The sequence below is a fragment of the Anopheles ziemanni genome, chromosome 3 (assembly GCF_943734765.1).
Source record: "Anopheles ziemanni chromosome 3, idAnoZiCoDA_A2_x.2, whole genome shotgun sequence".
Lineage (NCBI taxonomy): Eukaryota > Metazoa > Arthropoda > Insecta > Diptera > Culicidae > Anopheles > Anopheles ziemanni.
In genome coordinates, this window is record NC_080706.1 from 12,945,309 (window position 1) to 13,017,004 (window position 71,696).

General features: G+C 43.0%; 5 protein-coding genes across 5 annotated transcripts; 3 read left to right on the forward strand and 2 right to left on the reverse strand.

Moving 5' to 3' along the window:
* Positions 1 to 2,033: 2,033 nt before the first annotated feature.
* LOC131289969 (proteasome subunit alpha type-6-like) lies at positions 2,034 to 3,061 on the forward strand. Its single transcript, XM_058319325.1, has 2 exons — positions 2,034 to 2,210; positions 2,286 to 3,061. The coding sequence occupies exons 1-2, from the start codon at positions 2,135 to 2,137 to the stop codon at positions 2,948 to 2,950; spliced, it is 741 nt and encodes a 246-aa protein (XP_058175308.1). The 5' UTR covers positions 2,034 to 2,134; the 3' UTR covers positions 2,951 to 3,061.
* A 7-nt stretch (positions 3,062 to 3,068) lies between these two features.
* LOC131284103 (probable small nuclear ribonucleoprotein Sm D2) lies at positions 3,069 to 3,935 on the reverse strand. Its single transcript, XM_058312959.1, has 2 exons — positions 3,928 to 3,935; positions 3,069 to 3,453 (listed from the first exon to the last, which is right to left on the reverse strand). Exons 1-2 carry the CDS (start codon positions 3,933 to 3,935, stop codon positions 3,096 to 3,098), a joined length of 366 nt encoding a protein of 121 aa, XP_058168942.1. The 3' UTR covers positions 3,069 to 3,095.
* Positions 3,936 to 4,514: 579 nt separating this feature from the next.
* LOC131288497 (uncharacterized) lies at positions 4,515 to 5,288 on the forward strand. The gene is made up of 3 exons (XM_058317639.1): positions 4,515 to 4,685; positions 4,749 to 4,980; positions 5,058 to 5,288. The coding sequence occupies exons 1-3, from the start codon at positions 4,553 to 4,555 to the stop codon at positions 5,278 to 5,280; spliced, it is 588 nt and encodes a 195-aa protein (XP_058173622.1). The 5' UTR covers positions 4,515 to 4,552; the 3' UTR covers positions 5,281 to 5,288.
* Positions 5,289 to 12,963: 7,675 nt separating this feature from the next.
* On the forward strand, positions 12,964 to 13,248 carry LOC131288609 (uncharacterized). Its single transcript, XM_058317756.1, has 2 exons — positions 12,964 to 13,092; positions 13,165 to 13,248. Exons 1-2 carry the CDS (start codon positions 12,964 to 12,966, stop codon positions 13,246 to 13,248), a joined length of 213 nt encoding a protein of 70 aa, XP_058173739.1.
* A 40,714-nt stretch (positions 13,249 to 53,962) lies between these two features.
* On the reverse strand, positions 53,963 to 58,803 carry LOC131284105 (phospholipase A2 inhibitor beta). The gene is made up of 2 exons (XM_058312960.1): positions 58,687 to 58,803; positions 53,963 to 55,168 (listed from the first exon to the last, which is right to left on the reverse strand). Exons 1-2 carry the CDS (start codon positions 58,801 to 58,803, stop codon positions 53,963 to 53,965), a joined length of 1,323 nt encoding a protein of 440 aa, XP_058168943.1.
* Positions 58,804 to 71,696: the final 12,893 nt, after the last annotated feature.

Sequence of the window (71,696 nt, forward strand, 5' to 3'; positions counted from 1 at the left end):
TCGACAGCCCACCCTGTATCACCGATGCAGTGATGCATCGATAGAAAAGGTTTTCCCAGGAAAGCGTACCATCCATTGCTCCATCTGCTGCAATTTTCTTAACAAGAATATTGCTCTCTGATTGGAGGCTCAACCAACTCGGTGGAATGGTAAGCATATTCGATTTTTACGCCACAAGCAGCACCCTTAGCACGCCGCGAATTGCCAACTGTTTTCGGCGGGAGTAGGTATGTGCCAACTCCGTGCATCGTAGATTCTACCCACACGCGCCCGGGACACCACAGTGCGACTCGAACCCGATGCCAGATGGAAAACTTTTCACCACCCGTTTTTCCCCATCCATTCAAATGGTGACCGAACCGTAAGAAGTTTGAGTGGTTATATTTTTAGCACACCATGCCATCCGGGAGTTCGCTCGCGTAGGAGTTGCGATAGGAGCCAGATATCATTACAAAAAAAAGGTCCCATAATAGAGTGAAACGCTATATTGCTGCATCCATTCCTATTTTTTCAGTGTTTTCTTTATCATTGTTCAAGGAACTCCCATCTGTACTACTTCATAATCATCATGAGCGACAAATCGCTTAATGTTTTAGTTTCCATTTTTGCGCTCCTGTCCGTTGCGGTCTACGAGAAATGTTTTTCGAACAACGTCATTCCGGTTTTCTTTCTTGGTTATTTTAGAACGTTTGGAAGCATACATTTATAAATATTCCTGAATACTCCTGAATATCTTTCGATTTTAAATTTTTATTTTCACCTCGCAGAGTGTGTGCTCCGATTTACATGCGGCCTTTTTTAATTACATTTCATTTAGCCAAAATTGCACCTGTAATTTAAGTCCTAGAAATAAAAATCTCTAATATGAGTAACGATGATTTACCATATAAAAACGAGCGTATCTAGATCAAGGTTCTCTGCAGACACTAACCTAAATCTACAAACTATGCAATTGACCCAGTGCCAACATTTGTGCGGTGGATAGAAGCTGAAGCAGCATCCCAGGTATAGTATCGAATGTAATACCATCGACTATGACGATTGCTATTAATTTTTAACGAAGATATATGCCATACGCAAAACCACAACCTCCTATGAATCCAATGGGGGGCATCAAAGCCTCCCCAAGGAACATGGAACGTGATATTCGTATAGGCACTGGTTAGCACCGACCAACTCTACAATGATGGCGCAATGCCGGTGTAGTAAGATTGAAGTGATCCAATTAGTTGCGAGCATGCCTCCAGAGCAAATTTCGTAATTAGAGCAACGACATGAGCCTTTTCTCGATCGAAAAAAGTATATGGTATCCGCAACGGGCTACGTTTGCTGTAAGTTGTTTTTGAGTGTAGTAAACTGAATGATATTCTACAATTTTAGTTTCAGATTGTTGCAGTTTTACAGTAATGAAGGGTATCACATCACCATTACTTTACTGTTAAACTGTTGAAAAGCTCAAACTAACCATTCAAATGTATGATCAACGGATCCATTCTCAAATCGGTTTCAAATACGCTTGAAGTCAACAACGTATTATAAACGCGTTCGCAACAAGAAACGTCAACATGTTTTTCATTATTATTTAGTGATGGGAACACCTAAGTCTGGGATCCAAATCTTCAAATGCAACTCACAATCCGTCGATTTAATGTGAACATGTCATGCCTTTCGATTATATCTATCATAGGATAATTTAATTACATGATTTAGCTAAGAATGACAGCGCACGCTATGTAGATCTGCCGCTTTGATAACCGTTACATTATCTTAGGGAACCTGCCAGTGCCTCCTCCTAAATGAGGTAGTGATTATCCCTCGCAGTTTCTCGGGAACTACCATTTAAACTAGCAACACCAATTTCTACGTTTTTATGACTTTATGGTAGTAAACAACAAGAACCCGATTGATTCATTTCAATATGGCTGCCATGAAGAGGATATGACCTTGCCTATAATTGTAGTCACCTTGTACCGCTTTGACAGCGGAAACAACAAACTCATCGTCGTATAACCCCACATAATTTTCGTTCGGTCGGTCATCCATTCTGTTTGTAGTGACTTTACCGAGTGTTTCTTTACGAAACTTTGCCGTGTTTCTTCTAATCGCCGACGGGAATTAGAGAGCTACTAGAAAAATGTCTCGCGGAAGCAGTGCCGGATTCGATCGTCATATAACTATCTTCTCGCCGGAAGGCCGTCTGTACCAAGTTGGTATGTCGAAAACAAAAATTGTTTTACTGTTTTGTTTGCCATGGTATATCATTTAACGTTTCGTTTATCCCACAGAATATGCGTTTAAGGCTATCAACCAGGAGGGCCTCACGTCCATCGCGCTGAAGGGAAAAGACTGTGCGGTGGTTGCCACGCAGAAGAAAATCCCGGACAAGCTCATCGATCCGTCCACTGTGACCCATCTGTACCGCATAACCCGTGAGATCGGTTGTGTCATGACGGGCCGCATTGCAGACAGTCGGTCTCAGGTTCAGCGAGCGCGCTATGAAGCGGCCAATTGGCGGTACAAGTACGGATACGAGATTCCAGTCGATGTGCTTTGCCGTCGGATGGCGGACATTTCGCAGGTGTACACGCAAAACGCTGAAATGCGCCCTCTTGGATGCAGCATCGTTATGATTGCGTACGATCCGGAGAATGGTCCAGCGGTTTACAAGACCGATCCGGCCGGATACTACTGCGGTTATCGTGCGATTTCCGTAGGAGTGAAGCAGACCGAGGCCAACAGTTATCTGGAGAAGAAGCTCAAGCGGAAGGCCGACTTTGGAGAAGAAGAAACTATCCAGCTAGCGATAACCTGCCTTTCGACGGTGCTGGCCGTCGACTTTAAGCCGACTGAGATCGAAATTGGTTTGGTCAGCAAGGACAACTCGGATTTCCGGACTCTCACCGAGGAGGAGATTGAGGTCCACTTGACGGCGATTGCCGAGAAGGATTAAGCAACCTACCTTGTACTTTCCATGGGAAATCTTATTCGTCTGGTTGCAGGGTTTCGTTCACTTCCCCCTACATTTAACACATTCTGAATAAACACGAAAAATTTACCAATTTCCTTAATCTAGTTTATTATGCCTCCAAAATGCATCACTTGCCGGCGGCCGTTGCCTGTGGATTGCGCAGAACCAGGATGACGGAATCGCCCCGCAGGAACATCTTCGAGATAAATCTATCCTTGTTCACCGGCTTCACCTTTTTCTTCCCTTTGCCGGTGCGTGGGATCTCCGTCCACATTTCCTTGACGTTTTCCAGCACCATGTTGCAGTGACGATCGAAAGCTTTTACTCGTCCGAGCAGTTTCTTGTTGTTGCGGCAGTTTATCAGGACCTGAGTGTTGTTTTTGACCGACTGCGTGAGAACGGACAGTGGTCCGGTGTTGAACTCTTCCTCCTCTTGGCGAGCCAATTCCTCCGGGGTTAGTTCTGATTTCGGTTTTGCCAGAGCCCTAAAAAGATACAGCAACAGTTAGAATGTTGGTCTAATATTAATTACAATAGCTATTACATTTTATAAACCGCAGTGAAATCTATCAAAAAAGCGCACTACTTTTCGGAAAGAAATGACGCTAAAAACTAGTGATGGCAGAAACGGGGTTCGAAAGATTCAAAGACTCTATCACTTGACGGATTCGAAAGAATTGGATATCATTAGATAGATTCGCTCGGGATTTGAATCAGATTTGATTCGTTTGGGACTCGTTCTGGGCATCTTTTGCAGTTATTTTGAAGAATTTACCAGAGCTTTGAACCGTTCCTCTGCCTTGCTCTTCGGTCTCTGTCGCACTTTGGAGACCAGATGCGCGATCCATGGCTAGAACCAGAATCTAAGTGCAATTTTTACCTTTCTCTGTAAGTGCAGAATACTAAAAACTGCTAATCAGCTTAGTTCGTCAGACACGACATAGTTATCAACAGCCAACTTGCTCATTATAGTTCACAGCTGCGTCCACGTCGGATCGAATTATAAAAATAACGCTGTCAAATTTGTTCTAGGATCAAAATAAATAGCTCCCTTTTTGGAATAAACTCGGAAAAATCATATAAGATTTTCCATATTTCTCAAAGAGCGTTCGTGTTGTTTTTATTTAATTACAAGAAGATTGTCTTTATGCTGATTTCCTCCGGTTAATAATTTAATGAATTCAGCAAATGATATGAAAAATCGGCAAGTTGGACGGATTGAGATTCGGATTTGGAGGTACAGAACTGAGGTTACAGATTCTTCATTTATTCCAAGTTGAGGTTAAAAAGCAGACTATAGTCAATGTGAAAAAGGGTATTATGGACTAGGATATCTATCTCTTTTCTAGGATATTATGGACAAAAAAAATTGTTGCTTTCTTTATAATTTTGTAAAAGAGCAGTCGTCAAGCTATTATTTACCGCACTGTAAATCATCTTGTTCGAATCGAAGCGTTTTTATTTTCGAAATCATGTTCGAAATTAACAGTTTTGCAAGTCTGTCAAATTTAAACTTTGTTTACGTTTTGCAGCAACGATACATCAGATGACGCTATCGGATAGCTTACTTGTTCTCTAACAACAATGGAACAAAATAGTCATTTATCTTTAGCCAGTTTTAGTCGAAAGCTACGTAAATATTGTACTAATGCAGCAGAGTGTGCGGTTAAAGAGAAAGAATGTGTTTCGCGGCTAGAGACCATCATCACGCAACGAGGTGCGGGAAACAGGGGCTTGGAAACACTGTGATATCATTATTACTTATATCGGTACATTGCAGATGCTTGCCTTGTTCATTTAGCGGAGCAAAAGGATAAACATTCGTTGTTGTGCGAAGAACTCGAAGATCTACAAAATCAACGGGAGGATGCTCTTGAGTTTTACCACAATGCTGAGAAAAGGTACCAGAAATATGCTGTCGTTTTATCGTCTCAAACTGCGGAATCCGATGGGAAGTCCGCTGCACCTGACAAAATGGAAGTTAAAGTTGATGATGAATGTCCCGACGAACAGTAAGTAATCTAATGCTTTCTTTACTTCAGGAGCTAACGACTTGTTTCTATCTTTAAACGGTATGATTCTATTTCAGACTTTTGAAGCGGTTTCTGCGAAAGTACTGCAATCTTTACGTGCAGTTCAACAAGCGACCAAACGTCGTTCGCGTTCTATCACTGGAGGACAACCGCTATTTTGAAATAGATTTAAACAGAAGTAAATGTAATGATCTAGTCAAAATATGGTCTAATATAGGCTCGTCCAGCCTACATTTAAGCACTTGGGAAGAATTGATCCAACATCAAATGATGAAATGATGGTGCGATATAGTGTATGAACAAAATAATTAAAGCATTCAACCTGGCAAATTACTAACACACACCATTTTAACAGAAGATACGACATACGGCTGAGCTTCGTTCAAAATCGGGAGTATTTATTACAAAACTATAGGGGTCCGCGACAGCCGAGCGGTAGCGACGTCGGGGGCTCACCCCCTCGACGCTCCGTGGGTTCGAATCCCAACCGCGACCAGACCTTCCCCTGTACAAGAGGACTGACTGACTATCCACGTACACATAGGGTAAAAAATCTTGCAAGTCTTTAACGGGCCAGGCATGACCAACAAGGTCGTTATGCCAAGAACGATTAAGATTACAAAACTATATGATCTGGTATCCACTCATATGTTTAACTAAGGTGCAAATAATAAATTTTTAAATTTGTAAATTTGTCTAGAAATTTAACTTAAACTTGGTGTAAGTTAGCAGGGAAGATGACGTCATTGAAGATTGTTTGTAAAGTAAATAAAAGGTTATTTAAATAATCATTTGCAAGACAATAAATACCATTTTTACCAGACCACAGCACACTTTTACCTCAGTTATTAAATTTGGGTTGAACCCTGACTCACTGCTGAATCATTTGTGCAGTATTCGATCCTAGAAATTTATCATGCTGTAGTAAACTTGAACGATTCCTTCCTGGAAATAGGAAAAAAAAAACTACATTAATAAGTTACATTGTATGTTAAAAAATTCGGTGACATTTTTAGGACATGAGTTTCGATACTGGCTCTCTCTTCAAGTGCAGGCATTATCAAAGACTTTCGTCACGCTCAAGAATGGGAGAACCGATACCTTATTAGAAATAGGAAATTACGGATGTTGAAACAAATTTGGTCAATAAAATGGGAAGGAATTTTTTTTAGAAAATGTTTGTATAGTGAATAAACCCCCATTCTATTTTAAATTCTCTACTACTCCCTGTGTGCTTAAATCAAACATCTTCTTATCTTGCACAACCAAATGAGAATGGTTGATTGAGGTTAAACAAGAGTAAAATTCATAAAGTTTGTGTATCGGAATAGTTAGGTCGGTAGGTTTAGGAGTATGAGGTTCGAAACATTGTTAGAAATAAAAAAAAGGGATATTGAAACAAATTTGACGTAGCCATTGGTAAGCAAATTTCTTAGAAAAATGCATGTACCCCAAACCCCCTCCCCCCATCTATCCCACAATATGCATGCCTGTCTGATGAAATCAAACATCTTCTTATCTTGCACATCGGGCAGCTGACATAAATCGAATGTTTCCTACATGAGGATAATTCCTAGATGAATCCCGGAAAAAATGTATAAGAAAACAACACTGGAAATAGTTTGAACCGATAAGAAAAAAACTTAAAAAATCTTCCACTTTCCTATACAATGTATGCTTGTTTATTTTAGGGAACAACAAACATCTTTTAATCTTGCATATCAAGTAGCTGACATACACCCAACACTTTAATCCAGAAGTGGGGTGGAAAAGTAGCACAGGAAGTATCCTCACCCCACAAATCATCTACTCTGCTTATCGCACTTCAAATGTTATTATGTACTATTACGGTTTTCAAATTCTTCAAACAGTATTTTTTGGCAACATAAATTTGAATCTCTGAGCATTCCATCATAACATCATATACATTAAAAACTGGACTACTTTTAACCATTGTTCATGCAAAACCAAAAAATATTAGAAAATTACTTGTAAAATTGTCGTCCAAAGTGGTCGTTTCTTTTTTGTTCAGAAGAAAGTTGCCATCGCTCTCATCCAAATTTATTCCGTTGTAGGTAAAACAGTGCACCTATGTGAAAAAAAAACGTCGATGAAAAAATATTCAGGCGAAAGAGTGTTTCCATTCTGTATCTTGGGTTTTACACTGTTGAATGTACCTCAAGTTAACAGCAATTCTTTTTTTCATACAATTGACATTAATTTTCTAACTGAGCTTCGCCCTTAGTGCTTCCATTCAAAATTAACCAATTAAAGCAAATATGAGAAGAACTTGAACCCCAGTTGATCCAAGATAACAGGGTAAACTACAGTTTTAGATTATGAATCTTTGGCTTTTCTTTCTTCCGGAGGGAGGCATAAGGATGTCGAACATTTCATACTTGAAAAATAATTTATTAATTAGGACCTGCAGTGCAATCCGAAAGCGTATGGCGGCTATAAATGGCCACAAATGGCAACTCAATCGAAGATTTACTTGCCTAAAAACATTGACAAACATTTTCCTTTAGAATAAATAATAAAACTACATCCCAAAATTTGTGAGTATATTTCATATTTTGTTATTGCTAAATGGATAATGCAAACATTATCACGCATACGGTATATATACATATTTTTGTAGAGACAACGTTAACTATACTGCTATAACAACTATATGTCAATATAGATGACTAAAGTTCGTGGTAAGTACCGTGACATTACTCGTCAAGAGTTTAAAAAAATACTAAACAGATTTGTAGTTGCAATAAAATTGATTTCATTTAATTATCTTGTGTAGTTTTTTCTTATCATCGATGAAAGTAAGTCCATGTTTCTAATGCAAACATTATGTGAGGCCACGTGCGTTTGCTTATGTATTTATCCTTACCTTAACCTAGTTCTTGGAATTGATAGTTCCCCATTCTATAGTAGAAATCAAAGTTTATCAAAGATTACTCTCCGAAAAACTAATGCTTGTTTGTTCCGGTGAAAAAATCCCTTCCCAAGTGCCCTCGTTTGCCCCGCCTTACCACAAAACCGCCGAGCGTGCGCCAGATCGTCCCGATCACGCCGCTGTTTACATTCGGTTCCGGTTTTCTCCCGTAGTATTGGTGCTGTCCGACCGACGCCCAAACTAATCACCCCGCCAGCCGCCTGCCGAGACCGCATCCCACACGGGGTCCGGGAGGGAAGAATAATCCCCCACACCCCCCATCGCCGCGTGGCTGCGAGGGCTGGCGCGTTCAGCGCGCAAGTTTAATGCTGGCGCGTTCGAGCATCGTTCGCGCAGTTTACGTTTGATCGCCTTTGCGAACGGTTCGAATCGTCGAAGTCGCCGTGTAGTTCTGTGTTGAAGCACCAAGCAGGGTTCGAGTGGGTTTTCACTAGCAATACACGGAGCATCGTACAAGGTAATCGTCTATCCCGGTGTCAGTGTCTTGGGAGGATTAGAAAGTTTCGAAGAACGCCACGAACCGACTCTGGCACGGTGGGAAGAAAGCTAGAACGCCGGCATGTCAACAGGTGTGCGCGAGACGGCATGCGCCGTCCGAAACCGGCGTGTGCGAGTGAGATGACGTAAGAGATGGCGGCCGAAAAAGCGCTTAGCGCGGGGTGCGGTTTGTTGTGCGTTTGTTTGTTTTTTTCTTCGTTTCGTTGTGGGCGCATCTGCCGCGACGGTCAACGCGATAAGTTAAAGCCCTTTGGCGGACAGTGATGGATTTAAATGACTTGGTGGATTGCACTGGGGGTACCGGTAGCGCCAAGAGACTGGTTAAGCTGCCATGTGAAAGATAGCGTGCGTCACATGCAACGCACGCTTATCGCGGCCGCCCACCCAAAAGACGGCGAAAGGCCGGAAACGCAAAACGTTTCGTAAACTTTCGTCCAGCATTTTGATAATGATGATGATAAAACCGATCCGGGCTAGGGTTTGTGAAATCTGGCACACGCGCCACGGAATTCCAACTTTGATTTTAAGGGGGTGGCATGGGGAAAGGGGGGAAAAAGAAATCTAACTGTTTGCTGATCCAATCTGTTTCGAGTTTTGAGAATTAGATTTTTTGACAGTTTTTTCCTGTTCTAGTGACGACGACGCTAAAAGGGAAAGTGGTTCCCTTGTACTGTTTAAAAAGTTATGTTGTTTCTATTTTCTCGTAACAAACATAACAGTAGTCAATCTCAAAATTACCTTCTCGTTTCAATGTAGAGTCGTACGGTTATGCTGCGATCCCCTGCTGGCTGGCGCATCGTATTATCTCATACTTCAAGTGGGGTCAACATTAGGCGATCGGATTCGGCCTGTTGGCGTGTGATGTCATTTCAAAGATCTTTGATGCCCGGTGACAGCATGCCTCGATGGTGACATCATTTCGGAAAAATAGCCCCACATGGCGGCTTAGACAGTCCGGTGCGGAGGGGGGGATGATTTCTGTGTGGTACACATGGCTCCCCACTGGGAGAATGGTGCTGAAGCATCAACCGTGACTTCGGTTGTTTTTCTCCGAGAACTCTACGTAAGATTATCTTGATTTGTGGAACAGCTACGGGTGGAAAGGGGGAATATCGTTTGCGTTCGACCCAGCAGCGTTTGGTGGGTCGTTTGAAGCCGTCAGCGTCCGTGGGGTCTTCGGGTGAATTTTATTTATTTAATTATACATTCCGCCTCCTCCCTCCACCCCGTTGTGGTGGTTTTATCTATCATCGTTCAACTAAGCGCAAACAAAACAAAAAAAAAACGCACTCAGATAAAATGGTGTTGGCGCCATTTTTTCCATTCAATCTTCAGACACTCATGTCTCGCGTCGAACACGCACACAAAAACACCGCAACTGGTTTGCTAGCGAACGGTAATGATCCATCCATCTGGTTAAAAAAGAAACGGTAAAGATTCAACAGAATTTCGTACTTCAATATTACAAACTAAAACGAATCCAACGCTTAAGCCGAACCTTTCGTAGGCAAATCGTTCGAATCCATTCCCGGCCAACAATAGGAAAGAGGGGAGAGTTTGAAACATCGGTGCACCCCTCCATATGTGTGCACCGCATTCCTTAACGCTTCGATGTTCAATTTCGTTGGTTTGGTGCAGCCGCCGACCGGAGGTCACGACGATGGTCCCGATGCACGTGGGATCCCGTAAACAACACAGGCTGGAAATACTCACGACGATCGTGTTCAAACGGGTCGGCTCGGCGTGGTGATGCCAATGGTGACACACCTCGCCACATGTACATATAAAACGAGGGAAGCAAAAACATAAGGGCCTTCGGTGGGTCGATGGGGTGCAGTGTTGGTGGTGGTGCGCTGTAACGCGATCGTAGTGACTAATGAGCCAATGCATTTGCGTCCCTACCTATAAGGGTGCCGTACAGTGTTTGGCAGCGTATCAGCAAAAGGTCGTCCGGTCTCGGGGCAACCGCTTTATGTAAAGTGTTCGCGAAAAAGATGATAGCGCCGTATTATGTCACACTGGGTGGTATTTTCGTCGTGGGACAGGGTTATTTTGGATTCTTCGAAAATCGGCGGCCTCTTTTTCATTGATCATTCATCCAACAAACAACTCCCAGCCGGGTTATCGCTGGCCACCATTGATGCCGATACGAGAGGTTCTTTGAAGGATGGGTGATGTGAGCAAGTAGGAAGTAAAGACAACTGATATGATTTGAATAGAACGCAGCGAATTCAATTTTTTCCAGCCGTTTAACACCCAAAACGCATGAAACAAGCCTAGTGAGCTAGTGTTAAAATGTGGAAAACGGACCTTCGAGGGTTCTCAGCAAGAGGTGGCCAGAATTCGCTTGCATTTATTTGATTGAACTCGACTGGTGTTTCAAAACAACACCTTGTACAAATGAATAGTCGATACGCAGCACCTCGTTTTAGCTCGTTGAAGCACCATAGAAACGTGTGCAACTCTGTCTGATGATTGCTCGATGCGTTTTACAGCATGTGTGCACACCTAGTTGGAAGCCAAGTGCACACCACATGGAAAATAAACCTACCGCCCCCTCCCGGTCCGCAAGCTAGTAGGGTGGTGACTTACAAAACGATACCAAATAAATAAAAGGGTGCGGGTTGCTGGTTGTTGTTGTGGGCGAGCCGACGAGCTGCGCGTTGTTGCAGCGTCGAAGGTTTTTAAATTTAACCTCATCCTGCCCCCTGCAGTCCCCCAGCCCTTCCCCCCCCAGGTGCTGTGGGTGTGTTGGTGGCGGTTCTAGCTCGTGTTTCAAACGATCGCGTTTTGTATTTTGAGCGTCTTCGTCATCGCGAGCCGAGCGAAGGCTGACCGAGAGCGAAGAAATTCGAACGCGCGAACAGCGAGAACAACAATCTTAAGCCACCGAACGATAGAGATTTATTTCTCTCCACACTAAGTCGGCGAACGTTCGAAATGTGTTTCTTTTCGTTTTGCTTTCTTCGAATGTATCTTAGCTACCGGGAGGGAGAGGTGGAAGAGATCTTCCATCCCGAGGGAAAGGGGGGAAGCGATGAGGTTGGCTCGAGAGGGTTGTTTTTGTTTTGATCAACCACTTCACGTGGAACGGAAGGGAAGGTAAGGGCAGTCAGTGTTTGAATGATGCCACATTGTTTAACCCTTGGACGAGCGGCGCCGCGAACACGTTTGATTTTAAATCATTAAAATTTGTGGAATCTAATATTGAAACATGATTGGTGAGCCGAAAATACTTTTATTAGAAGTGTGGCCTAAGTTACCCCGATTAGAGACGATTATAGAGAGTTCAACTAATACCCCATGTCCGTGGTGGTTAGGTTGACTGAATTTTAAAATGTGTAAAAAAGGCATATTTCTTTATTTAAATAAAAAAATACAATACAGGATATTTGTTCAGAGACTAATCTCAGTATAAACGGCGCTGGCAGCCTTAACGGAAAGTAGAATAATCATTTTCACCAGTTGGTAAACGTGACATAAACCCAAACTGTACACTTGCAGTGGTAGAAGAAACAAAACCCAATCAAGGACTAACTTTCTAGTTCTTACTCTGACTCTGAATATTCATAAAATGTCTTTACATTTCAATTTTGTCCACTCTTCAAGTGTGAAATGAAAATGATTACTTTGCCTTGAGGTACCTTGAAGAATACGTCGGGCCAAATAAGAGATTTGTTTCGAATTGAAAATAACATTCGACTATTCTAGGGGTATCTTCAACTATTCCGTTACTGTTGAGCTCGATAGTGAACAGAATAAGCATTATGTTACCACACACAATACTGCACATTGATAAACGGAAGTATTGAATGCGTTGGTCGTGTTACGCACGTGGCATTCTGTTAGGATGCAAGGGTTAAAAACAATCTATATACTCAACCCGTTGCTCGACCCTTTGAAGACTGCCTCGGAGCAAACTCAGTTTAAACATTCATATTTGTTAATGAAATGCGTAGCATTCCAACATGAATTCCTCTTATGCTGTTGCTGCCCGCTACTTGAACAACGCCTTTCGTTCTGCGTTCTGCGTCTCGGTGAGACCACGATGGCGGTGGATTCACTTTAAAGCATTTTTTCCCCCTCTCCGTCACTGTTACTTGGGCTGGGGTTGGAAAATTCTCTCCCGGGAAACCAACAACAGCTCGGTCTGTCGAAACGCCTCCATTTCAATCACGGTATCGTCGAAAATAGCGTTTGGGGATTCAAGACCAGTACGCCCCAAAAAACCGCAGGAGCTGCCGGGAAAGTGGTTTCCGGTGCACGAACCGGGTACGTTTTCTTGCCGTTGTGTGCGATGGTGTTTAGCTTTTATTTATTTGACTTTTACAGCAGCGTCGCTCTGCCACGCACGTCGGATGCGTAGCGGAAGTTTTATTTTTACACCGGAGTGTGTAGTTCTTCAGCAATTAAAAAGGAAACGTTCCAAATGGAGCTCGATTGGAAGCGATTGTAAAAGGGCCTTCATATGAAATAAGACGGCTGATGGGCTTGTTGAATCTCTCCAACAGATGGGAAATCCGCTGTGGTCCGTTATCTGGCTGATCGTGCTGATCGTGGTCGGTTTCTGGGTGGCGTTCTTCTGCGCCGGCTGGTACGTCATCTTCTATCCGCTAACTGTGTGCGTGCCGGACATATCGGTAAGTGTGCGACGACTATTGTTCCCCAAGCATCTATCATTTCTACCGTTTGGTCCTTTTCCTCTCCTCCAGGTCGTGTCGGACTTCCTTCTGATGGGGGCACAATTCACACACTTCTGCGCCAAGTCCATGATGGAGGGAAAATCTCTGTTCTAAGCCGCTCGAAGCGGGTCCGGTATGGACGGTGAATTTATTTGACCATTTACTGCGTAAGCCAGCGGAAGTGCAGACACCCAAGGATGTCGACCGCAACCAGCGTTGCCTTACTTCCTCCTAGCTGCATTGATTAACATTATGTTTGTAAGTTTAAAGTTTATCGCCGGGTGCGTACACGGTTGAGCAATAAAACGGAATTGTGTTCACACTTAACAGTAAGTAAATGGTGCCATGCTTCGGTGTTTTATTGAATCGATTGGATCTGTTTTTGCTACCGAATGAATTCCACTGTGATCCGAATCCGTGCCAGGTGGTTTGTTGATTTAGTTTTTCCTTCCAACGCAAAAGTGATGAGTGTAGCCAACAGCCATGTGTTCAACGAATCTCGATGTTTGCACACAATTGATAATGACAATACTTCAAATTAGCTAATTTACGCACACACAATTGACAAACAAAATCGAAACTGTATCAACGTTTTCCCTTCCCATTGATTACCGAAACTATTCGCACTAGCCAAATGTTAATTTATTTTATTGTTAGTAATTGAACCGATTGAACCATGCTCATTTGCAGCTCGGAAAACGTGTTGCTCTGCGTGCCCGTATCGACGGGGGTTAGCGTGGATTTATATATGATATCTAAATATGTGTTGATCATGAATAAAATATCTGCCACTGTTTGCCCGACAAAGCAAACAATTGGCCATGCTCCGGAGCGCTTGGAAGCGGCGCTGAGTGCAGGATTATGTGCCGTGTCCATTCCATCAGCGTCTATGCCCACATCACGGAATCGTTATTAGACTGGATTGCTGTGCAGTGCTGCAGTTCGTTGCTAGGTGTGTGGTTTTTCAGAAAATGTCCCGACACCCGACCCGCTCCCGGCTGGCCGAGAGGAAAATATTAAATTGTCCTCATTGAGAGCAACCGAGCTACCTCACCCCTTGGCAGTGGCCTCCCGCCTACAACTCACCCGACCGGCCGGCCGATAAGTAAGTTTATCGTTTTCCGGATCCTGAGTGACCTCAAAAAGCCAACGGAAACTGGCAAGCCGGAGTTGCATCGTTGCATAATAACTAAATCGAAACAATCGTCAATGAGAAAGTTTTGATAACAAAACTTTTCATTTTCCGCACCCATCCGCACCGTTCGTATCGTCGGGCGTCCCGATTTGGGTGGAGGCGGGGAAGTAAAACAGCACGCGGAAGCGACACGGCGGTCTGTTGCATATCGTTAATTGAAACCGTTATGGGGGAAAGGGCGGCTTCAGACACTGATGGCACTTCCTATCGTGACGGCGGCCGGGAAGAGAGCCGGCAACCAGTGTGAGCTATGTGTGCAGTAATGGCAGGAAAGGAAATGCCATTATTCAAGAGAGAAATAATTAAAATTCATCACCGGTAGTGTGACAAACTATTGGCTGCTGTCCCATGGACGATCCTTTTGAGGTTAAACTTCTGCCGGTAGCGTAGCTCTTTTCTCGGGATCGGTGATGTTTCCAGTGACGGCAGCAGTGTCCCTACCCCAGTGCAGAAGCTGACTGATTTTACTAAACTTTTTATGAATATATTACACACCAAGCAAAAGTGCATCCGAAAGGGTGGTCGTTTGTGACTTTTCCGGCCAAAGTGGCTTAACTTTTGCTCATTAATTGATGGCTCATGTTTATGCACACAAAGGGATAACTGCTACTAGGTAATGGGATTTTAACAGCCACTTTTATGATGTAAAAATATCGATCACATAAGTTTAAAAATTTTAAATGGATCCTCTTCTTTTAAACGGGAGCTTTTTCAAATTCGTTTTTCGTGCAGATTTGACTATAAGATTGATTTGTGATTTGTTTAAACAAGATCAAATGCCACGTTTCGGATTTATTGCTACAATCTACTGAGTCAATGATGTCCTCCCAAAATAGGTTTGCGGGCCAAAACGTGGGATTGGTTGGATTCATAAAATTAGGTTCTTATCAGTGGACTTTAAACTTAACAATGAATCATATTTTACACTTTTAGATTTTTGGTGTATTATATTTCTTCTTAGAAATTTGCTATGAATCATATTCATCTTTTCATTTGCTGTATGTTATTTGCTTAAGATATGTACTATCATTATATCAACCATTTCCAGTAAAACAAGACATAATATGGTGATTCAGTATGCCTGACTGTCAATACTTAGTGTAGTTTACAGTTTCTGTAAGAAAGTCATACTCCCTGCCATACCATATCACGCCAATAGTTTTCATGTAAAACAAAGTTGTCTAAAATCTCTACCTTAAATCTCTACCAAAAAGCACAATTATGTTGAACAGCAAAACATGTTTAACTAAACTGAATTTGATTTGGTTAGAATTTGGAAAACGATTTCTCCTCACCTTTTAGAATGAATAAAAATGCTCTCTAAAACAAACCCTCAGAAGAAGTTTACATAAGCAGGCTGAAATGCATTGTATGAAAAAAAAAATAATCCGAATTATTCAATTAGGCCCAAACATTTTATCGATTTTTGAGAAGCAGCGTTTTCTACTAAGCACCTTTTACAAACTAAGATTACGGATAACTAAACGCCACGCATCTACGTATCTTAAATTTCAGTGAGAATGTTCTTGTAGTTAATCAGATTTTTTTGCTTGTCAGGAAAAATCTGTGTAAAACGCGAGATGTGTATCAATTACTTTCATATAGAAATTGTTTAAATTGACATTGGATCAGTCCTCTTTCAGTATAAAGTCCATAGTTCGTGGAATCACGTTCACCATAAATTTTTGCCATTCAAAAGAAAGCCAATAGAAAGTTTCAAGGGTTCGGGGGCCGCGGCCGCATGTTTGACATCCCTGCTCTAAGTCTTCCGGCCATCACTTTTCAACTATGAAGTCATGAGCGTTGCCTGCGTTTAGGCGTAATAGATTTTTTAAATTAAATGAAAACGTTGGTGCAGTTCAACAGATCACAGCATTTATTCATCGTGCAAAAAAATGCGGAAAAAAGTCAAACTACATTCCGCTGTCAAGATAATTCCAGGAAAAACCCCAGCCATTCATTCGCTGTACACGAAAAGACCATCTGTTCTGCCAAGTATCGCTGACCATGAAAAAACCAAAACAATCTAGCCACAATGCAGCCCTAACGGACCTACAACGCTGTGGCCAGTGTTGAAGGGGACTTTTATTGGGAAAGTTTGTCCATCTACTCCGGCTGACGCGCTAGAGCTTGGAAACACAATGATAAAGTCAGCTTACTAAAACTCTCACCACCGTCTATTGGAAGCCATCGACTCATCGTATGAAGTCCCTGCAAAGCAAAAGCACAATACACGCTGTGTGTGCATGTGCAAAGTTGGCGAAATTTGGAAGGCTTATAGAAATGTTTGATGCCTTGTAAAAAACATAAAGAACGAGCTAGACTGGAACATTTTTGACTCCGAAAACTTCTCTATGAAAGATATGCTGCAGTGCAAAACCAAAGAGTTGCATTTCACAGATCACGAAGGTTAAGATATTGGTAAGTGCAACAACGGAACATTAGTTTTACGATTTGTTATATTCGCCGTCAAATGCCAATGCAACAGATTGTGTAGAAATGGCTCACTGTAGCCGAAGGGAAAAGGTTCGGTCTTTTGAACGTTTCGATATTCCACATTTAAATACACAATTGTGTATCGCTCCATGCTGAACGTTCGATAGGGAATGCTGACATATCGATACTTTCTTTCCTTCTGATAATCTTCCATGCTTAACCGAATTCGAAATTTTGGGAAACGCTGCTATCAGCAAGCATCGAAAATCAATTTTAGTCATTGTAAAAATGCTACGGTACGTTTTTTTGCAGCACCAAATTTGTAATTCAGAGTACCTAGAAGAAAGATAAATGAAATAAATATAACATAAACCGTCTCGAGAATCAAAAATTGTGTTCCTTTCCAATACCGAAGGGTAAACTAAGACCTCGAACGTTCGGAAGAATGTCCGATAGATAAGAAATGCAAACAGTTGAAAAGTTTTATGTTATGTGGCTAAATGTGATAGATTCTGGGCAATACACCCAGCTGCCAGCTGGAAGGGAGCGTGCCTCGAGGCAAATTATGCTGGTTTCTTTAACGTATGTACATAATTCCTTCCGAGCGTGGCAAAGGTGGGTTTGGCCAACGATAAAAAATTGAAGGACAGCGATGGATATGTTTGCTGTTCTTGTTAACTTTTCGTTATCTTTCGTTTATGAAAAGCGAATGATGCATGTTTGTTTAGTGTAAATTTATTTTCCGAACTAAAACTCCAAACAAACTAAAAACATTTAATTTTTATCAAAAACTAAGAGTAGAACGGTTTATTTTCCTCTATTTATGTTTATCTGTTTTTTTTAAACTTTAACCTAACATATTTAAGAAATCTTAATGTATTTATCTATACATTCCAGGTCACCATTCTCAGATTATTTGCCATCGGCAACGTCATTTGAAGGACGATTTGTTTAAATTGAACACAATCCTCAAGCTAGACGAAGCGGAACAAGAGGTGAAACACTGCCACGAATCGGCGCTACAGGTTTTCCTCGGGTGGCATGTGTTTCTTTGTATCTTCCTGGGCTGGATGTAGCTAACTTCCGCCGATGGCGGACTCGCGGTTGGTACCGAAGAAACTGGTTACCTCTTTCCCGGATGCCAAGACCCTGCCCGAAGTCCTGTTGAGACACGCCGGCGAGTCGGCGAAATCTTTCCCACCTGCCGGAAGGCACAGATGCGTCACAAAGTAGCAAAGAATCAGCGTGCCACCGTACCAGGGGATGCTTCGAAACAACACCGGGATCACTTCACAGGACACCGCTCTCGGTCGGTTGGGGGATGAATGTTTGTGAGTCTGCGTTTTTGGTACCGGGCGAGGGCGCCTCGGGTAGGACAAAGCCGTCCGCAGCGAGCAACCTGTGACAGTTCCCAAGCTGCTGGGAACCGTGGACGCACGAGAACATGCCTGCCGGGCACTCCTGCAGGAAAATACTAAGAAGATTGGTATCCTGTTGCGCCAGTCACGCCCGATGCCGTGCGGCTGCTTGTCTGTCAGCGCAGTGGTTTTGACTTTTGCATTAAATACATTTCACGACTCACGAGCTTTGTGATGAGCGTGTCGGGAAGGGGTTCGCCCGTGGGGAAGTTTGTTCAAATGTGGGAACAGGGTGTGTGGTTGTTGTCTTCGATGTAAGCTGCGTGTAACACATTGTTTTCTGTTGCGAACAAGAAAACATGTCGGAAGAGATTTATTTACATTTCTGCAGAAGCAACTTCCCGCGAAATCTCTTATTGTCGAATACGCTTACCAGACAGAAAAACAATCCTGTTCGAGGAGTACGATTCGAAAAAATGAAAAACGAATCTAATTTATTATAGCCTGCAGTGTTGATGTTTGTAAAGACGTTTACATCAATAATATTTTTTTATATTAAGCATTTGATTGCTCTTATATTCCAAGAAATAAGGTCGAATCACATACGGCTTTGTTTATTTAACCATCGTTTAATTTGTCATCTTGCGTTCATTTTCGGCAAATTGGATACATTTGTTAATCGTTTTCATCGAAATAAATGGTCGTTATGTTATAATCAGTACAAACGATCATCACTCCCCCGAGGATTCTTCTCGATTAAGCAGATTGTGATCGTTACTTGAACATTCGATTTTTTCATTTTGTTATAACCTTCCTGTCTTGGCAACACTATTTTTGATGAATAATTTTAATCAGCCTAGGTACTAAGGGCAACAAAGTATTACAAACATCATAAAGCGAATGTTATGTTTAATATTATAAAATAATAAATGTTTTAGTTGGTGTTCTAGATTTAATCCTTCATTCACAAAGAACTTTAAAATTGTATTAATACTAATAATGTTCTTAGGTACGAATATGTTTGACTTTAATGTGTCGACAATCTTTTAATTATTAAACTTTAGTAGGGTACCACCGTGTGCATTGTCGTACTGTCAGTACAATCGTCAGTACAACATCGTTGCAATTGTAAAAACCTTACAATGATTTTGTGCTAATTTAAATCTATTTCGATAGGTTTTGTTTTGAAACGGAACTATTCAATGATGTTCACAAAATGAGATCAGGAAACATTCCTTTGCATAAGTATGTATAAGGATTTGTATTTGTCACAAGTAATCAGTTCATGCATACTTAATGGTGTGCCAAAAGATTTTTGTAGTGGGAAGAGTGTTTACTTTTGTTGCTTGTGAACTGCAGCCAGCTTGGAGCGTCATTGCAGTGTGAAAAAAAATGCCATGAACGGAGCACAAAATCTGCCCCCAAAGGGAACATGATTAAGCATCGTATTGTCATTGTGGGCGAACTGGTTCAGAGTGAGTTTCTTTTGGGATTTGCTTGAATGCAATTCGACGGAGTGCAGTTGATCCAGTGCACCATGTCAGAGATCCCCATCGACACTGACACGCAGCCATACTGACACAAGCATATACTCACACAGCGACGTGCAGTTGCCAGTTGCTACCGGCTGCATTATTGATTCCCTGCCGATCCATAAATCATTAATGCGTTTCGATGTGTGGAAGCCGTTCGATCGTTGGGGATTTGTGACGAGTGTATCCAAATTCTGCTCCCAGAAAGAGGAAGAGGAGGGAGCACAAATGTGGCAAGAGAGAGGGTACGGCTACCGGTGGAGAAAAGGAAGTGCCGGTTCCGGCACATTCCGGATTTCGGTACGAATGCTCAAATTGAATTTATGGTAAGTAAAAATCACGAAAAACCGAAGCTTACACATTTTTCCATTGCAAATTGGTGCAAATGGCAGGTGCACACGGAGGCGATTCGAACCTACGAAGTTATACCAAAAACACCGTTTTTCCATCGTCCATGGTGTCCAGAATGGAAATGAACACTCCGATCCAGGGGCATTCAGCATCAAACAGGCTGGCGATCAACACGTTTCTTCGTTCATTACCCTGTGCAGTAATCAGTACGGTCGATGATTACGAGACACCACGGCCCCATCCGTGCCAGTTCCGGTCGATGGAAAACGAGAGACATGGGGGAGTGAGAAGGAGAGGCAAAGAATTCCCCGAAGTAGTGGGATTTCATTTGAGTGCGTGTTTTTGTTTGCTCCACCAAGGCCTTTCGGGGATTTTTATGTTCGCACGTAATCATGGTGCCGCACGGTGCATGAAGGTGCGATGCAGGAAGGTGGCTATCCAGACGAACCGACACGCCGCGTCCTGCGGGGCACGTCCTCGAGCGGCGGCCCAAATGGGTCAGCAGATTTTATGAAATGTGATTTCATGAAATTATCAATAATTGATTTATCCAATTATTTTATTTCATTTTTATCACTTGATTATCCGGCGGGCGCGCTTTCGGTGTCGGGCCAGGGAAGCTGCCGAGGGCTGAGGTATGGAAAGGGCAAGGGCAGAGGCTGAGGTGTGTGTCTGATTCGTGCACAACCAGCGAGAGACTACGCCGTGATGGAGTGAAATGTAAATTTTTCGGTACCGATTCGCCAGCTGAAGGCAAGCCTGGAAAAGCGACCGTGGACCGGTGGAAAAGGGGAAGCATACACACAAGCACACAACTCCATACACATCCTCACACAGGGAGGAAGGCATTAGCATTGAATACGTACAGGTCGTTAAATTTTAATTCCCTCCTTTCCCTGCGCGTTTGTTGGGCCGGAAGTGCGAGTACGATTTTGCGTGCCCGGAAGTGTCCGCGTACCGAAGTTTGTTTGAGCGCCATTTTCAGCGGTACGCAGGAGAACACGAGTCCACGGTTAAGTCTCAATCAATATTTGGCAAAGGTATTGATTTCTTCGCTTTGCAAGGGGTGGGAAGGAAATTAGAATAATGCCGATTCGAAGGTATCGATTTTTAAATGGGAAATCATGAAGTTGAGGTATGCCCTCGCGATATTACAGATTTTGAGGTATTGGTTATTTTCACATTATGGTAACGAAACTGTATGCCCTGTTTGTTGTTTGTTCAGTTAACCGTTGGATAAACTGTTGTTGAACAAACTATTTCATGTAATTTTGATAGAAAAAAGGAATTTATAAACGAAATTTGACTACTTAAAACAGTTTAAGTTTGACACGAAGTTAGCAAACTCATGACAAGGATTATGAAAACAACTCGAAATCGCGAATAAAACACATGAAATTAAATTTCAATGATTTTCTGATAGGAGATATGAAACTTTTGTAAATGTGAGTTTCTAAATTATCTGACTAAAAACATCAATCCACATCAACAACGTTGCCAAAGTCTTGATGTCCTCACACAAAATTGTGTCCAGAACAAAATGAAATATCTAAAAGGATCATAGAATGAAAGAGGATAGAGGATGGATTGTAACGTTTCGATACAAGGTACCACCGTAGTCACAAATAAAACCGTGATGAACAAAATGTTTAGATAACATTGTCGGGCAGCAAACAACCGATCTTTGCCGACCATTAATCTAATCGCATATCAGTCTAATTAGCAAAGCCTTTTCGAATCTAATCCTACCGTTGTCTAATAGGTACGCTGATTGGCAAAAGGGCCAAAGGTTTGAGCAAAATAAATGTCGAATTGCTACGAACATTCGCCAAATATGTTCTTTATTATTGCATAAATGTGAATACAGCAACTTTATTAGACTACAATAATTGATAAATGCGGAAGTAAGTATTTCGTTTTTATTTCATTTTAAAAAAATACTGGAATTTTCAACTACAGGAGTGGAATGTCATAAATAATAAAAGATGATATCTGGTTTGAATTAAAAGTAATGAACCAACAAAGCTAGCTAAATGGGTAGCCGTATTCTTTAGTTTTGATTGAAGGTAAAACATTAAAACAATAAATGATAGATCAGTGTATTGTAATGCAACATAACTGTGTTTATAATTGTTAGGCTGTAAGGCCTGTCATTAATTAATGTTTGAGAACTGAAGCGAGCACAAATAACGCTGATTAGTAGAACCTCCCTATTGTCGGGTTGATAAGTGTCAATTACCCAATTTTTCCCAGCACAGAACTGCCACAATCCGTTCATTTCCCCAATAATGATTCGATGATCGGGTCATGATCTTCCGGCAACAGAAACCTCGCTGGAAGCGACAATTGTTTGGCACGCACTCGTTACGAAATAATTGCCCTTTCCAAGTGAAACATTATACAGAATTACACGCCCGACAAGGCCGGCCTGTGATATCCATCACGGGGCGAAAACAATGACGCACCGATTGAACAATACCGGTTGCCGTGATATAAATCGCGTCCCATAAAGCGACCATTTTTCTTACGAGCACCAATAGTAATCCTTCCATTCTATCACAGCGCCCCATTGTTCGGAGCGTTATTGTTTCGGCATTAAATTGCCGGTGTCGGGAAACTGTTATGTATGTTTCGGTATACTTCGGCCCAACGATCCGCTTTCACGGGTGACGAAATGGCTCTCTATTTGACGCGCCAAGCCGGATCCAAGCGATCCTTTTCCAATTGGCTATTTTCGGATGCAGGTGGCTGTGGAATTCATAAACATTGGTGCGTCCTTTATGTCGCCATGACAAATGCCCAAAATCGGGCAATGGCATTCGGGAAATGCTGGCAGCATTAATGCGCGATAGAGCGGAAATGACGAGACATTGTGAAAATTCCTTCTTCAGGCGGATTCATCTTGACGTACGCATTTTAGTTTAGTTAGCAACAACGTGAGTGTCACCTTTAAGGTGTTTTGCTGCAATAGAACAAAGGTGCCGGAATGGATGCGTGTAGAAAAAGGAGGCATGTGTGCGTACAGCTCTATTTATTAGCGACATCAAAACACCACGGCCCGGCACTATCTTCTGCTTCACACGTCGGTTGAAAACTTTAATCAAAATCTAATTAAACGATCCACTCGACTTAACAAAGGCAATACTGTCGGCGCTTGGGTGGACTACTACCTGAGTGGGGCTTTCGGGAAGCCGCCGGGGCTTAATAAAGGCTTTGCGCCTGCAGCGCTCCCTATCGGCGTGGATGCGAAAGGGCGCGCGGTACTTCCGGCACCAGCGGACGGACGCCACACCGGGGCGAGCTGGGATTTTGCGTACGTATCTTTGCGTCGGTGGACATTTTGGGCACCGAGTGCACCATTGTTTGGCTTGCGTAAAGCAGTCGTTTGCTGGAGGGAGACGTGTTACACGGGGCAAGGGCTAAGGTGGCCATATTTGTATGCGATTTGTGTTTGCATCCCTGAGCAGGTATGGTGTTAAATAACCGTCTATTGAACCTCGTGATTGAACTGTAATCGGCGTCGATGCCCCGAAGCGGATATTGCACAACTACTTGAAAAATAGATGAACTTTGGTACACAGAAATGTTGTTGAAGTAACCTAACGACATTAGAACGTTATTTATTTTGGAGCATAATGTTGTATAGATTTGATGTTATATTATTTCTATGTTAAGGTTTTATACTTTATTAATATATTTTATTAATGTATTTTAATTCAAATGCAATGATAATTCATAATTTCTTGTTCTGACAATTTTGTCTCTCTTTAGTAAGAGAATTTACATTCTTTTCCCAAAAATGCGATCGGAGTGAAACAAGTGAGCATCTAGATTTATGTGTTTTAGATTTCAAGGATTATTCCATATTACAGTGCGTTAAATTGATAGATTTAAGGTCCTTTCTACATTTGCAAAAAGGTATCGGCCCGGATGGGAGAACGGTGTTGCTACTTGATGACATCGCTGAGGACTACGATGTGGTAGCGTTACACTGCGCTCTGAAACATTACATGCTTTGATTTGTGGATGCCGGTAAAAAAGATGAATGTTCCAATCATTTTGTTTCTATTGTAAAGAAAATAATTAACTAGATTTCAAAACAGTGAAACAAAAAATTGCAACGTTTACTTTCTATAACGCTGGACACGTTCTTGATGAAAAAACTGTAGCTGCATGAACAAGTATTGAACGAAAATAGTTCTAGATAACTGGTTACTTGCGTTGTTCAGCGATACGTTATGTCTACATCGTTTACGTCTGAACCCTCCCAAGTGGGTTTGTTCGAGAGGGCGGTTAGGCTAAATTTGGGATGCCAACGTCCATTCCCATGCTGCTGTTGTTTGGAAATTTGACCATCTACTATCTTCACCGTACACTCTTACGTTCAATGCATGCTTCTCGTTTGATAAGAAAGAAAATTTAACTGAACGTGTCTTGTCTCGTCGTGTTGGAGAGGTACCCTATTTTTAAACAATACTATGCAGTCCATTTGAAAAGCAGGATTAGCGTTATTAATTCTTGACTTACGGTAGGTTGGCTTTTTTCTTATACCCAATATTTGGCAATATTGATAGAAATGATTTTGATTTTTTGATGGTGTTTCTTATGTTTCTCCGCCGACGGCTGCAATATTTCGATAAAGAAATATGGAATGTAAGCTAGAATGTCAAATTGTAACAGCCTGCTTCAAGCTTACATCGCAAGTGTCACAAGGAATGGTATCCCATATGTTGATTAATCGTCAGAAGGCCGTGCAAAAACCATCAGTTGGGCTACCGGTTTCGGCTGGTTTTGCTGGCATTGGAAAAAAACACCCTCCCACCCTGAAAGGCCCACATTGCCAAACCGAACGATGGTTTGGAAGTTTTCTCGATCGTTCTGGCGTCGTTCGTCCAATCGTCGTTGCTCCAAGCCTTGCAATGATTTTCCATTTCTTCAAGTGGTTGGCCGTAGGGAAGGGTTACCGTGGGAAGATCGGGCGGATGAACGATCGGTTTAAATATGATATAAAAGCTTACAAATGATTTCCCACATCTGCCGGGAATATCGTCCTTCCTTTGGCCAGTTGCGGATTTCCGTGAGTCTCCGGATGTCGATTTGCATATTTCAACTCATCGTTCGCATCAGCAGCATGTGCGGATGCGTGCTCTGGATGGGCGGAACATTTTACATACACACACACACACACGTGGGGCATGTGAGCTGCGGGCAGTAGGCGACGGAGGAAGGAAAAGCAAGAACAAGAGCCTGGCATGTGCCATCGGGTTTGATTTGGAGTGAAGAAGACTTATAGAAGTTTGTTCCAATGCTCAAACTATTTATGAGTTCACTTCTTCCAGTCGAACGAGGCGGCACAGGGCTGTGAGCGGCTGAACGGAACAGTTAGCATCCCGCTTACGTAGTCATTTTTCACGTGTTCTTTATCGACAATCTCGGGGAAAAGTTGGTCTATAAGCATAATGGAATAATAACCACAATAACACATGGTACAGGCTATAGCTTCACGTTACGTCAGACCAATTTCTCGCAGCTCGATGTTATGTTGAGATTCACAACTCCTTCGGGCATCGGCGCCCAACATGTTATACAGTGCAGATGAGCCGATGGCCAGCAAACTATTAGCAATCAAAACCCCATACAAGCAGACCAATTGGAAGAGATTGTTTGCTAACTGGTAGAAGATCCTGGGGCGTAAGAAGATACAGTTCGTTAGAGAACCGTCCTATACGCTTTAATGGCACCAGGAATTAAAAGTGTAAACGAAGAATAGCCAATCTCTCTTGATCTACTGCATGAATTTAATTCCAAACAAGCACAGATTGGGGCAATTTAATTATTCCGTTTGAAATGATTTCGATAAACAATATGTTCAAATTCTAGAGGAACTCTTCATACATCTCTTCTTCTCTTCTCTATATCTATATCTATATCTATCTATCTATAATCTATAAAAATGAATGTTTGTATGTTCGTGATGCTAAAACTCAAAATCGGCTGGACCAATCTTGATGACGTCTTCGTATGATTTGTTCCTTTTTACCCAAGGAAGGTTTAGAAAAAAAGAGAATCTGAAAATTCCCAAGGAAAAGCCGGAAAATGGGAAAATTCAGTAAAAACGGCTTTTTTCCATATAAAAAAAATAACCTTCTCTGACGAGTATGGTTGAACTTATCCCAACAAAGTCTTCTGATGATTTGTTTCTTTTAGCCCAATAAAAACAATACAAGTTAGAAAAATCCTTAAGAAAAGCCAGAAACCCAGAAAACTCGAAAAATGCTTTTTTCCATAAAAATATTGAAACTTATAAAAATGAGTGTTTGTTTGTTTTTAACGCTAAAACTCAAAATCGGCTGAGCAAATCTTGACGATGTAATTTGATTATTTGTTAGTTTTTATTCATGGAAGGTTTAAAAAAAGACAACTTTAATATTGTCTAAGAAAAGCCGGATAATGTAAAGATTTGTGAAAATTGCATTTTCCATAAAATCAAACCAAATATACGATGTATATTTTAAACTAAGAAAACCGCTTGGCCAATCTTAAAGAAGTTCTGGGATTTTTTCCTTCTTACCCATACCGATTACAACTGAGACAAATAATTAGTCCGAATTCGTGGATCATCGAATAATTTCATCTCGGATAATCAACAAGCGATCGCCTAGATCACGTATATTTGGTTCAGATAGACGTTGAATGTATTTTGTTGAGTGACAGAAAGAGCTTTCTTGCTAAACACTTATGAATTTTGAGTATTTAAGTTCAGGGAAATCTATCAAATAAGTTTGCAAGTACGTCGCCTGATGGGATATGGCGTTTTTTGGCATTGAAGGAGAGGACTAAAGTGTCTATACTTAATAGAAAGATTATTTCGATGAAGCCATAAAAAGTCCCGTTGATTGTGAGATACGCATAAAAATGACATAGCCGAAGATGTTTCACATCGCTTTTGAACAAAAAAATGGAAAAACTGGAATTTTTTTTAAAACATTCTTTGGATTTGTCGGATATGCCGCGACTTAAAGATGGATCTGTTATTGTTATGTGTCGACATCTTCATGCACCGAATCTATAAAGCCCCCCTTGAGTTTCAATACTTGGTTATTCCAATATAAGCGTATTGTTAATATGGGACGAGGCGAAGTTCGTTGGGTCAGCTTGTCCACTATAAAAAATTAGGCTTTGCAGCAAGTTAAGGTATTTCCACGACTTTCCGCTACTGTTTGGCCTTTTAAACTCCATGCCGTCGTTATACATTTTCTCGTTAACCCTGCGTGTACACGTCCAATATAGAAATATATTAACGCCAAACGGAAGCCGTTTCTTGTGTTTGTTCCATAAACAGCGTAATTGATCCACGACAGTGTTCGTGTTTTCACAGATGAATAACTCAAATCAAACGATTTACCAAATCCTCCATCATCCAACATTCCACTTCCAAAGTATGAAATTCCCACTTGGCCTTTTCAAGCTTGCAACAAAAGTATTTGATCTTCCCCTTCCGGCTGGTGTCTTGCAGACTAATCCGCACTACAACTCGTGCGAGAATTTGCCCGCAAACTGGTGACTGCACAGTTTAGCAGCAAATAGTTTATGTTTCACTTCGTTTGTTTCGGAATTGGTTGGCTTGGAGTAAAAAGGCTCTCGACAACCAAATCCCTATCATCATAAACACCGGCATCAGCATCATCATCATCATACGTCAACAAGCGGGCTGGGTGGCTCCGGACTCTAACGGGATTGTGGTGAAAACATGTTTCGTGCCATTTTATTTTCCACATCCGCACCAAAACGAACGCTAGATAAACAAGCCAGTGTGCGCTGTCTAATCACAAAAAGGCACTGCAATAAAACTTTATTTGGAGCATGACGCTTGTCTCCCGGTGCTTCACCGCGTTTCAAATGGCGGACAAACATTCACATACACTGAAAATAGAGCGACCTACGGACTGTATCGAGTCGCATGCGGTCCGTCAACATCATCGGCCAGCAGTGGGCGAAGCGTGAAAATGGTTGCAATCATTTTCCCATTCTCCCTTCCGATGGTGCTAGCATTCCGGTGGCATCCGCTTTGCCAATTTGATTTCGCACGAGAAAAAGCGGGCCCGGAAACTGCACCCGGGGATGCAGGATACCCGGCACGGGGGCATGGGTATTGTTTACACAGTTGCCGAAAAACATCCACACTTCATCATTATCAAATTACATTGTGTTTACAATGTTGTCCGAAATGAACATTTATATGGTTGGGCGGATCGCGTTGGATTATGTCCTGGGTGCAGCAAAGTTTTTGAATGGCGCAGCTGGCCAACGCGGAAGGCGGAAGGAAGGGTAGCCCTATGAGGATCAGCAGAATGCAACAGGATCTGCGCAGCGTAGGTCGTCGAGCTGAGGTTAATATGAAACAACAGGCAAGCAACGGTAAACGCTTCGGATGGTATGCGGTACTATTTCGATGATGTTGGCGAACCTTGTTTTAATACGTAATTTTGTAATATGAAATTATTCTCGTAAATGAATGAATAGTTTGCGGGCAGTTGAAGTCCCATGGAATCTAGTGTGCATTTAATAAAATAAATTAATTCTTCATTATATTGATGGCACCTATGTTGATGGTGTTATCAGAATAATTGTTTCAACAACACAATAAAAGCTCTTTAGTTGTTTTTAGGGATGAATATCCATATTTGTTTGTCAATCTTGGTGTGAGTAATTGATCCGACATTTATCTACGGTGACCGCAAATTATCAATTAAAATTGTCGGAAAAAATACCCACAAGCCCCAGCAGCTTCGAACCGTGTCACACTGACAGCTCTGGTAATGAAATTCGGAAGAGTTTTGCCACAAAGGGTGACATAGTTATGGTCCAAAAACAGACAGCCTAATTCGGTCGTCGGAAGCGGTTGTCCGAACGTTAGCAAGAGTTTGGAATGGAATACTGTGGGAAGCGTTGGATTAAGATGCAGGCGGAGACAGATGGAAGGTAGCTGGCCCCAACCGGGGCGGACAGGTCGGTCTCTACCTATGTCCTAATCAAACTCGATGGAGCGAACGTCAGCGCTGGACAGCTGTGGCACAGCGAGTAAATTGAATTTGACCACAAATGGTAAAACCGCAAGGAAAAGTGCTACGATTGTGTGGGAAGACGGGATTGTTGTGAGCAAAAGTTTGGCCGAGAATAAGTTCGTCCACCAAACCCGTCCAGATTCCATTTTATTTACTGCTGTCGTAGACATGGCGCTACACATCTTTAAATTCAATATCTTGGTTGTTACCTTCGGCGGATTGGTAGCATATTGTTCATCGATTGATACAATATTGTTCAGTCATAGATAAACTTTTCTCATTCACTAAAGACAAATATGTTAAACGTAAATGGGTGAATTGATTGTAACCTACTGTTAACATTTATTATGGTAAACTCTTTCAAGCTTTCCACACAACATATTTTTATTTGAATTAATTAAATCAATTACTAAACATACTTTTTTTTTAAATTTTGACATACTTGTTCATACAACATACCGAAAGGAAGTTGCTGCAATATAAGCCGATGATCGTAGTTGTAGAGCAATTTTCGGACGATGTTTGATAATCTATGTTTTCAAAGAGTGGTTAATCATATAAAAAATATATATAGATGTTCGATCACACATTTGTTGCGTTGAATGTTCATTCAGTACATATTTTTATTGTAGAATTCCCAGGAAATAATTTGTGTGATATAAAAGGAAAAATGTTATCTGGAAATAGTCTTACAATATGTTAATGTTATATAATGCACTATCTTTATTTTTTCATTTTATAACATACACGCTGTTATAGAACAATAATTACAGAAGGTCTTCTCGCAGTATTTTTTGGTGAAAGAGCTGTTTAAATAAAAATATGCTAAAATAAAGAGAGCAGCAAGCTACATCACTAGATTGAAGCGGTTATGTGTAAGCATGAAGAATTACCTTTCTTGAAGAATGTAGGAAAAGACGAAAAACTGTAATATTCTTGCTTCTAGTTGGTTGATCCGTCTTACTTGAAGCTCTACATTTCACCAGTATAACGAAGTTTCCGCCGTATCGTTTTCGTCACAATTCTTTCGCGACGGAGCGCATCCTCCGTCGACTGCCGGATTGCGGAACGATGTAATCCCAGACAGCGGTGTGAATGCCGCGAAAACGGATACCGGAGGGTACCGTGAGACCACGAGGTGAGCTTCTTATCTGATTATCGTCGCGAAAATGCTTCTAGTCCGCCCGAGAGTCGAATGGTTCGGTCGCGCTGCGGACTGGCTTCGGGATTAAAATGCTGTGCAAACATAAACAAATAAACAAACGGTGCGATACGCGGGTTGGGTGGGTGAATTAAAATCATACTTCCATGGGGTTCGCTCACGCCTGCAGAATGGGTTGGTGCGGGTGAAGGAAAAGGAAAAAAGATCCACAGCTAGGCTACGGTGGCAAGTCCTGCGGTTTTGAGGCCTGCGGTCTACGCTGTTGCGCCTTGCTGGACTTTGGTCTGATTGTTATTGTTTTGATTACTCGATTTCTTGATTCTAATCTCAGCTTTGGCGCCACTTGATGTTGTTCTTACCGCGGATTACCTTGGACACCATTATCCCAAACGAGGTCGCAATCTTCAGAGGCTCTTTAGGTTATTCACTCGCTCGGGGATTTATCATTTATAATCATCGGGATGAGTTTATCCCACAGTAGACGAAAGGTGTTAAAACTCAAGCTACGGTGGATGAAGTGAGGATAAGCTATCGAATACCAACCGTAAATAAGTCGTAGACGAGGCTACTTGATTGCAAAAATGATATATTTGAATGAAGATGTTGAGCTTCAACACCAACCCTGTTAACTACAGATCTTATTCTTTTTATCGATTTAGTTAGGTGTTTGACTATTAAACCCCAAGTACTACAATGTGTCGTAATCAAATATCTTTCACTTTGTTATCCATTACTAAGAATTGATAAACTCCTCGGTACCGTAAGAGCTAATCAAGTTGATCTTGTTATTTTTATATCCGGATGGTTATTGCCAATCATTTACGGACCGGTAATGGCCGGAAGTGCTTGCAGTCAAGTGCCAATTGATAATGTATCATTTTTATGAGTACTGTCAGCCGAAGGATAGGGAGGTAACAAACAGTTTATCGGAAAACTTTTCTACTTGACAATCTAACATCGGTTCGGTGCAGGTTTGGAATGCGCCCAAACATTCGCGCCATGGAGTGTGATGTTAAAAAACATAAAAAACATCGAGAGACTTTCTTTGAAAGAAAAAGTTTTGCGCTAGTGATAAGAAAGCAAGGAAGAGACGGAAGAGGACTAGAAAAGATACTAGGTGTGTTTGGAAGGAAGGAAAGAAGCGATTTTATGAATGTATCCACCAGGGAAGAGACAAGCAACCAATCGTAAATTATTTTCCCATTCAAATGGGAAAAGTTCCAAATCCGAGAAGTAGCAAAAGGAAAAAAACAAGTGGATCGTGAAGTATCGTTACAACAAATTGACAGCTGTTATTATATCACCAGTCTGCCAGGGATGTGTTAACGATCCACTGGGAGTCAGGTGGGCAAAAGTTGGAGTTTGGGGGAGCTGGCCGTCAGTGGCGGGCCTTATCGTTTGCGCCAGCCGAGCACGAATTGTTACCGGGGCACAAACACGCACCCAACGAAACTAACACCAACGACGGAACGCCCGGAGTCCTCGACGGAAAGTGCTACATGTGTAATGAAATTGCCTTCCTAAGTCCGTATTATTATGTTGTTGCGAATAAGCTAATAGAAATGTCGCACGTGACTAGCATTCAACAGCCGGCTGCTTCCATTCGTCCCACCCTCCTTGCCGCTCTCGGCAGCCACTTCCGATACGCTTCCGGAAGGGAAACGTGGGTTGCGGAACTCGAGCAAAGTGTCAAAGGGATGAGCGAACCATCTCACCATCGGCCTATCAATGCTGCTTCAATGCCGAGGGTGAAGATTCCGCGGAACGCTGAGGAAAGGTGTGCTTATTGATAGGAAAACTCGAACGCATGCCCCCCCCCCCTTCCTCCCTGTACACCCACGTGTACGTCCACCCTCGTCCGTTCAAAATGGTGCGCCATTCCGAGTGTGTCGTGCGTAAAGTTTTACCGGATTGCAAACGGATTGTCCTTTGGCAGCCACACTTATGCGCACACCCTCTCGCGCTGGCCTATTTTCCCCCGGCCAGCCGGAAAAGCTTCATTACGTTTGCCATGCTCGTACATGGCTTGAAGATGGTTGTCGCATAAGCGTCTCATCCTTATCGGCACTTTAGCCGTTCGTTCGAGTGTGTATGTTTTTGCCAGACGGGGTCGTGGTGGGGCGGAAATTCCTGCCGGCATTCGATAAACTCACACTAGGAAGAGAAACGCTGTTGTGGTGGACATTTCGTTTTAATTGTGCAAAGAACGTTTCAATTGGTTAATTGAAAAAACAACATGTTTGTTAACAACATAAAAAAAACAAATAGAATACAAATCAAACTGTGTTTGTTTACATCACCAAAAAAGCTGGTGCGGTCGTCTGTAAAGTGATACGCTGTAAGACGTCGTACAGCGTTTCCGGTCAAAGCGTTAATAATAAAACGTTAAATTGGTGTGCAAAAGATGTTATCCTGGTTTCGGTATATTTTTACACTTTATTTTATTTTTTTAACAGTTATGTCATACTGTGATAAATCAAGTTTGTTTGGGAGAGTATCTGGGGGGTTCACAGTATTTTCAAAATTGTAATTTCACAAGGAAGTGTGAAATACCTAATAATTACCCTGAAAATGAGGAACTCCGTTAGATCAAATAAAAACTGCAGTTTTTAAAAACCAGTTGACAAACACAATCGGTTTTGGTGATATTTTTGAGCCATTGTCATATTTTGAGCATTTTGTTTGGTATAGTGAAACAATTATCAAACATTTTTTTTCGATTAATCGATAGGGTCTATCTTAACGATTGCACAATTCATTCAATTTGTGTGTTCAATTATTACTCTGTTTGTATGTTTATCTGGAATTTATGTACGCGTTGCTTTGAATTTAGAGTTTCTTTACAGAAAATTGATTCAAAATGTGTGACGTGTGCACAGTGTGCGTAAGTGCGGGAGCGTAATGGAATGTGCTAAAGCTTGTCACCGTCCTCTACGATGGTTCACATATTTTCCCACAAGAGACACTCGCAAGCGCCAGGAGGAGCTGGTAAACGCATTGGTCTACCATTTTATCCCAGCCCCGACTCCATCCTGGTATGTACTATTGTTTCCGAAAAACCGGCCAGCGTCAGGAGCCGCTATCTATTTATCTGTCTATCGCTTCTTTGATACATAATTGATATTATTATAACAATTCAATTCTTGCGCCACCAGCGGGAAGTTGGACAGGGCACAAAGGAACGAAGGACAAGTGGCGAGCGTTCCGCAGTCGTTCTTCGAAGACGCTTTCCTGGCTACCGATACGAGAAGAAGATGGACGTCTTTGCGGAAGAAAAACAAAGACTTTCTGGCAGCTCGGTGTTGGCGGGGAACAGCGAGCGCGTTCGATTGAGCCCGGAGGCAAGTCGGTTGTACTTAAACGGTTTATGGCTATGTTAACACGTCCTTTAAGAGTCGGCTCGAGGCCCAGCGGGGACGCTTTGCTATGCTGTTGTTCATTGGGGTTTTTTTTGTATCGTAAACCTCCGAACAATTTCTGGAATGCTCTATTGGAAAGAATTGATAGAAGAGGGGCGCATTTTCCTGTGCGTCACCTTGAGCACCTCTTTTGCCATCCTGAAAGCAAAGGTGCTTAAGGACATTAGACCACGAGTCAACACGGGTAAATAGATTAAATGGCTATCCACAAGCGAGTTAACATTCAAGCGAAGAAAAAAACATGATATCGAATGGCTGTTCCAAACAGTAAAGTGTATCAGAACGAACCTGGCAGCGTATGGATGAAGCCCCAAAGCAAAGTTGCGAAGCATTAAACACATCTTTTTAACGACATGATTACGTTCTTGACTACAGGGATGGTTTGAATTGTAATAGGACAGTTTATGGTTGCGTATACAGTTTATCTTGAGCCCGGCTCGAGAAGAGAACGGAATGTCACCGGCCAACATGTTTCTCTACCGACCTCATCCTCCTTTGCTGAAACATCTTAAATCACAATGTTCAGCGAAATATGGTCAACTTTATGTCAATTTCAAGAAAAACAAAATCACCATGTTTTGTGTACCGTTTCATGAGAAAAACAAGACAACCGAGCGATGGCGCAACGGCGTATTAAAGGAACGGAAAACAATCCCACAGCAGAACGAAAAGGAAACAAGCTCCTTCTCGGTAGGCTTAGTCTCGGTGAATGGTTAACCTACTGGGACACATAAACTTTAGTCCACGCACGAGCCTATGCTTGCGTCTTCCGAGCACAATTGGACGATTAATTTTCCTGTTAATATCCAATCGGGTAGATGCAATTTGCTGGCAACTGGGCGAGTCAAAACCATGAAGAAACGTAACACACTGTGGATGTATTTTTGCTAACGGCTTCTAAAACGAGCATGCCGTAACGAGAAAGGGTGAACCGAGTGCTCGTTATGGGAGGCAAATTTATTTCAATACGTCCATAAAATACCAGAAGCAGGAGTACGGGAAGGGAAATGCTGGTTGAATTACGCCAAGCTTACATAGTAAATTTGATTCAATAAACCGGATGTGCTGTTTAACATAGAAGTATTCAGTTTTTGTTAACCGCCATTTATGTTCTTTTTAATCGACTTGCACTTATTTTTAATCAACTTTTATGGTATTTGGTAAAATTCTGCAAAAATTTGTCACGAAATAAAAAACCTACTCTCTTCTACTATTTTTTTATGATGTTTATTTTGAACATGAAATTTACAAAATATGGATTTTGCTACATTTTGAGCCAATTTGTTCCTATTTTGAAGGACTAGGTGGGAAAAATAAGTTCAAATGATTGAATCCACAACGACATAACACTTACTCTTCCGTAGATAAATTTACTTGGAGCCAACAGAAGAATTTACAAGCACAAACATGTGCTTTTTTCTCATGCATTCTATTTTTATACTCAGACAGATGTTAGTTTATCGAAAAACGGAATCTTTCTATTGCTTGCTCAATGATAGTTGCATTTCATTTGTTGCATTATCGGGTGCATATGCAAGCCGCTGACTTTGCGGCACTCTTTCGAGTGAGAATGTGTCAGGAGTTGGAGACTGCCGAGGAGGGGTCAAACTGGTGGTAGAAACTGACAGCTAACATGTGTAAAACGGTCCTGGCTACACCTGCTGTTTTGTTCTCGTCAATCGGTCGGCTTCCGGCAGAGGATTGCAGCAAGGCTCGTCCCGATCGGGCCACTTGTGTGAACGTTGAGAGCCATTACACGATAGCAACTCTGAGTGGTGGTACAATGGACTAACGTTACGCCTATCTCTGCCCTATTGTTCGCCATTGCGTGGGGCTGCAGCAATGTACGTGTTTACTTCCAGCCAGGGAAACTCGCTCGAGTGAGTCGGTGGCCGTCAGTGTGTCCGCCGGCAAATTAGTTCCAGCTCCGAACTAATATCCAGCAGCCGATCGAACCCAGTTTGCATGTGTGCAGTGTCCTTTTTCCCTTCCGCTCAGTCCACATGTCGAACGCTGCACCGAGTGCATTCGGACGCGAGTAATAAGAAAGGTAAATGTGTGTTTCTTGCGTGCTCGATGAGGTGCCAAAGCATCGGGAACATGCGGAAGTAGAGTGTTTGCAGGATGAAGCTGCTACCTTAAATAGCCCATCATGTCCTGTGCGTGTGTGCGGGTGTTTATTTACTCTTGCTGCAATTGTGCACGAGTCAACTCCTGCGTAGGCGTTTGCGCACCAACACTGCACCGCTCTTCCCTGTCCTCTTGCGCTCGGTGGCTTATGTTGTGTGTCCTCCCTTCGCGCTTTTCGAGCCCCTTGAATCGGGTGAAGCTGGCAAGCCAGAGGCGATGTGCATGGTGCTGGCGCTATTTTCCCTACCGACAACAATACCGGCACTCGGACGTCCTCAGGAGCAATCGGCGCTCATTCGCACGACGCCACCCAGAAGCGGCGATGCGATGAGCTTATTTATCGAACATTATAATAGGATTATTTTGTTCCACGACCGTAAGCATCGGGCACCAGCTAGCATTGACGCAGACGAGCATTGCCGGGGCCGGCCATTGTATTGCGATTGTGCAGATGTGCACTTTAAACTCATGCCGCAATCGAGCGGACGCAGGGTTGCGAGCGCTTTTCCCAGCGTGTTCGAAAATATACCTTTCAGCTACCGAGCCGATAGAATGTACAAAACACCTGATCGGGGGAGCCATAACATGCCACCCATCCATCTATTGAAACACGGTTTAACCCCGGTCTCTTAAGTCTGGCCTTGGAAATCAGATTTGAGGCTCGCACTATAGCGCTAATTTTGGCAAACCCTTGGAACTATGGAGGTGAGCGTTTATTGTTGGAAAATCTATAGAAACCCAAAAGATTCCTCGTCCGACGGCCAGCCGTTGAGCGAACGATTGATGCCGAAATAATATCTAAACAATTGCAATGATCACTGAATGATTTAGTGTAAACACTATAAAGTTCGGTTGTGGCAGATTGATGACAATAATGAAACACTATGTGTCTGATTTGTCAGATAATGTTAGATTGTTTGTTTGGCAAGACATTTGGTGCATTACGTCTGCACTGTCTAACAGCTAACTGTTTTCGATGAGGTGATTGGTTTGATTACGTAATCATTTCCGTTCCAACTGAATGTCATCAAGCGGCAAAGGACTCTAATTGAATTTCAGTTGTATATTTGATGCAGAAAGAACAATTTGACGGTTTAAGTATTGATTCTGGGATTTATAAAGTTTATCATCATCACAAAAAAATAACATCCAAAACTAATTGTGATGTCACCAGGTTCTAGTTCGATCAACTCTCAGACATTTCCTTGTTGTACAAGAAATGATCTCCGTCGGCCGGTAGAGGAACAAATATTTATCATTTCGAATCCTAATTCACTCCATCGCCGAGCGATTAAATCACACCGGTCTAATGAGAAGGCGTTCCGAAAAACTTTGACACTCATCAATTTTCGCGTGACCTCCTAAATCTCACCGCCACAAAATAACAACCCTCTCGATTGCGTATCACTTCCAAGTAGTGGGAAAACACAATTACACTCTCCTTCCGTTCGGCCCGTTGAGCCTGGCGCAAGGATTGGCGAGGGCTTGATTTGTGTTTTCGATTCGCCACAGCGCCGGCACAAACGACTCGAGTGAAACACGGAACACTCCGTTCGGTTCGCTGCCCGAGGCCGGATCGTTTTGCTCTAAATGGCGAAATTAAAATATCGTTCCGTCTGTCAAACGAGTGACACTCGACTGGAACGGAAGCTGGCCGGCGGCTTTCGTCTCCGGTCGACTGGGTTACGTCATTTGCATGTTTGCGTGCGCAGAAACGCGCGGCTATCCGCATATGGACGCACGGTTCACGCCGTTTGATTGCTCCCGGCCAAACGCCGTTGCCAAATCGGCGACTAACAATGCAACCGGAGCGGCCATCGAAGTCGTTCCAACAGCATCAAGATAAACGGTCCCCGGTCGAGGAACGGTGTGACCGGGAATCGGTTTTTCTGACAGCCTGCGGGCACGACACGGGTGACATTTGCCGAACACCGTCCGGCCTGTCCATCGGACGTCGACGATGCATTGATACAGTCAATTGAAAACACAAAATTCAATAAAATTAAACTGTACGCCATCGTCCGCCGCGCCGCTTTGAAGCCCCGTTGTTACCTTTTCCGGTGGCAGAGTGCCGATCTAACACCGAACGCAATCGGTGCCACCGTGAAAACGTCGTCCGTGTCTGTCTGATTGGAGCGGTTCAACAATTTCACCTCGAGAGGGTGGAAATGTGGTTGTTGGGGTTGTTTGGCCTCCGAACAACTTTCCGACAGAAATACGGGATTGTGGTTTCGAAACGGGACGCTATGCTATGCGAACGTTTTCCTGCCAACTGTTTGTATTAGTTTGAGACGTATTGATTGCTTCCGCGACGGATGGCACAGGTTTTATTTAGAGACGGTACGTAGGTTATCTGACGGTACAATCGTAGAATGACGTTGATGCGAGCTTGTTTTGGTAAGCCTTTGAATATTGTAAAATAGCTTTGTCTTTGACGAACAACTTTTTAAAACGACAACATTGTAGAGTGCTTATCGCTAAGAGATTACCAATTAACTTCACACGAAATATCTTTAATGACAAAACGTTGTACAAATCTTCAACACCTTATGTAAATTTTTTACGTATCAAATTAAATGGAAAGGGTTTTCAATCCGATAACTCGTCTGGGTTTCTTTAATTTATGTTCCAATTTTTTTAACTGCTTCTTCTTGATAAATCTTTTGGAGATTTAGTTGTTCGATAATCATTCTAGAAGGTGTATTTAATTTGATTCCAATCAAGCTTTATTAATCAATTAATTTCATATGAAAAGTAATGTTCAAGGTATATATTTCATCCTTCCCATATCTTCACCTTGACAATATGTGGAAAAATTGAATAATTTTCTTTCATCTCAAAATCTATTCGAGCATTGGAATAATTTTTTTTGAGATCATAATTTTGAAGAGAATTGTATTGAAAAAAAGTATGTACGGTTTAAAGAAGTCCCATAAGTTCGGTTTATTAACTAGCGATTGTTTCGTTTGCGGTAAACCAGACACTGCATTAGAAATAGAAATTGCATTGGCGTATCGTATCCTTGGCTGCTCATTCCATCCATGTGAACGCGAAACGAATCAACTCTTTGATCGGATTCCGGTTCAGAGCCCACAAGTGCCTCCCATCTGCCGGTATATCACCTATCCCGATCTAGTTGGATTTTCTGTTTCGTTTCGATGCCTTTCCAGGCCGGCACGATCGCCCCGGAACGACGTGATTCCACGTACGACAAAGCCAATGGCAACCAACCGTCGTTAGCGGTTGGTGATAAATGCTGACGTAGTATGCTGGGGTCCCCCAGCCCAGCCAAGCATTTCCATACTCGGTTTCTGAGAATTAAATGTGATTCGAAGCATTCGGGCTCTAAATGCTAGCCATTTGATTGGATGCTTGCTTAACTGAGGTTCAGGTGAGGGTATTCAATCTCGCGTCCACAAACCCGAAGTCCGTTGCAGCGTCAATTATTGCATTCCGCGCATACGAGCACAGTTAACGGCGGGAGTGATGGAATGTGTGATGTAGAAGTGTTTACAATCGATGGTTTGATGGAAAATTTTAGTTCATCGACCACGAATAAACTATTTTTTTCAGTAGGTGATGATAGATGATGATGTTGTTTTATGGAATTGTATAAAGTTGTAATTCATATTTTGATTACCACCATTTTGATTGATAGTTTTTCGTGGTACTTTTGGTAACATTAAAACACTCAATTGTGTTCAGTTGGTAGTCGTAATAATTGTAGCAATATTATGTTACTTGTGTGAAAAATAAAAATAAAAAAATAAAAATTTCTGTTGAAATCAGGGATAAAACGGTGCGGTTAACGTAATTATTAATTGCAGGAAATATTCCTCATGTCAGCCTTCCTCCAGCGAACCTCCCAATCATTGATAGCGATTCCAATAATCGACCCATTTGTTTATCTGGCGATGCTCATCACGGCATCTGTTAAACATTGAACACGGAGATAAACAAATGCGTTCCAGTACGCGGCTCGCGGTCGGTGAAAATTGGGCTAAATTTTCCATTCAATTTTTCCGCTCAGACACAGAGTGCCCGAACAGACACACACCCACACACAGTTTAGTGAAATTCGGTGATCGAGAGTTTCCGCACCACGGCACGGTCGCTCATCAATCGCCTTTGGCCCAAAATAGGTGTGACCAGACATGAGTAAATGCTTGGGGTGATGGTTAAAGGGTGGCGAGGATTGGATGACTTCACGTCGGACGTCGGCTGCCAATTTTCGTCGACCACTAATGCATGAATAAACATTAGAGCGGATAAGTGTTTATTGACGCTGAAACCAGATTAGGAAAATACGCGGTACAATTAAAACACAATTACGACCCATTCATCGGCCGAGTTGCACCGAAATGTATGTGTGTATATGAAGTCCTGTAGCCGTGCACGTGAAGCTGGCCGTCAACAAACAACTTCGGCAAGCGTGTACCGCACGCCAGCTGCCAGCAGGATTGAGTTTTCCCGGGACGCCAACGCGTTTCGGTGCGCGGCATGCGTCGATTGTTTGTAATTTTAAAATGTCAATTTTCATTCGGACCAGTCACCCGCGAACACATGTCGCTCTTTCGTCCCCCCTTCATCGAACGTGTGTGTGTATGAGAGACGAAATTTGGAGGACGCGTCATGTTACCGTCAAAGCGTGCTTATTTAGAATCCATTTTGCTCATTCGCTTCGTTGCACCATCAGGAAGGATCGGAGGCCTGGCGTGGAAAGGATAAGGACGAGGGTGACCTGTTGGGGCTGCATTCAATCATGGCTGTCGCTCAGTCATTATCGAACGTCGATAGGCGAACCGTTGCGATACACCCGTCGTTGGCAAAATGATTTCACGGTAGCTGTCGGAAATATGGCGCTCGCCGGGAAATGCACCATGCACTAAACGGGCGAAAGCAAATAAATAAATCTCGCAGTGGTGCGATGGAGGATGATGACGAAACTGGACGGGGTGGCGAAAACTTCCTGACCAGTTTTTCATCTGCGAAGGCGTGTGGAAAGGGTGACTTAGGAGGCGGGGGTTGCGTTGAGCGACTAACGAAAAAGTGTTGATTTAAGCTCGTCGGCACTGTCGCTGGCAGGAACATTACAGCCCACTGCCCACTGACAATTTTGCAGACAAATAGTCGCTAGTGGACATTTTCATTAACCGCTTGGGATTGAATGGCTTTCGCCGAAGTGTTCGTTTTGCTGTGCGTGTGTGTGTTTTAACGTGGCTTTCAGAAGGAAAAGAGTGGAAAGGCTGCGCGGTAGAAAATAATCGACGGCGTTGTGTGGAAATTGAAATTCGGTTTTAATGTCCTGGCCGACTTTTTCCTATCATTCGGAATTGATTTTTTATTACCATTCGTAGCGGGTTCGTAGAAAAGTAAATCATACCATACAGCAAAGCAAAAAAAAGAGTAAAGAAATAGTGAAAAGCTACCCCTTGATGGTGAGTGAAAAAGTGTAAATGTAGCAGTCAAAACTTTGAACGCCACATGGGGGAACAGTTTGAAGGTTCATCAACGCAAACAGTGGCTATTGAAAAGAACTCTATCAATAACTCTATTGTGATACGGTAGGTGTTTTATTTATTTGATTGCACGACACTACAAAAACCTTTCACCGACACGGCTTTTCAATGGTTCGCTTTACATCCATTTTATAGCTCGGATTAAATCACATTTGATCCGCGACCCAGTTGAAGAGTATGCCACAAAAATAGCCTTACTGTAATGTTTCTTCTCACCTGATTTTATTAAAAAATGGAGCGTTGCGTTGACTGATTGGTGCACTTCTGATGTTTGTTTAAATATCTGATTAAAAGTTTACCACCAAACAACTTCCACGTGAGGTAGTGTTGCCTTTAACTTGCCGCAAAGCAAACGATTTTTTGCTTTTGGTGGACTGTGTTTTTCTTTTCCGTAGCTTAGGCTCCCAAATCTTCGTAAACAGTTGTGTCGAACAAAATTTGTATGTTTCGGGCGAAAGGGTCCAGTGGAGGGTCGAACAAATGGGCCCGCAATAGGAAACTAATCGTCCAGAACTGCCGGGACCCAACGAGCTCAAGAACTTTGACCATCCTGGTGGTTGTTGTTATTGTGGAGTGAAAGGAGTGTAACAAAATAAATAAAAACAACACACACACAAGAATGACAACCTTTCGCTCGACATCGGTTCGACGTCGGGTTCCGCTGCGGAGTTTGTCAAATCAAAAGTGTCCGATCCGGATAGGGTTATTGGAAACCCATCAAAGGAAAAGCGGTTGGTAAAGGAAGCGATTGAAAAGGAAGGCGACACACCAAAGAATAAAAAATGAAAACGAAAACTCAAGCGATCAATTCGAAACCAGGAGTGTGGGGTTAGAGAACGCGTGTATAAAAATATCCTTGGATCACTTGGCCGTTCCGGTCGGTGACGGGAAATGGACAGCTTTTCGGGCGACTTTCGGAACACTCATCAGAAGCGCTTGACTGGACGTGAGCCTTCAGATTGGGCCCCCCATTCGGATGTGGGCTCAACGCTTGGCAGTGTAGGAGTTCTCCGGAGCAGTTCACCCTTTGAAGATACACACTAATGTAGCGATCCGAATGCGGGGTGACACTCCGGCCGATGGGATCGCTTGGGCGGTACGTCAAGCGAAAAATAAGATAAAATTCAATTTAACTCCCGGTGTCTCCCGGGCGACGGATGCATTTAGCCAGCCAACTTTCTACTGATCATTGTGTCGCTTTGGGAGAAAGTCCTGGACCACACTCGAATGAGGATTGTTTCTGGAGTCCCAGACAGGGCGTCGTGGGTGTAGACTTTTTGTTCCAGATTTCTACGATGGAGTTGTTAGTTTTGTAAAATGTCAACCCGAATAGTCGTTGCTAGATGGAATCATTTCACGCACTGTCAGGTTCGGGATGATTTTTCGCTGGTGGCTTAAAGCTCCCGCCAGTATTTTTCCTTTTGTTTCAACACCAAAAAGTTCTGTCGGGTGACATTTTTCCATCGCTGTATGAAGGGCGTACGTTTTGCAATCAAATATATACGAGGGAGATCTCTCCGCAAAGATTTTTAACTTGCAGCTGTACTGTTTGTAGTACAGATTTTGTGGTACAAATTAAATCAAATTTAATCGGACACTTAGTCCACCGTCATCGCTCAGGTGGCCCACGACAAAAGAGGAGGTTTATATAAATCGCAGAAATTTTGACAATTTCGTCCCAGAAGTGAACACACAGCTCGGAGAAGGTACGGGCAGTCCTGCAAATACCGGTGCAACATGATATTGCCATTCTAGCCATGTTCTCGGTAGAGTACCTATACGGTATATTGAGTTTTAAAATTGAATCAGTGCTCCACCTTTCCACAACCCCGCTCCATTCTCACCGCTTGCAGGCAGGCAAGTCGTTCAGCAGTCACTCGCTTACTATCTGTCATCGTCGGATTTGAATGTCCCTTGAGGCGCTCGAACTTGCTCGAACGGGTGCTAAGATTCCGGAACCTCGAAACACTGGCCTTCTTGTGCAAGGGAAGCGTAGGGGTGGCATGGGGGTCTTAGGCACCAACTTGGTCGGGGAAGTTAGAAGTTTCTTTTATTCCTCATGCAAAACAGAAGCGCCTCTACTTTGTTCGCCGTACGACAATAAAATGAAGCAAATAGAATCAATTTTTCAAATTTATCCAAACCTAATCAACTAAACTACCTTAAGGCCTGCCTGCCGGTGTCTGTGGTGGCGTCGTGCTAGGGGAGGCTGGGTTTGGGGGGCTCCGTTGGTATTTTGCTGGGGGTTTCTTCGGTAAGCTACACCGCCACCAGGCACGCGCGTCCACATGTGCGGGACAGCGTGTTTGCGTTGGAGTTTCTGATGAAAAACAGGAAAGTTATATTTGCATTCTTCCCGTTGGGACATCGTTCGGTGATGACTCGGTATCCGAGGAGACCGAGCGATGCGAAAAGAAATGCTACAAAGTTGACCGTCGGAAGGGGGGAAACCAGAAAAACCTTCCGGTGTTTCCTGGACGGAAAGGGTTTCGTTGAACGAATTGTGTTGTAAATTGAATCAACTTCTCGGCTATTCGTTTTTGTGATGGCACACGCTGCCTTGAGAATGATCCGGTGTTAAGGTTTCTTGCAGGTCCTTGCAAGAACTGCCGGGCGCAGGAGTGTACCGGCAACGAGTTGCGAAAAGCGATTTGCGAAAGTTTGCTCCAGTTGTTCCCTGGCCAAAGCCAACGAATCAACAAATATGCGAAAGGAGTTCCGGTAGAAGGAGGGAAATGATTTGCCGTTGTGCGAAGATGAGTTTAACCATGTTACCTGTTGAATTTGGCCTGCGATATGCTTATTGTGTCAGTTTATAACTTTAGCCAGTCAGTTTTTTTATGCATGAGCATTCCAGCAGGAGGTTTATTTTTTTTTTTTAACCATAACTTTGACCTGATAAATCTAATATGAACTCCCTTCGTGCAGGGAAGATGATTGTAACCTTCTACTTGAAAAGATGGATTATTACCCGTCACGGTAGCAAGCAAACGAATTCGCCAATAACATGTAATTCGTTTAGTATAAGTGCTACTGAATAGCTTGTTCTGTTTGAAAAAAGAAAAATATTTCTTTCATATTCGATCATATTCGAGCCTGACAGAATTTAAATGCAAGTTAAATTACTGGTATACTTTTATTGTTGAATGCTCTTTTGTGGTTTCAATTTACGTTAAATGATAATTTGTTTGTTGATTTCGTTTATTAATTTGTTTGTTTATGTTTTTAATTTTTTTCATGGCAAATCAGCCGTTAGAACCATATTATAGCTCATTTTGCAGAGATTTTATAAACTATTTTGAAAAATTAAGTAATTTCCAACTATGGTTTCATATTTTACCGTGGGTTCAATGTTTTGTCAATTTGTGTCAATTTGTATTCGTTCCAAACTGGGGATCTGTCTGATTCCAATAATCCAATCCAATAATTATATTTTTCAATTTTCATATTAAAATAATTGTATGTATGTCGAAAAACACCAAAACAGCTATGTCGGGTTCCAATTAGTAGCTTTAAGTATGGTAATAGTTGTAATAATTTGAGATTATGACGTCTTTGCAACAATGTTTAAGCCACAATAATGTAAAGCAACTGTTGCAATAATGTAAAGCAACTGTTAAAGCAAAACAAGATGTAGTGTGATATTTTAAGTGTCATTCAAAGATCCTCGCAATAGAATGAGAGTACGATGTTTAACAATTAGTCAGTTTAATGGTAGTGTTGCGGAGGAATCACTTTATTTATTATTATTTTCCTAATTGCGTGTTTTTAGATCGGTTGACTTTACACTCCTTGCGTGCATTACTTGCAAACAGTGACAAATGAGGAAATGTGAAAGCATTGAAGAGCACCAAATGAAAGGGCGACTTGTCTTGTATAAAGAACATGCAAACATAATACCATCCCAGGAGCAGACCTTCGTTTTACTTGACACAATAGCGTGAGAAAAAAAAATTTTTTAAATACCCAGGTCGAAAACGGTGTCCAGATATTGTATCTGAAGGAACTGTTGGCGGCTCTCGGTGATGCAAGCAATCGCATACGGTACGCGGACGGGTATTCCGTACAGTGGGAAAAGAAAATCTCATCACTCATCGTGACCTCATTTATATGGTATGTGAGGCGCTTGGGAAGCTGTAGCTGTCGACCGAGCAGATGAGCCTTTTTCATGGTTAAGGTTTTTCTGATCTGTTCGCTTCGGTGCATCTCATGGCGGCTTGAGCAAAATGCTGCACTTTTGAGGGAGGGAAAACTGCTTATTACCGTTGCCGTGGGAGGAGGATGAATTTTGATTCAACGAGAAACTCCTACCGGACTAGAAACGAACGAGCGAAAAGCTACGGGAGCGAGGAACAAAGCAGAGCCCAAGCTGAATGAAAATAGCAGAAAAGCGACCGAAGACTGAATGGTTGACGGAGAGCATAAATGTTGACGGGGAAAGTAGTGAAAACGAGGAAACGCTTTAGCCATTCATGCACGCGCTGTGTGTAGGTAGGTCTCGCGAGGTAGGCTGCCGGCTGCATTGTACTGCACCGACGAAGAGCAGGATTCCATTTTCCGCCTGTACGCGCAGGAGGCTCTTGAAAAATTCATAAGTTCATGCGGAGCAAAATGAGGCAACAAATTACTATAGATTTGACTCCCCGGGTACCGCACGCCGATTCCTCGCAAGCTATTCACTCGGCTCGACTCGGTTGAAAGGGTCGTCTCCCATGGAGCCACACTTTCTAGGAAGTGTTCAAGAGCAAGTCCTGGAAGAAAAGCTGAATCTTACAGAGCTCGTCGGGGTGAACAATCACGCTTAAGCTGGGTGGTTGGCAGAATGCGGTGCATGGCTGTACAAAAGCATCGCTAGTTAAAGAACGTGACGTATTGCCTTGAGTCGGCGACACTGTTGTGATGATATTTTTCATTGCAGGTGCGTTCATCGTCATCAAAAGTATTCGTCTCTAAAAACATGTGGATCATCAACACCTTCCTAGACAATGTAAACTTTTCATCCGTTAGTGTGTCCTGTTTCAAACTGGCTGAATTTTTTGTTCAACCTAAAGTCTGTCTAACAAATTATGCGGCATTTGAAGCCGCTACAGCACAACTCTGAATGTCGATCAGGGTGGTACTCACGAGAGGTTGCTGGTGGTCGGTGAGACTGGCAACCTTTTTGTTTTGTTTTTCAAAGTGCATGCAAGTCCTCGTTTGAGGCAACGCTCGGAATCGACAAAGCCTAGTTGAAGCAAGCGCTCCGACGGTTTAGATCCGCTCGTTCTGCTGCTTCAACCGAGCGGTGCATTGCGAAGAGTAGAGAAAATAATGGAAACCAATCTTTTCCCGACTGCTGCTCGAGAGGTATGCTCCCGCAAAGCAGGAACGTTCCGTCTCGCAACAATCACAACCACTTAGTTTGTATCTGTCAGCCGCAGTTACCCAGTTTTTCCTACCCCGCGCGTCCTCGGCGCATATGGAAAACATTCCGTAGGAGTTTTAGCCCCTCTTCCGAGGGTTTGCTTTTAATGAGCGTCCCGTGCTGCTTTCGGAAAAGTATCTGCACAGCCCTTTGGTAATGAATGTGATAAGTTTTATGAACGGTGGTTTATTGAGGTGAGGAAAGGGTGGCGGCACCCGGTGCGCACGGCCTTACACCGTACGCACCCCCAGGCAGCGACGGGATGCAAATTGAGTTGATTAGAATGATTACGCCACCACCGACGGAGTGCGCGGTGACAATTTTCACGTCAGCGTCGCTTTCAATTTAGTCTGCGGGTGAAAACCCCGGGGTCGTATATGGGCTGCAGTAGATCTATGGGAGGTCGAGGTTTCCAACCTACCTCAAGCGACGCGGTCGTGTCGAGAAAAGAGATTGTGTGAGATTGAAACTTCCCTCCTGCTTGCTGCAGAGATCGTTTAGGAGTTTGCGGAATGTTGATGCTGAAGGGGTGAGAATAGGTCGAGCAGTGTGGGAGAGGTCATGGAATGCGATCCTGCTAGGGAGCTACTTATTCGTGTCAGCACCAGGATGTGTGAATAACGTTTAGTTGGTAAAAAGGAACGGTATCATCCGGAACTCATCTGTGAGCAAGTATGAGCGTTTGAAATGATATGCATTCATATTTGCGTATCCTCATTGAAGGATACACGGAGATAACAATTCAAAAACATTTATTTTGTTTCAAGTTTAACTAAATGTAATGTAGAAATAGAAGCTAAATAGCTCAACGAAGAAGAAAATAAACATCGGTAAAACATGTCCCTCCCACTTTGTGCTGAAACAGTTCCCAAGCAAAGAAGGAAAATGTGTCAAAATACTCGCCTGCAACCAAAGCACGGACGTAGTATATCGATCATAAATATGTACAGCACAGCAGCTGTACATTAAATGGCTCTTCATCGATTGAAAACCCGTTGAGCGTGCTTTGCTTCCAACCCGTCTTCGCGTCGTTTTGGAAGCCGACCGATATTGTACGGCTGGGCTATCCAGGGTGAAGGAGGGCAGGATGTTCAGTATCGGTGTTTTTTTTTTGGCTCACACATCCGCCGTTGGTTTTAAATTTATGACATTTCTGCCCGTAGTTGCCGTACGTTCACCCACATTTGTGCATAAATGTTGCGTTGATTAAAGATTGATTAATGGCAGCGATTTGGTGGAACATGACATTCAACACACTGCTGTCGGGCCGGGGGTTTGGTTGAGATTCTGGAATCATACCGGTGGTCGTTGCAGCTGCGTGCCCGTTGAGGATATTCACCCAACCGAGGAAACGGGGAGGATAGATGCGTCGGTAGCACAAGAACAGTGGGTTTAAAAAATGGTTGTTCGAGTGATAAATTAATGAAAAATACCAACGTTCTGATGTTGCTAACACCAAACTTTTGTTTTTACGTGTGGTATTAATATAACTACATATTGCTCAACGAACAAGGGGGCATTGTTTTATAAAATTGATGTTTGTGTTCAGTTAATTTTGTAACATTCTACTCTTATGTTTTTCAAACCGTGTACATATTCCAAAAGGGTCCGCGACAGCCGAGCGCCGGTTAGAAAATCGACCCATGAGCGCCCCGGGGTTCACCGCCCCGACGGCGTGGGTTCGAATCCCAACCGAGACCGGACTGTCCCCTGTACGAGAGGATTGACTATCCACGTACATGTAGGGTAAAAAGTCTCGTAAGCCCTCTACGGGGCAGGCATGACTAACAAGGTCGTTACGCCAAGAAGAAGACATATCCCAAGACTTGAATGAGGTTTGTATTTGTAGCAGTTAAGTGCATACATGGAAGGTAGACATGGGCTTGACATGAATTGCTCTTATGTGTTGATAATATGTTTTCTCGTGGATTTAAGGTTCAAATTTATCAAATTTTAATATTCTTCGTGCCAAAAAATAAACGATTAACAGATCGACATTAGAGTATCGATGAATTCTGTACCGAGGCACAATTTTGATCTCAGTTTGTGCTCATATGATATGACTTAATTAAAAAAACTTACCTAATGCATTATCCATCAATCAAATCTTTATTGCAAGCACCGTAAGAACTTGCAATGAAAAAATAACCGGAGTTGTTTTGTACAAAACTGTCTGTTTAATTTATTTAACTACAACCACATGATAAAGTTACATTGATTTACTTCGCTTGGTACTTATCAACAATTTTCATAATTTCAATAGCTCCGTTCACGTATATATACCGTTTTAGTTTTGCTCTCTTAGTTATGTTTACTAAAGAATTCAGCGTAGTTCATTTCCAGCACCAGCTCTTTAAGTTCTTTACGTGCCTGGTTGTTTATATTTAAATGGGTGTCCTGCCATTTTCTGCAACTTTTTGCCCTTTTCGGAACGATGGAACTTATGGTGATTATTGGGCAGATACCAACCTGCAACCTGTTGTACTAGGTGGTTTCGGTTGCATGTATGTAGATGCAGTTCAATTGTGTTTGTTTTTCTTGATTCAATGATGGGTATGAGTGGAATATGAATCGTATCTATGACCTGCGTTGGAAGCTATGAAACCTAACCTAAACCATGAAAACGAACATGTACGGCATACACAGCTTTTATTCGATAAACCAATTGACTGAATGTAAATTGATCTCTCTTTTGTCTGCTTGTTTTTTGTTTTTCCGAATATAATTGAAGTTTTTATGTTTTTCAATTGAATTCATGCGTTTTCGCCAACCAGACAATAATACTCGGTTGAAGCCATATTAATATTCTTCTCGGTTGAAGCCATATTAATATATATATTCAAAATATATAACCTTTTATTTTAAAAGCAATCGTTTTAAACATCGGATGTGGTTGGGCCGAGTTCGTAGGGCAGGAAATAGAGCTCATTTTAGAAACCAAAATCATTCAATCCAAACCAATGCTTAACACCGAAATGAACTCATCAAACGTATTATCTAAGTATCTCTTCTTTGTTTTCACTGAATTTTTTTTCCTGTATCGATTTCGCATATTATTTTAGCACTTTTCAAGTCGTCTGTATTTGTTCTTAGTATGAGCTGACTAATTAAGTTCCACGCAGTATGAGTTTGTTTATTTTGATATTTTGTAACAAAACCGATGTCATAAATAAAAAGATAATTTTAACTTAAGATAATGTTCTCAAACTAATAAAAACAATTGGTGGGTGAGTCAACCTTCTTTTAATTTACAACATACTTCCACGATTCAGTATTTCTGGCCATTTCACGTATCGATTTCGTCCAACGAGGAAAACTGGTGGTGCCCAAAAGTAATCAGCGTTAATTGCGTGATTAATGGAGGATACGCCGTGATCGAAATTCGTTCATTGCTGCGTTATTCATTGCATTTTTGCTTTTTGTTCAATTTCTGTGGGTGTTTTTTTAAATACTGTTCCTATTTTAAATCTCCGGTTTCGCATGAAAGAATCGATCCGGTTGCGGTACCGTTTTTCGCCTGTCTGTGTTCCATAAAAATGATCTGCATATTGTTATTTACACAATTCGTTTGGCCTTTGTTTTGCTCTGTTTCCGGCTGTGGGCTTCTGAATTTTATTTCCTCAATTACCTTTTAAATGCTTCCTCTGGGTATGAGTGTGAAGCTTCATTTATGTTTCCCGTTCGATTTGGATCTTATGTTTCCTCGAGCGTTCCCGATCCGGCAGTTCTTGGCCGAAGCTATTTGCTAATTAATTTGCTTTCAGATTTAAATTTTATGCTGGTTACCGTTCCTGTTGCCGAACGTTTAATTTGACAGGCTAGATATTTCGATCCCATACACTTCGTTCATGATAGATAGAATAGTGCTAGATCAGCGGTAGAATATTGACTGCATGATGTTGCTCCGAGATAAAAGAACAGGCATAAGCTGGACGAATGATTCATGCGTTCATGTTTTCCACCTGTGTCTTGTTCAAGGAATTTTCCACTTGAAAACTTCGTTTTACGAAGCGAATATAATGGGACAATTAAATAGAAAATGCTATAAATGCATTTTCTTGACCATTTGTCGATGATTTTTCGCGTAAGCTCAAACAATAAGCTTTGATATGTAGTCGTGATTCAAGTAGGTCAACATTTTTCCCAGTATTAAATTTCCATAATCCTTTTACGTACTTTTTAACTTCTTACCTTTCCAATTTTTCTTGGAGTTTTTGAAATTTCTGATAAAAACGAATCATAGTTTAAAGCCTTTTTATAGCGCGGTTTTCTTGCACATGACACATAAAATTACAATAAAACAATAATATTCTTCTGGTTTCCTTCATTTGTGGCTAAAATTCATTAACCGATTCATTTTGATTATTCTTGTGCAACATCCTTAACACCAATTTGCTGGTTGATGTTTTTTTTTTTTTCATTTTGCTCTTGGCAGTGTTTATAATGCTTCATTTCATGCATTTTAGATGTTGTTGAATGCATAGATTTATGTGTGATCTTTATACGTGATTTCACTACAGCTAGCAAAATATATCACACAAGAAATCGCTTATATTTTGCCAGATTAATTTTAATTTTAATTTTAGTTAGTTTTGTATAGTAGCAGTCCGGTGTTTAATGTATGTAGGAGTACACTGATTTACGTGTCTCCAGCTGAAGCCTCTAATGACAACTACGAATGCGAATGCACTTTTCTCGAATACTTCTCACCTTTTTCTCCTTTAGTTGTTTTTGGAACCTACATTTATTCGTATTTTACCTTTTGTTTTTACTAATTTCCTGCATCAATAATACGTGTGCATACGTTATCCTCATTTGTACTATTTACATCGAGACACACATAGCGTCCAGTGCAAAATGATTCAATGTTCGTGTTTGAACGTGTCATCTCGATAAGCATGAATGCTAGTTTCAGAGGGTCGTGGATGAATTTTGACTACAAGAAGAGTTACTACACTTTCAATAAACGTTGCTGTTCCCAAAACCTCGTTTGTGTACCTGAGCGAAAAACCAAAACCAAACGAACAACAACTGACGGTTTTTGCATCGCTTAGTGGAAAATTTGAATCCGTGGCCATTAGTCGTAGTCAATTTTCGCCCAAGCTTGGGAAATGGATAGCATCTGACGGATTGCACAAAATCAACATACATATTGTGAAAGCAATAAAGTGTCTGACGTGTTCGGTGTCAAATTAGAAAGTTTGATAGCGAGTTGACAAATGGCTCAAAATGAACCTTGATATGGATAGACCAGCCGACGGATCTGTCCTTACTATAAAGTACACTGTTCTTCCATTTTCATCGTCAGCACTATGCATTTTTTATGTGATGAAAGTGACTTGCTATCAAAATATGTCGGCTGAGTTCGAAAAAGTTGTACATTGTACCATGTTAGTAAACGAACCATTGTTAATAACATAATAGAGCAAGATGATTGTTTGCAGATAATCAAACACTAGGAAGAGTTGGATCGGATTTGAATTAAAGTTAAAAATTCTCAAAAATGTCAACATGTTTTAACTGTGTGGCTATGAATTAAACTATGTTTAAGTAATTTATTTTAGGTGTGAAGTCTTCGAAAACATATATAAAAAGAATAAAAACATCCATCTATTTGCTGTAATGTATTGGGTTTTTGTGTAACTGGAGGTTGTAAATGTAGTTGGCGTAGATAATAAAGCTTCTCAAAATTTAATCTGCTTTTGTAGTAATCCTTCCAATGAATTGAATTTTCTCTACCACGTACGTAGGTTTGTGTGGTTGTGCTGTGTAAATAACGTTTCGCAAACGCAATGCTTGCCAAACATGGCAAGTGAAGTGTATATTAGGCTCGTACTTTACCTTTTCTTTTCCGCGAGCTTCCTTTCCATCTGCAATCTGCTGTGCAAGACGCTCACGGCATAAGCGCACAGCATCGAATGACCACCGTTTCGGACGCAGCGTGCGCTGGCCGGAAAGAAAAGCCACAAGAAAACTGCTGCAAAACTAATTTATTCAACGAGCGGAAAAATCTTTTAGAATTCTTTCCCTCCCCTTGTTCTCTGGGTTCCCGTATTTTGCGGTGCGCTCCGCGTTGGGGAAGAGGCGAGATTTTAACCCACGGTTCGGTCGAGCTTGGCTGCAGACGATGATGGTGATGATAATGCAGTCCAGCCGGCAGAGCGTAGCGAATTCACGGGAATTGCTGGCCACTGATAGCGAAGCAGCCGCTGATGACGATGGGGATGATGGTGATGTTGATGTTAAAGCTCGGGCAACACTTGCTTGACGGTGATAATGTTGGAATGCAGAGGGACTGTGAGTCTTGTTTTTTGCCGCTTCTTTTCGTTTTGTTTACGGTGTGCTCGGTTTGGCAGCAGTTTCCCGAGCAGTTCCACGCGCCTCCCGGTTGACGCTGGGAGGATGAAATCGTTTAGATGCAGTTTGCGTTCGTCTGCGTCGCAGGGAGACAAAACGCGCCCACTCACGTGTCGGAAGGCTCACTCAAGGAAATTCAACGTAATACTCGGAAGAAAAATAAAAGCTCAACCCAACAACCTCTTTCACAACGAGACAGCAAACTTTCCAAGATTGCTTAGGGCTAAGGGAAAATTGAGGAATGGAAATGTTGTGAAAGTGTGAATCTCTTTTGTTTCGAAGGGGAAAATATGATTAATATTTGTCTGGTAACACCACAAACAAGTCCCCAAGCGAAAGGTGAAATGGAATAACAGTTGCATCGTAACATCTGACACACTGATTTTAGCTAATTCGTTTCATCATTTAACTTGGCAATTTGACAATTGTAGACGGAAGTTAGTTTTAACTTAAATATCCTTTTGATTTGATATGAAGGGAATATGAACCGAGAAAACATTTCTACAAAAAAAAAACAGCAGTACTGCTCCTGCTTGAACTGCTGCATGGAAGAGTTGGAAAAGGGAAATAAATCCCATCAGCAACCATCCTTGAGCTAAAAAGTATAACAAAGATCGGATCGGCCAACCAAAGATGATGTTTACAAAATTCGATTCGAACAAGTTTCGGTAGTTCGCTCAGCTACGGAATGTCTTGATGTGTGTCGAAAAGCAAAAGAGTTTGCTAGTTGTTTGGGTATTTGGTTTATTCTAGGGGTGATTTTCTTATTTGTTGCATCGAAAGTGCCAGCTAGCAGCGGAAACAAAAATGGATGCTCCCGGTAAGCGCAGAAGGCGTCGACGGGCTCTAGGAAAGCGGCGCCCGCCGGTTCATCCCGAGACTTCCTGGAGGTGGTTCCGTTCAACTGCTCCGCAGGCCGAAATGCACCGGATAGAGCGCTACCAGGAGCGCGGCCAGCGGAGATGCCAGCAGGAACCGCACGGCCGACGAGACGGCCACGATGAGGGCCCGGTCGTGGGACCGGCTCCAGTGCTGCCGGCCCCACCACGGCTTCCCTCGCCACACGCTGGTGGAGCCGGCGGCCGAGTTGGACGCCTCGAGGTTCTCGCGCGTCACCTGCTCCATGCAGCGGCCGATCGAGTAGAGATCGATGGCGCTCATCGGCAGCCCGTTCACCTCGAGCGGCGAGATGCAGTAGTTCTTGGAGAGGAAGTCGCCGGCTGCGGTCGACCCGTGCGCCGCGCTGGTGCCATTGGCCAGCGGGCTCTCGAGCAGGGTGTGGATGTGGCAGCCGCACGGGAAGTAGTTGCTATTTACATGCAGCGTCTCGATGCCCTCGAGCACGATCGCGCCGGCGTCGGGCGTCTCGAGCAGGTGGTTGCCCTGTATCCGCAGCACCCGGATCCGGTTGGCCGCGGTGAGGTTGAGCTCCTGGATGGCGTCGATCTTGTTGTTGAGGATGTTGAGCAGCTCGACGTGCACCAGCCCCTCGAAGGCGCCCGCCCGCACGATGCCGAGGTCGGACTCCTGCAGCGAGAGCAGCTTGACGTGCGTGAGCCCGCGGAAGGTGTACGGCTCCAGGGCGGCCAGGTCCATGAACGACAGCTTCAGGTAGCCGACCGTCTCGAGCCCGGCGAACGCGTCCGGTTCGATCGCACGGATGCCCGACGGCAGGATCAGCCGGTCGACGTTGCTCAGGCTGGAGAAGGCGTTCGTCTCGATCGTGACGGTCGGGTTGTCGGCCAGGTGGATGACACGGACGTTCACTGCCCCGGCGAACGCGTAACCCTCGATGCGCAGGATCTTGTTGTGCGACAGCAGAATCTGAGTGACGTTCTGCAGGCCGGCGAACGCGAACGACGCGACCGTGGCCAGCGGCGTGTGCTGGATCGAGAGGTCCCGTAGGCGTGGCAGCCCCCGGAAGGCGAATGGTTTGATGGTGGTGATGTTGTTGCCATCGAGCGACAGCTTCCGCAACGCCCGCAGCCCACCGAAGGCGTCGCTCTTGATGACCGGGAAGTAGTTCTTCGTCAGCGACAGCTGCTCCACCGTCACCGGGATGGCTTTCAGCGGGATTTCGCGCAGTGCACCGGTGTTGCACATGACCTGCGAGGAGATGGGGAGAAAAACGCGAATAAGTGGAAACGCCATCGTTGCATCGTTAGCTCTGACAGCTCGCCCGAGGGCACTAGGGGACGATATTCGTTAAATTTTGACATCTTCCTGTTAGAATATTCCAATCGTTTTTTTTCCCCCCGCTGGAGCTTGACGCCACGAGACGATAGCTTCGTTTGAATGTGGCAGCGCATTCCCAATTTGAAAGCTGCATCCGAGAGCGCAAGAAAGTTTTTCTCCAGCCCTTTCGAAGCATGTGACACTCTTCGGAATGAGCTGACAGTGCAAGTTGACGTAAGTAAGAAAAAATAAAGTTGACTCCCTATGGCCTATGGTATATACTCGGATAATAATTGACCGATCTGATATGTCGAACGCATTCTCCACGTTTGATTGATTGACAGCAAGCCCTGTGCTGAGTGTGGTAACTGCTAAATGGTTTGAGCAAACTATGAATTCTTATAGCGGAATCATTTTGTTTCCGTCACAAATACGTATCGTGAAAATAATAAAAAAAGACTGATGAAATACATGCTATCGATGTGGTCGTACTGTGCTTTTGATCAATAAATTTCAACAGATTCAGCGATATGGTTACATTTACTCCAGAAATATTTGATTATTATTTTACATTCGTTTTTTTACTCTGATTCTATTTTTATGAGAATGAAAAGCTTTTTATATTAACATAAATCAAAACTGGAGTTGATGTATTCTTTTCAGCTCGTGTAGAATAAAAACACTATTATTGAGATTTCAAGGTTCGGGGTATTTTAGAAGCATTTTTTAGTTTGAGTTTTGTAGGCCTGTTTTAGTTTGTCGGGTTAATTTTATAGCTAACAATATAAAATCGATCTTCAATTAATATTTTTCAATGGTATTTGCATTCACCTAATGATTCATTTTACTTCAGCGTAGAGTACAAATTATAAATTTTCTACTGATTAGTTACATTTTATAATTTAAGGTAGAATGAAATAGAAGAATCAGTTTTAATTGATTGCCATATTTTTTTTTCGAACTATCACTGTATCTGTGTTGATAATTTTATGATAGTTTTGATCGTAATTGCTCGCCTCTAATGAGAAAATAGCTAGCACAAATCAAATAGAGGCAAAACCTCTTTTCTAGCAACGTGAAACATAAACTGTTGCTCTCAGTCGTAAACTCAGTCGAGTACGCTTAAGGTATCATCGAACGAGAAATTGGTCCCCGGGGGACAGGTGGGAAAGTCGGTAGAAATAATAACTGTACACTCGTTCCTAAATGTTTATATCTACCGGAAACCGGCTACAAATTTCCTCCCCAAAAACGAGCATATTTCCCAGAAAGAAAAAAAACCCACCCATGCTGCCGATCTCCAAACATTGGGATGGGGATTTGTAATGGTGTTTTCACTCGTGCTACGAACCTTGCGGATGCTATAAATCGATTACCCTCCGGTTCGACCGTCTCCAACGCCCAATGTGGGGTTTCCTTTCCTTGGGGATCGTTCGTTTCCGGTATGTGCGGGTGGGAAAAAAAACCCCGCCAAATGTGTCCTCCAACTGGCGTCTTCCTAGACCTTGCGCCACCTTTGCACACCGAAGAGTATGCTTGCCTTCCCCGGGTACGCTCGGGTGGCGAAAGTGAAGTTTCAACACGTTGTCTAACTTTCGAGTTGCATCCCGTGCGGGTGGAAATGGGGGAATTAGGTAGCGGCATCAATTCGCCGAGAATGGTATCGTTTTCTTGTTGTGCCTATACGCCATGATTTGGTTCGTTTAGGCGTAGGGATTTTTTTAACGCCACCCCACCAGTTTCGTGGTACAGTTTTATTTCGCAAAGGCCTCCAGTGCTTAGGACACGTGTCCGTGTGTGTATGTGTGTATACGAACGTATCAGTGTTTTATGTGTGCATTTTCCGACAAACCTTCCGAAGGTGCCTTGGTTCACGGAAACTGTGAACCGGCAGCAGCGCAGCCCGGTGCGAGAAAGATGGCCGCAACCAATTTCCCGAGATGGTGCTTTCCATAACTTCGTAAGTGCTTCGCTCGTTGTGAGCGTGTGTGTATGTGAGTGCGCGTGGCTGGGAGTGGGTCTATTTTTATTTTTCTTGCCCCGCGCATCTCGCACCGTCTCCAGCGCCGGGCAGGTGTATCGTTATTACAACCTGAATAATGAATGAGCTGAAGCTAAATCGGATAGCCCTTTTATCGCGCTCGGCTAGGAGCTGGAGCCGAGCCTAGGAGAAAAGGCGCACGGTTACCGAAAGGTTGTGCTGCAGGCGACCCCTTTGCGACCCTCTGGAATGCTGGGCGAACCGTTGGGCGAGTGTTAACTCGGGCGGTGAACCGACGCAAAGGAGCGCGGCACTAATACCGACGGGTTCCCCAGCTGAACCCTTGAACCGAACGTTCTCAACGTCATCACCGTTCGCCTACGTCGTGTTTGAATTAAAGTTCCGAAAGGCGAACAGGGCATTGGGAGCATTGCTCTCTTCATCCTATCAACTTTACGTATGCGAAATAGGCGCTCGTCAAACAACAGCCGGACACATGTGGGGTATTTTTTTATGAGATATACACACGCACACACATACGAACCTACAGCCTCACTGGAAGTGACCAATGGGTTCGCCCTTATTGCTATGATTAGGTGAACGAATCAACATTTCAAATTATGACTTTTGTGATGAGACGGGACGCGATGGTGATCCGGTTAGCCCGTCGGAGGCCTCCACTTTTCTTTCCTGACGAGGTTTATAAATACTGAGCTACCGAGGCGAGAGCGATTTGCCTATATAGAAAAAAGGTTAAAGAAGCGCCAGAACGTGTCTTCAAAAAGTTGGATCAATGTCAAATGAATTTAGGAAAACAGCCTAGAAGCATGTGTGGACTTCTAAACTATAAGTTTGTGTTACGGCGCGAGTTTGCATGTGTTTTGTTTTAGTCCCTTAAGGACCTGAAAACGGATTTCATTTAGTCTGATACGTCATTTTTGTTTAGTCCTGGTGACAAGATGAGACGGAATGAGGCACAGTCGACAACTGGTCTTCAGACAGGTGAGCCTGCGAATACAGTTTCCTGCAGGATATTGAAAGCCCTTGGGTGTGTTCGGGTTCCACTTGAGTAAAGCTTACATATTCATCTGCTTTTTGAGCAAGGGTTCCGTGGCGTTCGGGTTAGGATGTTTCAGTTAAAACTTGGTGGGCACGCCTTTACAAACAACCGTTGGAGAGCTGGATCAAAGGATCTAAGTATGTGACACATTTGTTTTTCTTGGGAAGCAAAATTTAAGCAGACTAAAGGTTTTGTAGTTCTTCTAATTCAATGAACAATTCAATCCGTGAAGCGTTTCAGTGGTTGCTCGTTTAAAGATACCAACAAGTGCGCGTTTTCCGTCAATATTTTCAGTTGGTGAGGTTTTAAAATTTATATATCTACCATCTAACTAATACTGATGGAACTGGATGGATGTAAGTTCCCGGACCCCTGCTGGATATGAAAAGTAGTATCTAATGCGTTTACCTGTGTTTGTGATAAGCAGATGCACTCCACGGGGCAGCACTGTGCGAACAAAGTCTTATTGCAGCAGAATCGCCATAGTATCGCCAGGAGAAGCACCGCACGCCAGATGGCATTCATCTCCTCGGACGCAAAAGAAAATCCGGTTCCGGTGCTGGGTGCCGTTTTCCCGTTGCTACGTGTTCGCACCGTATCCGGTTGACAGTTATTGGCTGGTCGCAGTGCTTCAATCAGCTGCTGAAGGTTTTGCGGATGATGATGTGTTCGTCATGCCGGGCATTGAGTGTGGGATGATGGTATCGGTTGGTATCTACTGGATGTCTGAAACGAGAATGAGAGTGGCAAGAAGGTTAGAAAGGGAAAATTGGAGTAAGTGAAAATGTTTGGACAGCACCAATCATGAAATTGATGAGGACCAATCATGAATGCTTTGGGGGATTCCTAATGGAGGCGCCTGGTGGTTTGTTTTAATTAGTACGAATAAGACTAATTATTAACTTGCGGTAAATATACCTTATTTAGTCCTCGATATTGTTACTATTACTGCATGCCACACTAATATACTTTAAATCGTTCATGACACGAATTTATTGTAAAGGTAGCATGGCGAAACATAGTACTACCAACGTGTTATCCTGTGAGTGATAACGTGATGGACGGTAGAATCAATTTTTCTAAGTAGCTATGAAAAGCGGAACGTGCAGTGGGGTAGCCCAGGATGTTTGCCAGCACGCAACGAAAGCACGTTTCAGATTTATGGCTTTATTCAATCGCTCGCAAACGATGATTATCTGCAGCAATGGCACGTGACAGTAAGCCATGGTAAGCCACTTGCCGGCGTTCCTCATGCAACCAGTTGGGCGTTAATATTCGATCGACTTTCCTCATGATGTTTTGTGATCCGATTGCAGTGTTTTGTAACCTGTTGCACGTAATACTGTGGATTACGCTAGTCAGCTCAGGTTAGTTGCTAATACTACCGGGGCGTTGGAAGTGTAATTTCATAGTTATCCCTGAGAGTGAATTGACTTTCTTAATAATTCATTAATCATTTCTATCCGGTTTATTTGAGACCACCAGTGATTTTCATAATATTCTATAAATGAAGCCAGAGTTCTCAACTTCAGAAAGACTTTTAAGTTTTCCGATAGGATTGTACATGGTGTTTCCAAAGTATGTGTTTTGAATAAAACAATGAAGCGAAGGTTGCATGGTGTCTACATTGAAAAATATATTGAATTCCTGATGAAACAAACCGTAGTTGTTCGAAAACACCCCAAATGTTTTACCAGTAACATAGTAGATGTTTATTATAAGCTTCGTGGCAAAAATTTGTAAACTTGTGTTATCCTCGTAAAAATCCAACAATAGTTTGATGTTGTACTATGCTTTTTTATGGTTTCCTGACATTTCTGATGAGAATAAGTAACCTGGCTTCATGGCGTCAAGAAGCGTTAAGTACAGTAGAACTAGGATGATTGAGAGTTGCCAATCAATGAAATTGTTCGGGCTTAAGATTTTGCCATACTTTTGTAGCATTTTTAGATGATTAGTAAAAACGACAAGATGCTAAATGATATTGTTGTTAATGTTTATTTTATGGTGCACAACTCCTTGAAATACGTTGGGCAACAAACCGTAACCGTAAATATTAAATCCAACTTTTGACTTTAAGCTAAACCTTTAATACAAGCAGCTCAAACATAAGTGGTATATATTTCCAGGAGACAACTGTAATCGAAAGGCATATCGAAGTGAATCCTTACAGGAGAAACATTTTTCATGCTCAGAATATAAATTGAAAACTTAACCGTTAAAAAATAAAACATACTTCTTGCGCTGCTGCGGCTACTCTTGTGTGAGTCGTTCGTTTTTCTAAGATTAGGTTCTACTGTTCTATGTTGGCTATGGTTGTTTTAGGTGGCATGGTGGTTCAAAAGTAACAGGAATAAAAAAAGCATATTACTTCTCCCCCCTGTTGGTGAGTAAAGGCAACGCAACAGACATATTGAGCAAAATGCGGTCACAACGACTGGCACTCGAGTTGGCATGGGTTGCGGAGTGCAAACGCAATACAAACGTAATAAAATGTAACATCTCGAAACCACCCCGAGGGGGGAGAAACAAAATTGGTACAAATTATGCAACCCAAAATGATCTGCAAACTTCTATCGCCAGCGCGCCCGGCCACTCCCGGGCTTCGACCGGGCGAAACGGTTGAGGAAACCACAAAGAGCATGCGAAAGAGAGTCCGGTAGCGTGCAACAATGGCACCCGGGATTATGGGTAACATCTATCAGCACGCTCCGAAACTGCAGTACACAGGTAGCACACGGTCGAGCATAATGCTGCCGCATCGTCTGGGAGCTGGATGCGAAGCACCAGCAGCATGCTCCGAGCATGGACCGAAACGGTGTGCATATGTGTGAGTGTGTGCGTGTGTGTGTATGTCGGTGCTCAACATCGTAGTGTGCCTTAGGGAAGATTAGCATCATCATCATCATCAGCATCATCGTTTGGAGTCATCGTCGGGAGCGTCGTGGCGCACAATAATAATAGTCTTAACATCAACTCCCGGAAGCGCATGATGTGGCCAGCGATACCGGGCAGGAATTTATTCTATTCACCACTTACTCGAGTGCATCTGTATGCGACTGTGTTGCACCACCCTTCGCACCACGCTCCCTGCATCCCATGGGGTCGTGTTTTTCTCAGCGCAAACGTTTACTCGGATGGCAGTTGTTTCTTTGCTCGGTACGATTTTATTTCTCCAGCAGTGTTGCCGTTTCTGCGCGCTGTCCATCGCAAGTAACCGGGTAATGTTTTTGCAAACCCGGAAACAGGACTGAATGGGTGAGTTATTTGCGGTCCACTCGGAAGGAGCGGCCAGAGTCCGGAAGGAGCGAACATCTGCAACCGAAAGGTAACCGAAGGCAACCGTGCAACAATCCCTATCTCGCTGCTGCGGAAACAACATCAACATCAGCCACAGCAACAAACAGCCAGCAAAGTAGCGAAAGTTTCGCTTTTAAATTACCTTAGTTGTACACCGTACCAAACCTCCGTTCCCGCCCGTCACTGCCCCGGCCGAGTCTAGTTCAGCTGAAGCTACCTGCGGCTCGGTCGCAAAAACTATGACTTTCTTGCTTCGGCCCGGTTTCCGGTATTACCCATCGGGTGAGTCATCGCTATCCACCCAGACCTCCCAATGCGTAAAGAAGGGCAGAAGGAGAGAAGCAGGGTTGACTTCAGAAAAGAGTTGCCTTTTGTGTGAGCATAAACAGATTACAACATTTAAGCATCGCTTTTTCCCCCCGTTTTGCGTGTACATCTAATGAGTTCCAGCCTTCCAGCATGGATGCTACTGGACAAGGTTCCCAGCCGCTCCACCCAACCCCCCAAAGCTGGTCACCGGTTTGGTGTTTTTTTCACCTCATAGTTTCTGCTCGCTGTCGCTTTATTTATTTCGGTCCACATTCGAGCCGGAACCACAGCTGCACCAACACGGCGAGGGGCAGGCGAGCGTCGGATAAGCTTCCAGGAGTAACTTTTAGCTCGGTCTGCCAGCTTAGCCTCGCTGTCCATTCCCCCTCCCCACCCTCCTCCGCTTTCAGCCCACTACTAACTTGCTGCCAGGCATGAGTGTGAAATCTTGACACTTCTCGTTAGGGATTAAAAGTTCGGGACGATTCGAACTAATTACAAAGCGATAGAGAGAAGCGGTGGCTTGCGGGCTAGCGGTGGGGCGTGCGGTTCAACTAGCCTCGGGCCAATCCTTCTTTTGTGGGGTAAAACGGTACACGCTATGAGGTGTGGTTTCGTACAAGTGAATGTTTAACATAAGCTAGTGCATCCGGTCCCAAAAGGATAGGGAGGTACCGTGCGATTGTTTTCTGATGAAACGGATGCAGGAATAACACATCGTGGTTGACCGTTTAGCGTTTGGATGGTTTTCTAATGAAAAATGTTAAACGTGTGTCAACTGGAAGCTTGCTTTTAACTGTCGTTTTAACAGGTGTAATAAACCATCACACGTGCTGAATTGACCCATTCATGGAAATACACTTCGTATGATGGCATAACGAAGTTTAAACCGCACTAGTTTTCTCTTATTGTTATTTGCTGTCAATGGAACCGTGAATTCTAAGAGTTTCAAATACAATAACATAAACGCGTTTGGAATTAAAGTATCTTAAAATGATATACATTCTGGCACAAACTAAAATATTGCAGGAAACAGTACAACCCACATGTTTGGTTCATTGACATCACAGGCATCACAGGCTACTCCATGAGACAAGATGCAACACACAATACGCCGCAAATGCCCCGATGAGTGCGATGATTTAATTCTCTAGCGACTCATTTTGGCTTCTCAATAAATAATAGCACATTTAAGAATTAGATTCGGCCGAATAAGAAGATTTGTATGTACAATATATAATCATTATGAAGCTCTCGTTAAGCCCACGCGGCGGACGGGGAATATTTTATAATAAACAAATAAAAAAAATATAAATACTAGTAACTAAATTTCTCAAGCTTTCAAGATACTTGATGAGTTTATTTTTGCATGGTTCATATACGACTGCAAAATTCTTCATATGTTACTTAATACTATCACTCATACAAACCCTATAGCGTTCACATTGAATCACTAGTATCATAATAACTGTTATATATTACGGATGATGTCCAATACCAGCAGTTGTTTATAACCATTTTTTCAAATTTTAGTTCGTACAATTTTTCGGAACTCTTAATGTGTTATTTAACTTTACTTAAAACACTTATTTTTTCAATATCTCAGTTAGATTTAACATCTATCTGCTTACTGTTTGGGCACAAGATTGAGTCTATTAGAAACTCCTTAAATTTCATAATGATCATCATATGTAACATCAAATTTGAAAAGATAACATGTGTGAATGCATAAGTTCATATGTCTTGCGATGGGAATAAACATAGCTATCGCTGAAGGAAAATTAACTTATTTATCTCTGCCTGTATCCCTTACTGACGGGAGACTTCTATTGCTGCGGCGAAGAATAAAAACTTTACACGATTTCACCGCTACGGCTTAGCACGACGTGTTTTATGCTCAACATAAATCATTTAAGGCCACGTCTACAGGGCGCATCCAGCAGACAGTTTTGCAGCCTGCCAGGCACTGATGGACTACACGGCCTGTGGGTGTTTTTATTCCCCACCAAACGAGGTTCATTCTTTTCTCCGCCTCCCTCCGAAAGTAAAGACGTCCGTTTCAATGGGGAGATGGGGTCCAGATTCGCGCACAAGAAAGCCAAGGAAAAAAGGAAATGATATTAAAGAAGAATGCGTGAGTGAAAGTGATGAGTTAGTTTATTTCCCCCACCGCAATGGCGCGCAAAGAAATGCCAGCAGTCCTCGGTGGAATTGTTGCTGGCAAAGAGGTAAAAATTAGGCCGTTCGGGCTGCGGAAGCTGCCGCCGGATCCTTTGCAGGAATTCTTTTTTCTCTTTTCTTTCACCCCCACCGTTTTGCTGATCCCATCAAGCCAGAGATGCAATGGTAGTACTAAATTAATATTCCTCTTTGTAATGTAAAGTCATTCCACTTATTTATGATTCCGCAAGGAAAACGTATCCCCAACCGAGCAGCCCCCGTCGCTGGCGGAAGGGTCTGGGCTTTTCCCACTCCAGCGAACGGAAGAGCAAAAGCGCGATAAGAACTTTTCCGCCTTCTCCCCTCCCATGCCACCCACCAAAAATGAAGACAACCGCGAAGCACGACGGAAAAGAGGCGAAAGGTCCGGAGAAAATACTTTCCAAGCGAGTGACGTTAGTCATAATAAGTTTCACTTCGTGGGATGCTGCCAGCTCGTTGTTGCCGTTGTCGGAAGGCGTGAGCCTCGGCGGGACTTTCCCACCCGAGCGACACCGGAACCGGAAGGAAGGTGTCTCTTCGGCTGCGGTTTTGGGAGCCGGGAATTGTCGCGATTGAATTCCCAAAGTGGCTGCGTGCGGCTCACTCGCTTCTTGGAAGACGTTCGTGGGATGAATTTCCTCCGGGATGAAGCTGTTCGTTTCGCGGCCACAGACGAAGGCCCGGCGAGGAAGGTATGTGCGGGGCGTGAAAGATTGCGGCAGTAACTTACGATTTTATGACGCAAGAAGCTCCTACTAGTTGTGGCGAGAATGTTACGATCTTTTCCATGCTTACAGTACTGTCTACATTATTTTGGATGAGTTGTGTTGTTTGGAGATGATTTTAAGAATGAAAAACGGTAAAGATGATATGAAAATAAATAAGAAAGTATCCTTCTAAAAAAATCGTTTCGTCTTCTCAGGATTTCGAATAATTTAAATGTAATGAACAATTGTTTAAGCTCCAAAAAATGAACTACTAACGACAGCCTTGTTTATTGAAGAAACTACGAAAAGAGTGGACAACAAAAATAAATAATAATAAACTTTGCCGAAGCTTCATTGCAGCCTTCTTTTCATGATCGGCACTGTGCCAGGGTTTCCGTTCTCGTCAGCCAACTTAGGCTCGCTGGCCCTCCGGTGATTCGGATGATGATGGTACCCTGGGCATGGGGACATTCGTGTTTCGTCCCTGCCCACTCTGTTTCCCCTCACTTCCCCTTCACCCGTGTCCCAACGGGACCGTTACACCATGCCAGCTCAACTCCTGCCCGCGCAACACGCTCACCCCAACCGTGGGCTGATTCGGGGAAAGAAAAAGAAAACGAGTGTAGTAGATAATGGGAAAATGATGTGATAATTAGTTGAATAAATTTGGCCGAACAGATACAAGACACCGCCCGACTGCAAATGAGGGCCACCGGAGCCACCGTAACGCGCGTAACGAGCTTCGCTTATCCACTTGCCGCCTGCCCTTTTAGGCAGCAACCGTTGGCGCGCGTACGGGGAGTTTTCCGGGCAGCTCGGTGGCAAATAAGCACCTCCCGTGCTGCGAGACGGAGAGTGGATCAAATGGCACGCAGGGACTTCTTCTTTTTTCGTAACCGCACGTTTCCCTCCCACACCGACCATCCTCGGGGCTGGTGTTTGGGTTTTTGATTACTTCTCCCTTGATTTGACGACTCAATCGGCAGGCAATCGGAGCTAACCGCAATGGGTTGTGCGGCGACTTGGGGTTCTAATTAGGGGGAACGGATATCGTAGTTTTTTTTCACCGTTTTAACCAAGGTATTAAGCTTTGTGAATGGTTGATTTGTAATGTTCATTATAGTGTAGAGCAATTGAATTTACTTTTTGTCTTTTTTTAAACGTTCTGTTGTAAGTTGAATGTACATAACAGTTGAGCATATCTAGCAATGAAGTTAACACAAAAAAAAACAAACTTGAAAGGATCGTTTGAAGTTAAATTATTGATTTTGTATATTAGGTTAAAGGAAGACTGTAGAAAATAATATAACAGTCAAAAACTAGTTCTCTCTTTGGGCTCTGATGATTGAAAAGCTCAAGTCACGTCTGCTTCGCTCTTTTATGACCTGTTCTATGTCGGTTGTCCTGTATGAAATTGGCGCTTGAAACTGAAAAAAAACTATCGCAATGTATGTTGTTGAGTGTAAAATGAGTACAACTGTAACATCACATAGTGCAAAATAATTTGTTTCGTATGTGCAACTTGTCCGACACTTAACTTGATTTTTGTCTGGTTCGCTTTGAAAATATTTATTTATACTGCTTCATAAAACATACAGTAACGCTCATTGGTAACCAAAGTCCATTCTGCTGCTTTGAATTAGAATGTTACGTGGAGTATATGAAGAAATAGTGTTATATTATTTTCTGAAATTATTGAATGTTACCAACTGATGAAAGTTGGCCTCTTTTAGTTTGAACTTTACGTTCAACTTACTTGCAAAAGTTTAAACTAGTATATTATAACATTTTTATAAATTTGAAAAAATAAAAGCCTTCGAGCTTAATATATAAGAGAGTGTATGCCAGTTTAGAGTACAATTGGATTTGAAATCGACCCTTCTCTGCCTCACTTACCAATTAATATTATTGATTTTTTTTTTCACGAATGCGAGTCATATGAAACCATTCATTAACTGTCCACGCGGTAATCACCACTTCCAGCGTTTTGTAAGTCCATTTCAGCTCGATTTGAGGCTAATAACTGGAATGAAAGAAATAAAGGATTGACAATGAAACGTCCACCATGTGAGGGAATATAATATACTCAATTGAGCAAACATATTTATCAATACATGACAGGAAAGGTTACCCGAGAGTAATCAGCATGCCATTTGTTCTGAATTAGTTTTACCCTGGAAATTGTAATGGGAAACAACTTAATCTAAAACCTCTTTAATCGTCGTTCGGAGGAAGACCCGTTTAATTCGATATTTAATATCCCTTAATTTTCCGAGTTCTCGTCTAAATTACAGTTCGACCTGATGTACCATCCCGCAAGCTCTATCGTTTAAAGTCATTTAAAGTCGGCTTTGCTTCCCCTGTTCGGTGGCTGTTATGGCTGTGCCGATATCCAACAAATCGGTGATCGTTGTGAGCCGGACCATGGAGCAACACCATGCCCTAGGGCTACCGATTTTAACCAACCTCTCCAACATAAATCGCCATGCAACGGTATGGGCTTTTGGTTCGACCGAAGCGATCCGTCCGCTGCAATTATTGTGGCTCAATCGGGGTTGTCTTAAATTAAATTTAATATTCATACCGTTAGATAATAGACTTCATCTGCCTCCTACCATCGTGCCATGCCATCGGAGTTTATAATCTTTTCCACAAATGGAGACGCATTCGAGTGGGCATAGTTCAGCTTATTGTTCGCTGATGGTTTTGGAATGGAGTCGTCCCACATAATCCCCTCTCGCCTGCAGTTCACAGCGCAGCTTTAAGCACATTGGCATCGGAAGTTTTCCTTTTCGGCTCCCCCGAGGCGATGGAGGGAAAGCTTCCGGAAATGCACACGGTGTAATACGATGTCGAAGGATTCGGTCGGCCGATCCAGAATGGAATGCAAATCCACCGCATGCCGAGGAGAGATTTGCCTGCCGAAGCCGACCGAGCGTGAAGGGGGGAAGGTAACTAGCGGGGTCTTAATCCGTTCTGATTACTTTCTGAAAATATGCATCGCATCAAAGGACAGCTTGTCGGGCGAGGTCTCGCCTGTCGGTCCCGGTGGGCTGTGCTTCCTTTGCCAACGGGGGTCCTCTCTGCGAATCTGCCCATTCGCTCCAGCCCCAGCCTCATTTAAAGATCCCGGCTAAGATGACAATAATTTGCTCGACTGTCTTATAATTACATTAGTCTCGGAGCCCGGCGCGAGGGTCGAATGTATAACTAACTCCATCGTACCGGGGCCGACAGAAAGGCTTTGGCGTGTGTTTGTTTCGGTTGTGCTCTGTTTGCCCCGGCGCTCTTTGTGAAGAGTTCTGCCGATGGGGTAGAAGTGGAAACCTGCCGCAACCTGGGGGGTACGGTGAACCGGAAGGTCCGGATTGTTGCAGCTCCGTGACAGCCAATCGAAACTTCGATACTTTTGCGAATGAGCTGTAGCCTACCCGGTACAGATGAGACGCCGGCGAAGAGAGAGGGAGAAATAGGGTAGATGGAGAAGTCGTCTAGAGCCAGGCGTAAGGGATGGACGGGGCTTGTTTCCGGAAATGAGGCCAACTTCGTGCCGACCGGAGACCAGCCAGGGAACGGCACTAGCGACTGCAGCAAATAACACCTGACAGGACACAACCCAGATTGTTTTCCCGCTTCGGTTCACCCTCCCACCTCCCACCATCCCCTTTAAAAAGGCACCCCATTTGCCCACAAGATCCTCGCCCGGCGGACGGAAGGTGGGCCCGGCTAAACCACATTCGAAATCGTGATTTGTATTTTAAACTAGCAATTTTCCGCTTTCCACTTTTGCACAACAATCTGCAGCTGAAACAGTCCCAGGGCATTGAGTTCCAGGGTTTTTAGGTGGGCGAGCGGGCGCTGGAGGGGTTGCTAGCTGGATTTTCAGACCTCATCATTTCTGGGGTGAGGCTCTTTTGCACTCCCAAAACATCCATCCGGGCCCTCGCTTCGCCACGGAACGAGGGAAGGAAATCGAGACATGCCACAAAAAGGACGCAACAACGTCCGGAACTGATGCCGGTGGCAAGCAACACGTACCAGCCCGCTCCGTCGGCATACGTGCCTTCGAGTGCAACCCGCACTAGACTCCACTCTTGCCACGTTTTCGGAAGCGACACACACACTCACACACACACATAGGCAGACACAGTTTATCCACCAGTTTTCGCTCTTTTCCGGTAGGCGCTTGCTTTTGGTTTGCTGCTCCGGTGCACTGGAACGGTTGGCCAAGCGGACAGACGCTGGTAGCTAGGTGACAATTTAAGACGAGTTTATGCAACCGGACACCGGGGCCACATCCGGGACCGCGGGAACGCGGGGCCCGGTATGATGGGCCATCGACATTTGTATTTTCCCGTTCTGGTTGCCGGTTCCGGATGGGGTCCCGTCGTTGCCAGACGCCCATGCCTTCGGCCGCCTGCGGAGTTTTGGTGCGGCACCCGGTTTCCTGGGTCCGGCTTTTTCCGGACACCGAGATCGAATTTGCTGGCTGGCCGGATTTTCCTGCTTCGCCGGTACAATTATTGCCGTAGCAGCAGAAACACCGAACCTTCGCTGACGCCATTATGTCGTCGCGTACAACCAAAGCGAAGGATGGGGCGGCTGCCGGGAAGGTGGATTGAGACACGAAGAAGAATGTAATACATCGTCGAGTGCATTTTCGGTGACACGTTTCGGATGAGCATGAGTTTCGAGCCCGTCACTGACTGCGGATAGGTACGATTCCTTTTTTTCCTCTACGATACTGCTGTAACTAGTTGGATGTTTACTTTGTAACTGTTTCGGTCTATTTCAGGGCGCCCTGTTGGACGTGAACGGGAGATGATAGGTGTAAAAACCACATTTGGACATTTGTTTTATCTGATGGTATCTTAACTTTAAATTTGAACTTAAATGACCAATTTAGTAAGGATTCTTATGCAATGTTGGAAATGAACGGATAAGTATAGCTTTTGCCTCAAAAATGTATTAAAAGTATTGGAGGGCCAATAAAAATAATTGGAAGTTTAACTCACAATACTTAGCAATAACTGAACCTTTTTCAACTCTTTACCAATTATTGGACTGCTCCCAAATGGTGTTGAATCATACGAATTATGATTATTTTTCAAATAATGCATCACTTAATGTGGTAAAAAGAATGCTTGTACAGTTCATCGAAAACTTAATCAACATGACCAAGATTATGTCGAGTGAGTCTGCATAAAGCTCACTAAATATAATATGAAAACAGCAATTTTCCAAATCAATTAGAACCAATGGGTTCAAGAAATAGGTTTTTTTATTTTGTTGAAAAATCACAACTATTTAAGTGGTCCGCATATTTAAGTTAGTACGGAACCATATAGAGAAGGAAAAGATTTTGTCCTTGTCTATTTAGAACAGGGATTGGCACACGTTTTTCAAAAAGGGCCAGTTGATTAAAGAGAAACCGAAGGCGCGGGCCGGATACTTTTTACGATGCTATGTTTTCAAAGTAATACCCTTTGTAATGGAGAGTGGAACTTTCTAAAAAGCAAAGTTACATAAAAAGTGGTAAAAGATAAAACATTTAAAATGTTATCGATAAACATATAACAGGAACACCTCGTTAAACAATTATCATCTTCATTTTTAGGAAGAAAATAAACCTGACATCGTGAACAAATCCTATAAAAATTGGAATGGGTTTTTAGTATGAAGGACCTAAATATTCTTACGGGCCGGATAAAATCATTAAGCGGGCCGGATTTGGCCCGCGGGCCGCACTTTGCCGACCCCTGATTTAGAACATAGAGAAAAGAAATAACAAAGTTTCCATCCAAATGATTAAACTTTGTTACTATTCACACTAATTCAAAATGGTTGTGATTTATTGATGAGTTGTGCGAGGTTTTGTTTCCAATTTGCTAGAAACACTAATGGCAAATATCGTAATTGAGGATGAAGTTTCACTGCTCACTTCAATTTCTTCTCTCCAAATCTATGCAAACCCTCGTAAGCTCGGAAAAATTCGTTCTGAACAAACGAGTTTCGTCATTAAGAATAGCAAGCGTTTAAGTTTCTTACCGGAATTTGCCTCATTTAATGTTTGAATATTCATCACCAACCGGGTACAACTTTATTTAGCGACTCTGCAATACAATACACTCGGTCCACAACACCACCGTCCGGAAAATGGCACCGGGCAACCGGGCGGCAGGTGGGCACCATTAATCAAGTTTCAGCCACCGGAAAAATGTGACCCCTTTTTTCATGGATCCAGATGATTCCGTTTAAGGGGATATGCTCGGTGTGTCCGTCGATTGTGACGAAACAAATTGCAATCATTGCAGCCTCCCTCTCAAAAGTCCTCGCCCGATCGTAAATAGCACTAAGTAATTTCGTACCGCAACGTCACACAAACAAGCTGCCAAGAGTAGGTCGTCGCTTCGCTTCGAAGGTCGACGGGTGGTGTGATTTCTATTGAAAAGTGTTATGGTGGAAAATAAAAACTTTTATTTCGCTCGACTCGCGGAAGAGTTTCCTCATCTGCTTTTTTCCCTCCTCGTGTGGGCGTGGAAGAGAGGGCAGAGGTTGTAAAAAAAAATGCTTAAAATAATGAACGATCCAAGATGTTAAAAACTTTTCCTTTTGCATGAGCGCTCCAGGAAGCAGAGCTGGATGAAAAGAAGCACATAATGGATGTGGAAGCGACGGAGAACAAAATATGAGCCGAAGAAAAACACCGGTCGCGAAAATAAAACCCAAAGACAATCAACAACCTCAAGACGCCCGCGAAGGAAGCGAAGCACAACCCTCGGAATCATTAAGGTAAAACGTACCGAGTATTGCTACTCCCAATTTATTACTTAATTCCACCTAATGAGGCATCCCCCTCCCTCCCATCAACCCATCGCCCCGCCACATTGCCCACGCTGC

Coding starts and splice junctions, on each gene's coding strand:
- LOC131288497 (XM_058317639.1), top strand. CDS start 4,553: ATGGAACAAAATAGTCATTTATCTTTAGCCAGTTTTAGTCGAAAGCTA. Junction 4,686..4,748: donor GACCATCATCACGCAACGAG/GTGCGGGAAACA, acceptor GGTACATTGCAG/ATGCTTGCCTTGTTCATTTA. Junction 4,981..5,057: donor GATGAATGTCCCGACGAACA/GTAAGTAATCTA, acceptor ATTCTATTTCAG/ACTTTTGAAGCGGTTTCTGC.
- LOC131284105 (XM_058312960.1), bottom strand. CDS start 58,803: ATGAATGCCATCTGGCGTGCGGTGCTTCTCCTGGCGATACTATGGCGA. Junction 55,169..58,686: donor TCTGCTTATCACAAACACAG/GTAAACGCATTA, acceptor ATCTCCTCGCAG/GTCATGTGCAACACCGGTGC.
- LOC131289969 (XM_058319325.1), top strand. CDS start 2,135: ATGTCTCGCGGAAGCAGTGCCGGATTCGATCGTCATATAACTATCTTC. Junction 2,211..2,285: donor AGGCCGTCTGTACCAAGTTG/GTATGTCGAAAA, acceptor TTTATCCCACAG/AATATGCGTTTAAGGCTATC.
- LOC131288609 (XM_058317756.1), top strand. CDS start 12,964: ATGGGAAATCCGCTGTGGTCCGTTATCTGGCTGATCGTGCTGATCGTG. Junction 13,093..13,164: donor TGTGCGTGCCGGACATATCG/GTAAGTGTGCGA, acceptor CCTCTCCTCCAG/GTCGTGTCGGACTTCCTTCT.